The sequence below is a fragment of the Tyto alba genome, unplaced genomic scaffold, assembly GCF_018691265.1.
Source record: "Tyto alba isolate M040663 unplaced genomic scaffold, T.alba_DEE_v4.0 Super-Scaffold_14, whole genome shotgun sequence".
NCBI lineage: Eukaryota > Metazoa > Chordata > Aves > Strigiformes > Tytonidae > Tyto > Tyto alba.
Window position 1 is genome coordinate 10555075 of NW_024881276.1, and position 68447 is coordinate 10623521.

A 68447-nucleotide genomic window follows, 5' to 3' on the forward strand; every position below is an offset into this window, starting at 1 on the left:
GCACAGAAAAATCTGAAGTCAATAACCATTTCCAGTTCTCAGTTTCATCTTGAAAGCTTCTGAAATCTGTGCACTTCATCTGATTAGAAACTTTGCATTATTGGCATGCAGGAGGTGGCATTAGAAAACACTTGTTACAAGACTGATCCTACACCAGTATTTTACCCATGTGGATCTAAGATGTTTGTATGCATCTGTTCGCTGAGGAACATTCCAGTGTCCAATCCCACATGGTGGCCACTTCCAGGAGAACTGTGATTACATGCTACAGGGCAGTATGACAGCCAAACGCAATTACAGAGCAGTGACAAAGAGTCTGTAAAGTCTACCCAACCTAAATTGGATTGTGTTTTAGCAGGGCAGGATTAGCCATTGCTCATTCTTATAAACCATCTGAAGTTACTACGCATGGTCAAGAATGATGATACACAAACCACATGGTGCCCAGTAATATCACACTGAGGCAAATATAACTGCTGATATAAGGGCTATGAGTCTGTTTTTGTTACTAGCACTGTTGTGCTCTGCAGATTACATCATACAGACTGTTTCTGTGTCTGGCATCCATTCAGCCTGCATGTATATTTATCCACCTCCACCTGTCTGCTTAGACAAATCAGCAATGGAAACAAAAAAAAAATCCAGACAACATATAAATCCATCTGCACTGAATTACAAGAGTTAATATTAAATGCTGTGCAATGGGGAAGTACTTTAGATTTCAAAAAGGAACAACTCCCATCTAAAGGAGCAGGGAATACAGCCCACAGCAGGAACAGAAAAACTGAATATTCTTACATGTTTAAGCACAGAAGATACCAGTGGGATACAACATGACAAGGCAAAACCACCAAGTATACAGCTGTCTACTCAGTCAGTGTTGCTTCCCACTGCTAGTATACAGTGTCTATTTTTTTCAAGTCTTTGTTATGAGATCCCTGTTTCCTCAAACACAATGGCATCAGAATCTCACAGTTTATTGAAAGGGGATATAAATGAGGCCACAAAGGAAGCATATCAATTTTTTTTTTTTATAGAATTCTGAAACAGGCCAGTGCTGAAAATGTTAAAAAAAAAAAAAAAAAAAAAAAAAAAAAGAATCATTATACTCAAGGAATAATGATACTATTTTTCTCCTGGAAAGAAAGATAATTCTCAAGCTTGAGGTTAAAAGCTTTCTCAGTTTTAGCATTATCACACATGACCTGGTAGTGCTGGAATGGGACAGAGAGATGGGCTTTCCTTGTCAGATATTGCATTCACACTGTTAATTTTTTTTATTCATATGTGTCTATAAGTAGGAGCAGGTGTAGGTTTTGGTTATATTCTGCTTTCCTATAAGATTTAGAGTTAGGTAGCTTTCTGAGTTGTGCTGTTTGCCATAACATGTTCTCATAATGAACAACTCTTGTCTTTTTTGTGGTATGGGGAGAGCACCAGTTATTCCCAATGCCTAAGTCCTGGACAGCTGTAATTCCAAGTTTTTCCTAGAAATGTAACCAGGACATAGAGACTTGTAACAGATGTATTGAGGTTGGTAAGAATTAAATATGAATGGAAATGTGTGTCCAAGAGAGGAAGCACCAGAAGAAACAGCAGAACAAGGGTTAAAAGAATAACCTAATGAATTGGCAGTTCCCCAGTCAATCATACTGAGGAATGTGTCAAACCCAGACAACGTGCAGTGTGATAAGACCATGGCAGAAATTACTCATTAATGGAAGGCGCTCTGAGAACAGGAAAATGGATAGCAACAAGGCTGCAGAACATCACATATGTTATCACAACAGGTGGATGACAGCAAAATCCTATTCCAATGGACATGAAAGATTTGCTCAAAAACTAGTTCATCCCTGCCAATCATGATGAACCCCAGAGTTATGACAAGGACTCGGCAGCCAGTGTCCCTGGTCCTTTGTGTCACACACAGTGTCAGACCACTCAGACACACCCAGCGCTTGTAAGCGGAAGTAAGAGTGTAAATGAAGACAATCAGTGAGAGAATCAGCATGAGTAAAATCAACTTACTCAGAGATTTCGCAAATAACTTTCTCCTTCCCCTTTCTTTTAGATCTGATCTGTTTTGCTACATCACTTACCAACAGGTTTCTCTGTATAAGCATCTATAAGCACTGTACAGCCAGGTACACAGGGGTGACCTGTCCTGTAAGGATTTAAAAGAGTTCAAAAGCCTTTATACCAGATAATAAACCCATCTAGAAATTAATATTAATCAATAAAATGTTATTAGCTTCTTTTTCCATTAAGGATGTTTTCCTATAACACACATTCCTCAATGTTTTATGGACAATAGGAAAGAACAGAGCTTTTCCATCTTCCTGAAGCCAGACCACAAGTAACTGTAGATGAAATGAAAGAACACCTACCAAGCAGGCTGAACCACTGATTGATTTCAGGCTTTCAACAGCTGGGTGGGTTTATTTAGAACCATGCTATGGATTCACGGGAACAAACTGCTTGTTAGTAGTGTGAACAAGGAGGTTCTGAAATATTGTATAAGTTTTAAAACAGCAGCTATTATTTTAACAACAGTCATTTTCCAGTTACTGTGGTAAGCACACCACCCAGTGTGACTTGAAGATTGAAGAGTATAAGAATGGAATATTTCAGGAGGTTGAGCTTCTAGGCAAGCAACCAAGCATCATGGAAGACCTGCCGAAAGCCTTCTCCAGAGTTTATGGGGAGAAAATAACAAAGATGTTCAAGAAAAAAGCTGGGAGGTCCTCTTTCTCTGAAAGTTGCCATGCAAAGGTTAAACACGGAAACTTCTTAATGAAGACTGTGGTTGTTTTCTGTTTGACACAGAGAGTAATAGAAAGCAGATGTTTCTGCATAGCCACCTTTAAGGAGAGGAGAGCAGGGATGGATGAGGAAGAAAGGTAGTTTGACATAAACACTGAGGCTTCAGTGTACAAATTTATTTACAATACATACATATCTGAGAAGTGAAAAAAAAAAATGCAGCAAAAATATTTTCCAGGAGGGAGCTAAGGCATACACTTAGCTTTACATTGTGCATATTAGCAACAGATAGACGTTAAACAGATGTTTGTTGTAAAAATACCCATAAAAGTACATCATTCATATAGGCTTAAGAAATAACTGGCTCACATGCAAAATTTAAAGGAGAGGAATACATGTCAGAGGAAAAAATTCCAAAACAGAGTGGTTAAAACCAAAGAGATAGATGTCTACTCAGCAATGCAAATGCACCAATAAGATTAAGTGCCATCCTGGAAGACAGAGTGACATGGTACAGAAGTTCTGAGTGGTGAAAGATGTCTGTATTACCTAAGGAAATTAATAGTTTTGAACTCCAAAAGCCTGCAAAGATTTCTAGCCCTGGGAGAAAGACAGCAGTTCAACTTCAACGGGACAGTCCTGATTCTATACGAAACACAACTCAGAGATCTTATACGTAGAGCTCAGACTGGGACCAAAGCCAGTGACAACAGTTTCAAAAGTACTAACACAACAAAGAATGAAATGTGTGCACTTGCAAATGTGAAACTGTATCAACTGAATGTTTGTGTGAACAGTCATTACCGAAAACCAAACAAAGTTTTATAAAATATTACATATTTAGACATTTTTTTCATTTGATTAATTCTGCATTGCTTCTATTTTTGTTGGATCTTCTCTGGATTCCATTAAGATTTTTATGAGGACAGGTGCATTCATAACATCTATGATAAAAGGAGGTACAGGACACTGATCAAATGTTGGAAGGAATTCAGAAAGTTCAGCTGAAGATTAAGAACATCTCCAAAACTCTCATTTGACATTTCAGTATCTTACTCACCAAGACTCCAGACTCCTGAATGATTCCTGCATGGCTGCTAGGCAGTGGCTAGAGCATTAAAAAAGTCTCTGTGAGGCTCTTCCTCTTCAAGTATGATTTTAATCAGTAAGTGCATGCTTTTTTTCTTTTTCTATCATATTATTTATAGATGGTGCAGAAATTTTTGGGTAGTTTATAGCCAGTTTTATAAGCATCAGAAGATGCCACAAAAAGGATTACAAAGTATTGTACTAGAAAGCCATTGCATACTCAGGGGCTGAGAGATATTTTTGCAGGAGTTCCTAGGAACCCAGAAACTTAGGAGATATCATTTATTTTGCCTCAATTTCCCTCCCCCACACCATTTTTTTTTTAAATACTTCTGAGCCAAATCAGAAGGAGAAAACATGCAAAATATTAATCAATGGTTTCTATCCTGCCCGTAATAAATATGAATAAAGAATTGAGCACCCATCAAAGCAATGCACAAAAATTTTCCCACAAACAGACACTTCATGATCTGGCCTGATGTTTGGGATGACCCCAGTAGTATCAGCAAAGAAGCAGGAACAAATTACAAGAATCTTACTGCAGTAGTGAAAGATTAATATCACAAGTGTAGTTCCTAGAGGTGCATCAGTGGCTTTGAAGAACAGAGAGTCAGTGGGTGAAACAGTGGTGTCAGTAGGTGACTTCAAAGAAGAGGGCTAGAAACTAGGTATCCCAGAAGAAAACAAAACAGAGAGAATTAAACATCACTTTCTAGAGGACTTTATAGACATATAAAATGATCAGAAACATAAAGGATACACAATCGCATTCTAAGTAGGATAAACTAGTGGAATTGCCAGTTTCTGCTTAAGAGCAGATTGATCACTAACAATAAGAGTCATATTGAGATTATGTCAGCCAACAAGAAAAGCAACCAAAGCAAAGTCATTTGTTATTCAGAGGAAGACACTGTGCTCTCTCTGTTTTGTGACAAAGAGTGAAAACAGACCACAATATTTACCTAGAGAATACGTAGAAGTGAAAAGCACTTTCTACACATGTATGTGACAAGACAGTTCAGTTAGGAGCAGAGAACAGGAAGGGGACTATCTTCAGAAAAATAATATACCCCCATTTTTAAGCATTGAAAATTAAGGTCTAGGGAAGAGGAAAGAGCTCATGGAAGGAGTCACATAAAGACAAAGTTAAACAGGCAGGTAAAAACCTGAGAGGTTGAAGCAGTCCCTTTGGAAAGATTTTTTCCAAAAAGCAAGTATTTATTTATTATAATAATAGTACTGTCCATAAGGCAGAAACAGATGGTGTGCCTACATCTGCATTTTAGATCAAACTAGAATTGTGCTTTTTAAGTAAAACTCATGATTAACTCTGTTTAGCATGCTTAGATTCAAACAGACCTCATGAAATGGACTTCATGGATTTTACCTGAAACCTTAAGATGCACTCCAACAGCATACCTCATGCAACTGAGCCAGTAATGAACATCCATGCCAGAGAACCAGACTACAGCAAATAAAACCTTGACTAGACATTTCCATGTATATTTTTATCCATGATACCCTCAGATTCATTATTAGTTCCATATAGTCTTCCTTTCATTTAACCACCATTGTTGTACCTGACAAAATAAATTGTGTCAGCTTTCACTGAGTTTTTCTTCATATTCTCCTGAACAAGTCATCAAATATGCATATATATCCTGCAGTTCAGTCACTACTGCCAAATAACTTTATAACCACACTTGGAAATCCAGACTGTGCAATATAAACCTAACATGTGAAAACTCTTACTTATGTGTTTAGAAAAGTGCACTATTGCCTGATGGTATAATTTTAACAGGCTCTTGTTAATGTTGTGTTAGACCACCCACCATAATGAACGTGTGATTTTTAATTACTTAAATATAATAAAATACAAAGCATTTGCTAAACACTAAGCTTTTACGCTTGACATCACTTTGGCCAGAAATAAGGTTTCCCTTATAGAAACCAGAATCTGGTTAGATGTATTCTCCCTTCTTAGGGGTATCTGGGATCCATGGTGATCATGTCAACGGATTCATACCCTCTGCTGCACAGAAGACAGCAAGCATTGCCCCATGGACTACGGGGTTGAGTTTAACCATGGTATCAATCTGAAAATGTTATCAAAGGATTGCAAACAGCCCACTTTGGGGGGTATTTTATAATTTCAGCTAGAAAATAAGGTTGGCATTCCAACTAAATTTTCCTGGTGGCAAAGATTTGTTAATACTGGTGTTCTACCTTTAACAATCTAGTCTGCCAACCTTTACTCATGCACATAGTCTCAGTGAAGCAATATTACCAGGTCTCATAAATCTCTGGATATTTGATAGTTTTCGTCAAACCTCAGATCATAGTTAAATAACTTCATGAATTTCAACTTTCAACTTAATTTTGTTTCTCAAGATAGTCCGAAGCAATACTAAATGAATGATTTCCGAGAGTCAACCAGCCAAAACAAAAAATAAGCAAAATTCAGTTTATAATCACGATTCTAACCCAGTTCATGAGTTTCATTCATGACTTTTTAGTGCTTTGAAATGGTCTATTAAAGCTGATAGCATGATTCACTGGAAAAAATAAATGAATGGTTTGCTTTTTTTCCTCTGTTTACTCTACTGCACAAAAACTCTATAAAATTACTTGATCTGAAACTACCTGGTAATATAAATGGAAACTTCAGCTACCTAAAAAAAGGGACATAGTCAGGATTGCTGTTATAGCCATATTTCAGTCCTTAATGCTCTAACTGAGCCATTGTTCACTCTATCCAAAGCTTAGCGTAAATATCTTTAGCTAAAGTATTTCTATTTCAACTTCATCAGTCCTTCATGACTCCTAATTAAAGATTAGATAATTGATATTTCCAGCATAAGAAATATTAGAATTTTAAACCAACACCCACCCCCAAATAATAAGACACAGAGTGAACCTCCAACTCGCATGATAACAGAAGTGTAGCCTTGGCAGACATCATTGTAACCACAACAGTCTGTCAGCTGAGAATACAGGACCAAATGCCTTTGTGATGTGAAACCATGAAGGTCCTTAAAAATAACAATACACCTTTGCATGGGGAAATTAGTCTCGGGCCACTGTCAAATGGGACTTACCCTGCTATATATAGAGAGAGCTTTCTGTCCAAAGCTATTTAGATGGCCATACACATAGCAGATGATCTTTATACATAACTTATTTATCTCAATGGACTAAAGGGATTTCACTTTTTTGACAGATATAAACCTTCATTCAGTCCACAAGTAACTTCAGCTGCAACATGAGAAAATATCTGCTCTAGGAACTGAGTACTTTAACATGCAGAGAGGGCTTGATGAATTCTGTAAAGCAGCTCTGCATCCTGGCTCACAGAAATATAACTTCTCTCAAACTAGGTATGATCATTTAGAAAAATACAGGCAGAGAAGAGTCTTTAGACCCTTGGCTTCCTCTTGTAAATACAGAGCACAGCTGCATCGTTATTTTCACTCCTGTCATCCTGGTTGCCTCATGACCACTGACAGTTTCCCTAAAATGTCAGGTGATTATGAAAAGATGTAGCTGTAATTTTAAAAAGGATTTTCGGTACCTCTTATCTGAAGAGAAAGTTTCATTCTAAAATCCCTAAAAGAAAAAAAAAATCATTATTGATTTTAAGTTTGTCTTGTAATTTGAAGTTTTAAATTGGTATGGTTAGGGCAAAGAGTACTTCTTATGATAGAGTTTGTAAAACACCTTACAGTTGGCTATGATTTTTAAGCAGTACTGCAACTGAAATGTTAAATGGTAACAACCATTATAGTAAAAATAATAACAATCCTAACAGGGTTGTATCACTATAGATTTTCAAGAAAATCCTTAAAATTGTTAAATATAATTAAAGGTGTTTGGAGTTTCTAAAAATTAGATAAAATGTCAGGCCTATGAGTTTCAGATTGCTACAGTCTCCTTCCTCTATCAGTTCTATGAAGTCACAACTACTATATGGGGGATGGTCAGTGCTTCCCCACTAAGCTACAATTTTTTCATTGCTCCTGAGCATGCCAGTACTGATATGCTCAAGGGCAACAAATGAGGATGCATCTTGAGAATCCAAGTTAACAGAAATATACTGCCATTCTCCATATAGTAAACTCAAAGGGCATCAGCAAAGTAGCAAAAGCTGAAAAGCATCTGTGGACCCATGATAAGTTCAGTCTAGCCCTACCTGGTTTAATCCTAAATTTTTTTCATTCTTTTGCCACATGCTGAACTGTTACATTTTGGTGATTCAAATAAGAAGGACAAATTTTAAAAGATTAAATCTCCAAAGCACTGAATTACAGGTCAGTCAATTAACATTTAACACTTATTAACATTACAAATTAAAAGTATACATTACATGAGCTTTGCATTTTTAAAAATATAGTATTACTGAACAAATGTTAAAATCACTGTTCTTTCCTGTCAGAAAAAAAAAAAAATACTAAAACAGAGGTACCATGTTATTGGGCTACCATACGGAAAGTGTTATATATAAGAGGATCAATGGTGACTGAATTATTTTTGTTACAGGCTAATGTAGTCAAGCAGCAAAAGATTTGTGCTTTGGTATGTAGAGAAATAATATGAGAAAAAAATGTCTAAATCTTTTGGGAAGGAGACATGAAACTAAAGAAAATCACGTCAAAATCCAGGAAGTTATAAAATTCCTTGGTAAAAACCACACAGTGATCTCTTATTACATTCATTCATAAAGCTGTTGGAAATGGCAATCCCTGATACATGCATGGATTGTGTAGGAATGAATTAAAATCGTCCAGGTGGGAAACAAGGGCTCACATGGAGGCCATTATGTATTAGATACTTGGTGTTGGCTTCTTCACACGGGACTTACAGCACTTTTCAGAGTTCGGGGTTTGATTTGAAAATATAACTCCTTCCCTTCTATCAGAAGGGCCACTTGAAGGGTGGGAAAGAAAGGGGCAAATCTAGCTCAACTCTTCCATAGCCTTAGTAAGCCACCTTCTATCCCACCCTTCCATCCCTTTGAGTATGAGAGCTACTGCCTCAGAGGAAAAATCATAGTAAAGCATGGCTCAGCCAGAGCCACGTCAGTGCCTGTACTTCATGTACCTTCAGCATGCTGTGGAGACTTAATCTCCTCCCCTGCACGGGAGCTCCAGGATCCATAGGTCTACAGGGCAGTTCCACAGTAACTTCCAGAGGGGAAATAGCAAGTATGAAAAGTAGTTAAAATCTAAGCAAATAGAAATTTAGTAGATTTGCCAGAACTTTGCAAAATATATCATGAGGAGACTGAAGTGCATGAGGAGAGTCAAGGTCTTAATTGCCTGAGTGTATCAAGCTGAAGAAAAAACTTTTCCACCTAGAATCTGGATTCAGATATTATAAAAAAGGAAGAAGTCACATGAGAGACACAAGCCTTCCAATAATTACCATAACTACCATACAGCATAACTAACTTTTAAATCCTGGTTAAAAAACAGCAGGAATACTGACAGTCATAAAAGGCACCCAAAAATAATTTCACTTGTTAAAAATGATCAGCTTCGGTTTTAATTGTTTTTTCCTTCTTTTGTTTTCTTTCTGTTTCCTGTCACTGCCATTGGCCTGGAGCCATGAAACACAATTAGCATGAAACCCAAGATGGCAACATCTACAAAAAATGTGGTTCTTTGTCCACCAGGAACCTGACCAGTTTCTGGCAAGAGCAATATGTAAGGGCCTTTGCAAACTTTCCACTACATTTTTTTGTGTTGCCACACCCTGGAAACAATGTGTTGTGATATCAGGGCTCTGCAGCTCTGCTAGTGATTATGTGCTGCCTTTTATACATCTATTTCAAAAGAACATGTCTTCTTCATAACTGCCTTTTGGGGAAAAATATATATTTATTTAAAAATGCATTTAAAAAGATACATGCTTAAATCACACACTGTCCAAACAAATGTCAAAGTAACTTAGTTTTTGAAATAAAACTGTTAAGATTTTGCATAGTCTTACAGATGTATGTTGAAATAACAGACTACCTATACCTCATTCTTCAGCTAGTATTCCTCTTTAACATATTAACCCATCAAATGCTTCCTGGCCATGAGCCAGGTAAAAACTGGTATGTGTGAAGCATAAGTTTGGCATTTTGTATGTCATTTACTCAGTGCAGCCTGCTTCTGTTTGCTGCTTCTTCTTCTTTACCTTCTGACAAAGCAGTACTTTTCTTTTTCTTCTTCAACTTCTACCAGAGCATTACTTTTCATAGTTGGAGGAATATAGATTTTATATATATTCTATATATAAAACTGTCACGTTAGAAAATTACATCGAGCCGGTGTGTTTTGTTTGTAACTGAAAAAAACCCTGAAAGTCTAGGTGGAACCTTCCTATCACCCCACAACTTCTTTTCTCCATTTCCACACACCAGATCTTAAAAGCATGTGGAGATTAGCAGTGTAGAAGGACAACACTGGCAATAGTATCTGGGGATAAAGTGGAGTGAGAAATTATAAATGCATTAAAATATGCTCCAACTTGTGTTTGAGTTTAACAAGTGCTCTGCTCCAGTGGGTTAATATTGCACCCCAGAGGAGCGTAAAATGTCTTGACATCCACAAGCACTTCCAAAAATGGTCTGCAACACACACACTGTTCTCTCACCTGTTTTTTTTCACTAAAAAAAATGACTTTTCTACATAAAATTATGCCAAATAAGGGATAAGGGAAGACTCTTCTCAACTCTTCTGTCTTGTACTGCCATGACCATTTCCACTGGTACTGAGAAGCTTTGTAGAAGGCATTCCCAAATGCAGAATCCTCTGACTACCCAAATAAAAACAAACAAACAAAAAACCTAAAAACCCAAAAGCCCAACTATGCACTTCAGCCTGAACTTTAATGTTAATGTGTTAGAACGGGAGAAAGAACAAAGAGAAGGCAGAAGTCATACTGAAAGAAACTCTTGGATTTTTTTCCATTGACCTCTGAATAAACTGTCCACACTACGGACAAGCACAAGTGACTCTTTGGCAGTTGAGCAAACATTTACAGTGGGCAAACGTGAGTTTGCCTTCCACTGCAAGGCAACAGCGAGGTGGCTTCTACAGCCAGGAGGCAGCCGGGCTCCAGCCCGTGAGCTGCGCAGAAGCTGGACCGCTCTCCAGCCAGCTGCAGGTGCGTCCCTTGGGTCATGGGCAGCACGCCGGGACACAGGAGCATGTGCCATGCTGGCCACTGTGACTGAAGAGGAGAGGATGTCAGGGGCCAAACTAAAATTTCTCCAATGCCCCAATAAATCTGCATTTCCTACTGGCAAATCAGCAGGCTTAAACTGATGAAAATCATGGTTTACACACTGTGGCTCAGGCTGATTATAACAGCTGACCAAAACATTTGCATTCCTGTTACAACAACATCAGGCAAGTGTAATTTCAGAATTTTCCCAAGATCATGTTTAATAAAAGTATAGTTGGAACCTTGACCTCTTCTGTGGCAAAGTTATATGCATAACTTTTTGGATGGTTAAAGCAAAACCAAATTAAAATGGTAAGTGTGAATAATATCTGTGTCCTGTTTCACTCTGTCCCATCTTTTCAAGGATGGATCATGACCCAAGACTTGAGAATTTCTCCCCTTGGGAATCATATAGCAAAACCCTGTGTGGCAGGGCATCTCGGGAAAGCCTGGTCTCTTGTGGCCTAGAAAGGCTAAACAATGGAAATATGAATACCCTGGCAAAGATAATCATGCTCTACGAAATCCACTGCTCTTGTTTCTCTAATTATTGCTCTAAATGAAGGACAGAGTTTCAGGTAATCATTTTATTATCTATCCACAAATCACTCTTCATAAATAATAAATATTTTTGAGGAAATAATTATAGCTCGTAACAGACTACATGGGCTACGATTCAGAACTTAATTCTCTTCTGACTGATAAAACTTGTCTTGAATACCAATCAATATTTTAATGGCAAGCCCAGCATCAAATGATACATTCATATCTATTTGTTGGAATAAATGTGCATAATGAAAACTGTGCATCTGAATACAGACTTAAGTAACTGTAATGCTTTCTACACAGTGCTGGTTTAACTAAAATTGGAAGAGTATTCCTCCCATACAGGAAGACAAGTCTAGTGAAGAGAGTTAGAGAGTCTCAAGGTACTACTGCATTTCAGAAAGACAGCAGAACAGCTGCAAACCAGCAACGGCTTTTGTGTCCAGCAGCTAGAGGAAAACAAAAAAAAAAAAAAAAAAGAAAAGAAAAGAAAAGTGTCTTCACTATCCTGTACAGCACATAAGCAGCATTACACATGGTTTTTTTTACATTAGACGTCATTCGAAATCTGGGACTAAATTTGCCATCTTCTGTTAGCTCTAACTTTGTGCTGCTCTACTCTCCAAAGTGACATAAACCTATTTTGGAGGGTTATCTGTAGTTTCAGGAGTCTGAAGAAATCAGTAGCGGATGGCAGTCTGGCACAGGCTCAAAACTAAGAGTAGATGGGCAACACAGGAAAATATCTGATTGTTTTGAGGACCACTGGAAAAGACATCTTACTCAAAATGTTTTGATACAAGCATTGTGGAAACTCCTAGAAAACCTTTTTGTACAGAGTTGAGACTGATCCAAATAGGCACCACTGCTTCAAATACCGCTCTTGAGTGCAGGTGTTTATACTGTTCAGCAGAGGATTAAACCGGAGTGACTCAAACAGTTGCCCTCCTAGGTTTCAGGGACATTTCCAGGTCATTCCCATTCCCATGGCAAAGGTGGCAGAAGAAAAAGCTGGCTAAAGGCTTAAAATGCTGAATTCAATATGCCAGCTGGCAAACATTCCCCTGCAGCATTCCTGGCAATCCCTGGGGACCGCAGACAGCTAGCACCGCTGGATGTGTCAACCATCCCGGCCTAACCTGCTGAGTCACGCTTGTTGACACCCGCTGAACTGAGTGGGGTGACCCACGGCAAGTGACCTTGCAAGAAAATCTGTCTTCTTCTCCTGCCTTTACCGTAGACTCCCTGGGTGACCCCAGATAAGTCAGTTATTCCTCAGCTTTCCCTTCTGTCAAAAAAAGAAAACTAGTCTCTTCAAACTCCTAGCGATGTTCCAGAACTGACGTCACGCTCACAAGCATCTGTGAGATGACCGAGTGGGTGGTGTGATTCAAATGCAGTCACGAGTGATAAAAGCTTTCCCTATTTTATTTTGTGTTAGATACCTTATAACTGCAGTTGGAGCTACTGTAGGTATTTCATAAGAAATTTACCCAGCAAACAACTTTGGTGGGTACTTTTACTCCAGAATTATCATTGCCGGTGAGAATTCTCTCAACTCAAACATTCAAATTTGTTTCAACACTACTTTTATGAATATTTCTGCTTTCTGAATCAGCTCATCAATTGTATTACATTGCATATGTATTGTCAGCACCTGGTATTGTAAAGTATGAATTACTACCTGCTTGCGATTACTGAGGTTGTAACCTTCCATCAAGCCGGCCTTTGTAACAGCTGCTCTTTACACTCCCTGGTCTAATTCTGGATGTGTCCAACTACAAACGGGCTCAGAATCCAGTATGCAGATACTTTTGGTAAGAACACTAAATCTGACTAAATAGCCCCTGCTTCGTACAGGTGCCATGCTATCTCTGCTGATTCTGGCTGCCCTCTCCATATGCTCAATACAGCAGAGTTGCTTTCAAGGGGAGCAACCCTCCAGAGTTTGGGATTGGGAAAATTGTTCATAGTGGTATCTGGAAATTTGAAACAGAGTCGATGCTTTTTGACACAATATTCTTTATTGCCCAAAAAGTGTTTAGAAAGTAGGCTAGTGTGAGCATCGGCATAAAAAAACCCAAACAAACAAACAAACAAAAGTCATAGCCTTCTCCAGTTCGGTGCTTTTATAGTAAGAGGAAGGCATCAAGGGATACAACAGAGGCGTAACATCGTTTACCAGTATTGCACTGAAATTTTTTTTATTTGCTGACAAGTTTCAGTCACATCTTAACCAAGTTTCTCCATCACCGCAAAAATATCGATAGAGTTCTTAATTACTCTTGGGAAAAAAAAAAACAAAACAAAACAAACAACAACAACAAAAAACCTCAACAAAATAAAAAACAAACACAAAAACAAACAAAAACCCAAACAAACAAAAACCCCAAAAACAAAACAAACAAAAAAACAAAAACAAACAAAAAACAAAACAAAAAACAAAACAAAAAAAAAAAAAAAAACAACAAAAAAAAAAGCAAAACAAAAAAAAACAACAAAAAAAAAAGAAAAAAAAAAAAAAAAACAACAAACGAATAGGAAACCCAGCAGCCCCGAAGCGCAAGGTCATCCTAGGAGGATACAGGCGCAGGTGAGGCAGTTCGCACACCGTGGCAGCAACGCCAAGGCCGAAGGGCTAGCCAGCAAGCAATAACGTCACCAATCAGCATTAGCAGGTTAAATAAAGCCCGAGCGCAGGGGCAGGCAGCTGCCGTAGCAGCCTGAACGACGCCCGGCCACGAAGAACGTCCTGCGCAGCCGGCAGACCGCTCGGTGCCAATGTTACTTCCCTGCGACGGAAACCCACCGTACCCGCGGGGCAGCGCCCCCCGGGCTCCAGCCTGCCGCCCTCCTCCTCCTCCTCCTCCTCCCGGCTGCGGCGGCCCGGGGCCCGCCGGGGCCCGCCGCCCCGGCCCCGCTCCCGCTCCCGCTCCCGCCCCGCCGGGGGTCGCGGCCCGCCCGGGGCGTGTGGGACGCGTGAGGCGAGCGCGGCCGGAGGCGGGCCCGCCCCGCCCCGCCCCGCCAGGTTATACAGCCCCGGCCCGCCGCCCGCCCGCCCCGCCGCTGAGGGCCAGCCAGCCGCCGCCTCACCGCCGCGGGGCCGGGGCCGGGGCCGGGGCCGCCTCCCCCGCGGCCGGGCGATGGTGCCGGCGCCCGGGCGAGCCCTGCTCGCCGCCCTCCTCGCCGCCGGGCTGGCCGCCGCGGGCAGGTGAGCGGGGCAGGGGGGGGGGGAGGTGTGTGTGACCGGGAGGGGGGGCGGCCCGGGGCCCGCTGCCCCGGTTCCCGTGTTGGGGTCCGGGCGGGCCGAGGCTTTGTCCGGGTGCTCGGCCGCGCCCGCTGTACGGGCGTCCCGCCTCCACGCGTGTCCGCGGGGCTCGCCCGGGCGGGGTCGCGCGGCGCCCGTGTTCCGTGGTGCTGAACGCCGTTGGCGAAGGGGTTCGGGCTTCGCAGCGGCGTGAGCGGCGCGTCCCCTGGAGCGGCCGCCGCGGGGCCCTCGCTGCGGGCGGCACGGCAGCTTGGGGGCACCGGGGCAGCGCCAGCCCCCGGGAACCGCCGCGCCGGCGATGGAAAGGTGTGAGCTGCTCTGGCCCTTGGTGCGCTTCTGCAAACAGACGCTTTAAAACCAAGCCTACCGTGACCGATCTTACGTTCTGCAGGGACAGGTACTCTCCACGAGGAGAATGAGATTCTGAGAGGGGCTAAATAAAGCCATCTACCCCAGATGAAGCCATTCCGGTGTTCCCCCCACCCCCCCACCCCCGCCCGGTTCTCCAGAAGCAAATAAAAGGCCGCACGCGCCTCAGTAAAAGGGTAATTCACAGCAACTGGAGTTGAAGTCTTCGAGGTGTTGTGTGGTTTATTTTAGTATCAGCTTTGCAAATGGGAATGTTAACAAGTGGTGGTGTGCGGCTCCAGCACGTGCAGGGCTGTCGAGTAGTCATCTCCTCAGGAACTGGAAGTTTAGGAACTCCAGACCTGCTCTTCCGGAAAACACTTTTGCTCTCAAAGCAGAGCTCTGTCTAAATACTCGAGTTAGTCATTTCCTGATGTGGTGTATGTGCATTTCAAACACTTCAAAATGTGTAGAACTGCAAAATAAGAGCATTATCTCTTTCCAGAAGAAAGTATGGACTGGAATTAGCTGAAGCCAAGAGTGATGTGTTTGGTAAAAGTGATGTCATTTCACAGTAAGTTGGGAAACCTATGGGAAACCTACTGCTTACCTAAGACTGCTCTACAGCCTGGCTTGTCCATGTTGATGTTGGGTGATGGTGGTGGCAAATCTTGTTTCTATTAAGGTTGTCACTCTGTCTCTTCCGTTGGGAGGAAGGGGAAAGAAGAGATTTTCAAACATCTTGATGGAAGCCTTAGGTGACAAGGGCCTCTAATTGAAAAGGACAAAGAAAACCTGTCTGCTCTGAATATCTAGGAAGAAGGAAGAGGATATAGTAAAAATTAGAATTGGTTTTGAAAGACTGAACTAATTATGATTATTTTTGTCTTTAGAAGTGCAGGTTTCATACCTGTACTTCTAACTTTTCTGCTCTGAGCACTTCTTTTAAGGAGTTTGGTGGGCTCGTGAAGCCTTAAAGAGGGAACTTCTGCAAGCCCAAGCTAACCTTCGCTTGGTGTTTTGGGAGGGACACACAGTGAAGCAGGACTGTTGTCGAGTGCCTGAAACTGGCTGAAGGGGTATCTAAGACACAGTTATTAAAAGATAACAGGTGACACTTTTTTGGTTTTATTCAGTATGACTATAGGTGAACATTTTTCTAGAAGGAAGTCACCCTTCAAATAAACTTGTGTAAAAACAAAGCCAGGCAAAAAAAAAAAAAAAAAAAAAAAAACAAAACCAACACAACAGAAAGCCCCTATGCCTTCATTTGGCAAAGCGTTCAAGTGTATCTCCGCATGTCATACACACATAATAGACTTTTTAGGAATTTCTTTCAAATTGGTAAGTTGTGAGATACCATCTTTTTGTCCTTCTGAATATGCCAGCTGATAACATTTTTAGGTTTGGTGCTAGTTGTTTTTTGCTAGCAACAATGTCCAGAAATTTTTTTAGAAGAAAATTAAAGAAAGGGATAGTATCCTGTCTTTGAAGTTAACTGGAATCTTTCAATATAGTTGAGACCTACCCCACTACCACACACACCCCCCCAGCAGCAGGCAGCTATTGTGTGCACAGGAGCTGACCAGAAATGTCCTGTAGAGATCTTACAGAAACAGCACACTAAATCTATTCAGCAGCTGTGTCTTGAAGGGAAGAAAAAAAAAAAATAAAAAGTAAAAGCTCATAAATGTTCATTCCAAGAGAAGACTTTAGTAAAAGACAGAATATTAATAGGACCTGAAAACAAACAACTGTATTAACTCAAACCATACCTGACTTTGTTTTCTACCTCCCTGGTTAACTCAGGCTTTTGAAGACTTCTTTGCTCATCCTATGCAGCTGCTGCTGTCACATAACTGTTCAGACAGGGATTACACTGCTCGTGATCATGGGTCAGGAGAACGTAATAAGTAACTTTTTTCACTGTTGGGATTTTTACTTCTTTTTATTTCAGCCGTTACTGGTAAAATGGCTGCTAATGAAGATTACAGTGCAGCACAACTATCAGCCCAGTTACTGTATTTGAAATTTTTGATGGCTCATTGGTACACAGACTTTTTTAGTAGCTTGGATTTGGCCTAGGTCATAAACTAATTTTGATAAAATGATGCAATGTAAACCAGTTTTCTTATTTTATAGAATGAGACAAAAAAAAAAAGAGGGGTTAAGGAGTGGCAGGGAGAGTCTCTTGGACAAGCAAGTCCCAACATCCAGGTGTGCTTTATTCCCCTTCTTTCACCCGTTACTGTACTTGTAATATTTTTCCTTTGCAGTAGTTTGTGTATTTAAGCTACTGATGATATCAGTCCTGCCATATCAATCAACCTTGCCCTGCTTTGCTCCTGGCTCCTACTGGCCAATTGATCAGTGGAGCAGGTAAAACTTTCTGAACATGTTTTATTGTAAATACATGTTTTCTTCTTTCAATGTGAAATTGAGTAAATCACTGCAAGAAATCAAAGGTACTGTGTAGTAGTTTAAGGTCTGTCCTCGCACCACACACCAGATTTATTCTATCTGCTGCTCATGCTGCTGTAGGTATAGAGTTACATACTTACCTGGTCCTGGCCAGTATCTGAATGCTTTGCTCCAACTGCTTTTTGGAATAGAATCCATAATCTTTATATTACTCTAGAGAGGAACAATTTTTTTCAGCAGCAGCTGAATAAATGGGACATAACTTCATTCATGCCTATATTTGTATCATTACAGGCAACATAAGATCTTTCTCAGCTTGTGAAAGAGACTGTGTATCTTAAAATTAGGTAGGAGTTGTTCTCACAGTTCTCCAGTGCTCTTCAAGACTATCACCCCTCTTGTGGCAGTGTTTGTACCCTTGTACCCCCCTCAGAGTATTAATGGAGAGTAGTACAAGAGCAAATGGATATAAGTTGGCCTTTCTCTTAACAAGCTCTTCTCTCTCTTTTGGAGCTGCCTAACAAGTAGTAGGAAGCAATCTCTCAGCTTTTGGTTTGTTCAACTGAAGCCAAGTTCTTCTCATCCTCTGTAAAGTAGATCATTCTTCATAGCTTTTATCATCATATATGCCATATATAATTCATATTTCTTCACCATGGGTGTTAAGAACTGTATACAATACAACGCGATACAGCAGCCATAAAAATTCCCTGGATTTTTAACTGAAACACTTGAGGGTCCCACTTACTTTATAATGGTTCTGGTGGCTCACAGTGGTCTTGTGACAGCGGATACAGCCAGCTCTTTCCTTCTGTCACCTTGACTAAGAAGGCCTTGACTTACTGCAGAAGTTCTTACAATTCATCTTCTATATTGTTTGCTAAATGCTATCGTACTGGTGTCAGCAATGTCACAGCCACATAAAATTGGTTACTTCTCTCCTGTCTGAGCACCCTGGACTGCTCAGTCTGCCCCTTGTTACCTTTAGCACCAGTGCTGTAAGCCCCTGACTCTCGGAGGACAGAGTTCACCACTAGAAATGCGGAGACCGCTCCTGCCACTGACCCGCACAGCGATCTGGCCTGCACAGTCCACTTTCTCTTGCTTTGCTTCTTCAGTCAAGTATTTAGCCTGCAGGTTCTTCAAGGCCTGGCACTGTTTTGCACACTGAGCGGACAGTGATAAGCACAGATGTCTCACTCAGGCCTCTAGGTACTCCCTGTGAAATCCTACATGAATATCATGTAGGGAGGTATCAGAAGCGTCCCGTGCCTCCAGTTTGCATTACTTCTCCTCCCAACGTCTGGGAGGGTCCATGGGACATTCTCCTGGAAAGGATCTGCCTGCATGAAAGGATCTCCTCTTTTTAAATTTAATTCTTTTGCACAAAATGCTGAACTCCTGACAGATGACGGCTGGTGGTTCTTCGTGGGTTGGAGGGACTAACCTGGCAAAACTGGTTTTCCTCCCAAATTTTGGGATCCGTGTGGGCTTTCAGTGATCTAGCTGACCTTTCCCCCTGCCACAGGTATGCTTTAACTTTGTGCTTGTTGTGGAAGTCAGAACAAGTGACAGACCTTGTCCAGGCCAGTAGCTATAAAGTTCAGCTATGTTAATTTTATTTGCAGTTTTATGGAACATTTCCCAGTTTTAAGACAAGTTTGTATTGAAATCTTGTGAGATATAGTATACTTTGTAAAGACACTTTCATTTGATTTTTTTGAAGTGAATTATTAAATAAAATGTTACTTGTGAGTTTGTCCTCCTGTGAAAATGAGCACCTTTTGGAAAGTAGTGAGATCCTGCTTCCTCCAAGCTTTAGGCATTTTAACCTTCCAAGGGAGTCATAGCACTATCCAGCTGCATTCAAGGGGATTTTCTGGGATGTAAGGAGAATATACATTTACTATCTAGGTGAATTCAAGGGCACTTTCTAGCATGCAAGCAGAACATATGTTCTTTAACTTGTATACTTACAAGTGATGTAAGCCAGCAGCATTTGGATGAACAGAATGGAAAAAGGTTATTTTATTGTCTATAAATCCAGAGGCAGGGTGCTGATTTCTAATAGACACATATACAGGAGTCATAGCTGTTCAGTACACTTTTTCTCCTGTCTGAAGATGGGGTATATGTACTCCTGTAAACTGCATCACTGGGTTGGTGGCAAAGGCTGGGTGGCTTCAGAACAACTTCTTCCAACACTGAAGTCTTTTTATGTGCCAAGTGACATGAGAACCATCTCTTCATTCAGGGTATCTCAGATGCATAAGATTATGCATTTCATCTAAACTCCCCTCTCTTTCCGATGGTTCTGCTACTAAAGAAAACTCTGAAGGAACATCTTATATCTTCGAAGTGTATTTATTTTACTAGTTTGCCTTAGTGATGTTTGCAGTAACTGTTCCAGTACAGGTGTAACGCTTACAGATAAGCATAGGAGGATGTGTACAAAGCACTGCTGTAAGGTGATAAAGCAATGCCTTTATTGTGCATCAGACTAAAAAATGCAAAAGTTCCTGGCCTGTTGACTTTTTCCCCACTTTTTTTCCTCACCATGGGGATGTTTGTTGCTGTGTATTGCCCCCCTCGATACTCCAAATCACTTACTACAAAAGCATCACAGATGAGGTATTTTCTGTGTCAGAAACAACGCTTTGGACTCTTTGAAGAAAGTGCATTTTAAATTATGGCCTGGAAAAAAGCATTGGGGCAGAGGATTTTGGATAAAGAGCAGAATTTCATAAAGGAGACAGGCATGTGATAATGGAGAATTTAAGTAACAGCAAGCATAGGGAGAGGAGAACTGAAGTCACAGCAACCATTGCAGCATAGAGTAGGTTGAGAAGATTTATACAATTGTGTATTTCCAACAGATTTATAATTTTGGCAACTAACATTGCAGGTTTTCCAGCTCTTGCAGCTGTTGATCTGCACAGTGACTTTGAACCCCCTGAGATTATTGTCAGATTAAATTGATGTTACTTTGTATGGTCAGGCAGTCCCATGCAACCGGAATACCAGGGACTGTCTGCATTTACTCAATCAATTTTCATGAATGCAGTGGCTATGAGCCTGCAAGTCACTAGCTTTTAGGGGTCTGACTGATGTTCAGAAAGATGCTTTTCTGTAGAAACAGTATTTCATCATCCAAAGCAATAGTGGTCAGGTATGGCATCATATATTCCATCCAGATTCTTCACATGACGCAAGCTGGAGCAGATTCTTTGGCTTCACTGATATTAAAAATGACTCATTCTAGCAGGGGACCTGGCTGTATTTTTTGCCTTTGCCATGTTTCTCATTGGACAGGATTTATGTTGCACAGTTAATTTATGGCAGGTGAAACGTTTCCATCTCCCCTGTTTCTCCAACCAAATGCAACTTTGCATTCTTGTCTAGGAACACTGCCCTAGGTTCGGTGAAATGAAAATGCCTGAGGGTGGATAAAACGTAAGGGAAATGTACAAAGGAGTGTACGGAGCAATGGATTAAAGTGGGTTTCCCTGCTGGAGCTAGTGTTTATCCTTCCTTATGCAGCTCGAGAGCTCGTGGGCAGCTGGTGGCTGTGAGTCGGCCTGGGGTATGTCGCTATGGTTCTAGGTTGGATTGCTGCTATGGCTGGAAAAAGAACAACAAGGGCCACTGTGAAGGTAACAATAACACTTCATGCTTGTTTCCTCTCCATGGATGTGTAGTCGGTACTAATAAAGGGATTTCATATATGTCTGCCAGAAGTTACAGAAAGAAACCTCCTGAGGGGTGGAATCTCTTAACTCTGTGAGAGAGTGAATAAAACATGTTTGAGAGACTGTCTCCTCAAAAAAGAAGAGCTTTGGGTAAACAACACCAAACTATAAAATACGTATTAAAATATTCTTAGGTCCAGAAAGGACCATCTGTTCTAACCTCCTGTACAGCCCTGGTCAGTGCGTATACTGTTACAGCTGTTGAGTAAGTGCCAAAAATTCAGTGTTTGGTAATGCTACATATGGACCCCTAAAATGGTTTTCTATTAATTAATATCCTTTGTCTTCAGAGTACACAGTCTCTGAGATCCAGGAGGTTTTAATTTTCAAAAATATAAATAAAGCCCAAGCAATAAGTGCACCTGACTTGATCTTGGGTAGCCGGCCAGCGTTCTGGTCTGTGGATCATTGCCTTAATGAAGAGTCAATGACTCTTAAGAGATTTGTAATTTGTAAAAGGTCTGTAGATCCCAAGGAGAAGGTGATATGGAATCTCTCTCAAGCTGTACTTGGGCAAAACACAACAAAATCATAAAATACATGTTCTGGGAATCTTTGTCAGATGTTGTACCTGTTGCCCCAGATTGTTTGGCAGTGTTTATCTGGTGAATTTGAATAGAGGTTTAGGGTTATTCATTGCTGAAAATCAACATACTGGTATCTAAAAGGTAACGATGCCAAAAAGTCTACATTGCTTAACAGCACCTTAGTTTTGGTGCAAATGAATATCTGGAAGGACAACTGGCAAATGTAACTTTGATCAGCCAGTGAAACAAGTTGCTTTCATACTAAAATATAGTTTTCATAAACTTTTAAGATTATTCTTTGACATATTACTTTAAGCCAACTATAATGTAATTCTTCATTGTAAATCCAGATGCAGCAGTGTTCTCTGCTGTAGTGCTAATACTCAGCTGGTCTTGCAGTATGCCATGTTGCATTCAGGGACAGAGGTAGTGCTGAAAAATGTCTTAATCTGCAGAATTAGTGGATCAGTACACCTGAATGAATCTCTAAATATAGGGAAGATACTTGAATTCAGACGTATTAATTTTACTACGTAGTGACTAACACTGTAACTTCCCTATTTCCTACGGTTTGCTTAATTACACAAGGTAGCAAGATGTGCATCCTGGTGCACACTCTTTTGCTGTTTTTTCAGAGCTAGTCCTGATTTAAATGCATGTTTGGTTTGTTTTTCCTGAATAACCCTCATGTTACAGCTGTTGACTTTAGGAGCCTTAAGCCTTATAAGAGTCAGTATTTAATTTTTGACAAATGATCCAGAGGGTTGAGAGTTAGAAAATTTGTACTTTTTAATGCATGCAGGCTAAGCATAGCCCTCTCAAATCATTGTAAATATGATGCAATTATACTTATTGGAATGTGTGGTAAGGACAGTTGCCTGATTGTTTGACAGATGTGCTCTGGATGTTTCACCATGGGATGGACATGCTCCTCAGCTGTAACTGAGGACATCCAAGACTGGAAAACTGCTGTATCCCCTTTGGCTGCAGGAGAGCACTGTTGCCTCTTTCCTACTCCAGATGCCAAGCATAGCAAGTCAAGCAGCTGGTTAGATGCTTCTCACATAGTTCTTCTTAAAAACAGGAGAAAGGCAGGAGTACAAAACTAAATGTGAATAATAAGCATGGCAGAAAAAAAGCATGAGTGAGGTAGCTAAAAGGAGTCCCTTCTTTTCTAGGTCTTTACAAACCTGGAAAAGCACACACTTGTGTAATTCATGCTAGTGTCACTTTTCTCAAGCAGAAATAAAGTGATGATCAGTAGCTACCATGCCCAAACTAGAGGGAGAAGTAGGGAGGATGTTGAACGTGTGCAACCAGTTTTTAGGCAACTAAGCAGGGCAAAAGTTCTCAAATACAGTAGTTCTAATCTATTTTTTTTCTCTCTTCTTTCTCTGCCTGACTCTGCCAGCTATCTGTGGACATGGCTGCAAGTATGGCGAGTGCATAGGACCGAACAAATGCAAATGTTTCCCTGGATTTACAGGGAAAACCTGTAATCAAGGTTTGTGCACATGGGGATATTACTTCAGAAGGTAGACTGTTGCTGTTCTGTCTCCTTGTACTCTGGTTTATGTCATCTTCCAAAATAGTAAAGCAAGATATTTTCTTGCTTACATAGAAGAGCTTAGAGTTTAAGGCTCTTGCATCTCCAGCATCCCAGGCAAGCTCTAAGCCTCCTTCAGCACACAAAAGTTTGAAGCTATATCACATATCTCCTGTGGGATGGTGACAAGGGCAAACTGTCATATTTATAGTCAGAGGATTAAGGCATGGAGAGAATATGTAGGAAATTATTAGAAGAGATGGAAGTCAAATCCAGAACCCATGTTATTTTCTTAGCTAGCAGCCTGTGTTACTTTCTTAACTAACCTTCTCATCAGAAAGGTGTGCAATTATATTCTAGACCTGTAATTTCTCAAGCTGCCTGGGCCAATGCCATCTGTTTGCATATGCTGATTGGTATTTCTGAGAACCAGAATTGGGAGTCTTTAGAACTGCATATTCAGAAACTTTGAATGCACCACTTTCCCTCCATAAACTTGCAATTAGACATGGAAATATTTCAGCTAACATATTGGTGAGAACTCAGCTTTTTTTTTTTTCCTGTTCCAATATATTAGACCCCTGTGTTGGATCAGATGAAGGGAGCAGGTCACTGTGCATGGAGAGGGTCCAACCCACTGCAGTGCAGATGAGTGAACTCCAGGTGCTGTGAGGGAAGCATGACATAAAGGCCACAGGAAGGGATAAATCTATACTTGCTACCTTCCAAAACACTTGCAGCCTTTTTCTTCAAAATGTTGCACTGACATACTAAACACACATTTTTCTGAGTCAGAACAACCAGTTTATTACACAGTATCTTTCAAACAATAAAGCTATACTGTTAAGTATTTTGGAAAGCTCCATCTTTTGCACTTTTGAAGTTGCTCACAGGGAAAGAAGTCAATTCCTCAGTACCACTAGAGAGGAAAACGAAAGTGCAGCAGTGGTTGTGTGTAATAGATATGTAGGCATCACTTGCAATTTCAGCCTCTAAACCCAGAAATTTAACCTCAAAAATAATTTGGCAGCTTAAACGTTACCAAAAGGCAATAGAGAAGTCCCCAGCTTTTTGGTGATTTCTTTGCAGTAACTCTGGCTGCATTTGACTTGCCCTCCCTAGGCACGCAGGTCAGTTCTGCGCACTTGCGGTAGATTCATCAGAGCCTGAGGCTTGGTGGAAGCACCACAAGACCTACGTGTACAAATTGCCTGTTAGCTCCCTGGGCTGTTCTACCTTCTGAAGCACAGCCAGGAATTTTTTCAGTAAAGTGGTGGTTGGCACAGGCCAGGAATGTCCCAGAGCTATTGCAATAGTATAACCATATAGGTGGTCATGTTCCAGCAGCCAGGAATGTTCAGAGCCCCTTTTAATTTATTGGCAGATGTAGCCTTGGTCTGTCCTTACAGCAGAATGCTCTGCTGAGCAAGCTTAACATGAGCTAACTAAAATAACAGAGATAAGGGGACTATATTAGTCTGCCACCAAGTCTGAGCTAAATTAGCCTTATCTCCATAGGTTCTCTTTTAGAAGTGTGTATGCAATCTGTGCATTACTGTGCATTGTGCAAGGTAGGTGCAGCTAAGCACTGTTGAAATTGTATGATCTAAGTTGAATAACTTTTGTTCCCTAGTTTGCGCTCTAGTTTCTTTGTTAACAGAGTCTTGGTTATTTAGTGGAGCCACAGTAGCACAAAAATCCAATGTGATTTGCAAGCTGATAGGTTGTCCTTTTTCAAACAGACCCTATGTTTAAATAATAGAACGCGATCCTCTTTTTCTTCTCTGGACTGAGCTGTAACAAGCACTTCTGTACATGTATAGCCCCCACAAAGTTTACACTTTGAATCGTCTGGAGTTTTTTCTGTGGTCTGCAAGGCACATAGACATGAAAACAGATGCTTCTCCTGGTAGAATTGGGGCTGTACAAGCTCAGTGCTTGCTTGGAGAGTTGCATCTTTATTGAAATTCTATTATTATTATATGTACCATTAAAGACATGTTGAACTTGCTGCATATGCTGGTGCATTCTGTTAATGAGTTCTGTCTGTTTACTAATCACATTTCAAAATACAAGAGGTAGAGGTGTCAGTTCACAGAAGTCACAAGCACTGATGTCCTCTTGTCATAGCACCAATACCATTGTCAGCACTGCTCTGCCTTTAGCACACAAATTAAATTTTTTAGGATTCTAGTTTTCTCCCTGTGAAGGATAGCTATGGAGAAATTGAAATTAATTTAGTTTCTGCAAAGCCTTTTAAATCCTGGATTTTGAGAAGGATTTAGGATGCTTTTATTCTCAGGATTTTGCGATTTCTGAGATTTGTCCTTTTATTCTTAAAGTCACATAATTCTTATCATATATGGCATTTAATTTCTGCTACTGATAACCTTGGTGCCAATGTGTAGCTCAGAAAAAAAAAAAATCTTTGTTTCACTTTATCTCAAACTGATTTACTTAGTCTCTTAGTCTCATGGTTTTGCCTTTCTAGTACAGAGGTCAACTGGAGGGCTAAAATCTCCAGCTAGAATTAGAAAAATCCAGAAAAATAACTCTCAGAAAGGAGACTAACTGGAATTCTCTCCCCACCTCTCCACCTCTTCCTATCAATCTGCCAGATGTGGCCAGAGTTTTCATTAGTTTTTCAGGTGTAGAAGTCGGTGCCTGTTAGTTTTCTAGCAGTCTTTCAGCCAGATGGTCTGCTAAGCTCTCTTCTTGCAAGGGAACTGGCTCATTTTCAATTCAGGTGATTTTACTGTGGGGAATTCAAGGCATTAAGCAATATTATCCATCTATATGTATGAATATATGTATACAAACCCAGCACTCACTTAATTCCAATGACTTCTGCAGATTTGAACGAATGTGGACTGAAACCACGGCCCTGTGAACACAGATGTATGAATACACATGGCAGCTACAAGTGCTATTGTCTCAACGGGTACATGCTTATGCCAGATGGCACATGTGCAAGTAAGTAATAGAGCTGATAGGACAAGCACACCAAAATCATCTAATCGCATTTGATCCCAGCAGATTTTCTTCTTGTGATTGATGGATTTAGCTTATTCAGGACAGGGTCTTTGCCTCAGCTCTCTGGTACTGTCAGCAACTGAAAGAAGCTTTCAATTTGGAAGTACCTGGATAAAGAAGACTAGGCCATATTTGCATTTTGGGTTTCAGAGGAATTTTTGCCCTGCTAGAAGTAAAAATCTTTGATAATGTTACTTCAGAGGAAGGACAGCTCGTATAACCTTTGTGCATAGTCCTGCCAGTTCATCCGTTGAATAAGGATGAATTAATCTATCCAAGCAAAGCACCAATATAGACTACTTTTTACTGTGCTGAATTTCATGCCATTATTCCTTGTTTTACCCTTCTGTGCTCCCTGACTAATTTATTCTGTTATTTATTTTATTTTAGCTTCCCACAGTTGCCATCAGCTTCTTGCAAACATTTGTTCATGGTCTACCTATTTTCTTTGTCTTTAAGCCATCATGTAGTGGAAAGCATTCTACTTTCTTAGCCAACCTGATTTTGCAAGCCTGAGAAAGCTTCTTAATTTTCAATGACACTGTTTTGTTTATAGAAAATATATTTTTTTTCCTTCACCTGAGCTGTTCTATACAGGTATCTTGGCTTTGAATTTCACAAAACCCTAGGTAGCATGGTGACAGCCCTTTATGAAGACCATTAGACTGGAGCAGATGCATCAGTTGGACAAGGAAGCTAGTTTGTCTCAGCAGTGGAACAATCTGCTTGAAAGGTCTGTCCTAAACCAGTGGACCTAGCTGTATGGGATGCAGCACAGTCTTTCCCATGGAGATGACAGAAAACCTTAAACTCTGAGAGGCTTTGACCTCCAGACCTTGGAGACAACCATTCACCAGGCAGGGTGTCCATCTGGTGAGTTTGCTGTCAGTCTTGGGATAATTGGAAAAATATCCAGTCTTGACAAACACTCACAGGACTGCAGGGTCTGCAGCTCTGGGGCAGGTAGGAAAGCCAGAGCTCCTACTCTCTCTCTCTCTTATGGCAGGGGGACTGAAATTGCCGCAAAAGGGGCCTGGGGCCAGACCTTCTGGAGGGTTTGCCTTCCCTGCATCACAGCGCAGGGTTGTGCCTCTGCATTACTAAGCATGGTGTGTATTGCTGGCAAACAGCAGCTGCGGGGCCCTGAGTTCCCTGAGAAAGAGATATGTATTCCTTCCGTTTCATCCAAGATAATTTGTGTGTCTGCTGACATCATATGCTGAGCAGTTTTCAGTAAGACCACTGTCTTACGGACAGCTGAAGTTGGCAGAAGCCAGAACTACAGTCAAAAGAAACTATCGTTTGAACTCAGCAGCTTTGTCCCATCCATTCTTCACTCCTGCTCCTCTGAGCAGAAACACTTGCTGCAGCCTTGCTTCTGAACCAAGTCACAAAAGTAGATCCAGACTGTAACTTTGTATTTCTGCTGCATTAGTTTTAAGCCAGTCTTAGTTCAGGACTCATTTCCTGATTTAAGAAACTCACCATTTGTACCAAATTTGTACCAAATGTACAGTTGCACCATCCCTTGCTTAAGCCAGCACAAAAAGCTGAATTTTTCAGTGACAGTGGTGGCCACTGTCAAGCATATATGAAAAATTTGCCTGAGCAGCTGTGAGCCCTGAAGCTTGCGTTTCCCATTGGCATACGGAAACATTTTTTGTCAGTGGAACTCTGAAAAACACTGACACAGAATGGAAACCAAATTTCAGGGGGAAAATCAGGTTTCCCATAGAAAGCAAGTCTCCATTCTTCACCATTGTAGTTAATGTTCATCCAGTTTGAGCTTCGTTAACCCAGCCCATCTGCCACTTTCCAGTTCCGAAGAGCCTTTATTTTCTTAAGCAGAAACTGTGATTATGAAATTCAGTAGTAAATTATTTGTTCAAGTAAAAATTATTCTTGGTTAAGCTTAGTAGCCTCCCATTTCACTTGATGCTAACTTAAGCTTGTGCACAGATGAAATAGTATTTGGTTATTGAATTGGTTATTGAACCAACTGTGTGATTCTCATATTCAGGCAAATGTTTTGAGCATATCGTTGCTCCTTTTGAATCAAATTCACCATGATCTAAGTCTCCTTAGCAAGATGAAGTTCACCTAGACTGAACAGTCAGGCGTATCTGCAGCCACGTTAAGGGACCATGGAGCTGGAAGAAGGGTATCAGGAGAATGTGGCTTGGGGCCATAAAGAGCCATTGCTTAAAACGATACCTAACCAGCTACGGTACCTGGCACAAAATCACCCAAACCCTGCAGGGAGATACTAGATCTGATTAGCAGTTCATCTAAGACAGTATTATGTCTAACCAAAGCCAGGAATAGGAGCTTCAAACAAAAGAGAAAACAGACAATTAGCAATTAGAGAAGAATAATTTTTAATAAGTTTCTTTATTACCACTTAGGAAGTAGATAATGTGTCAAAGTGTCATGATTTACAGTCTGTCTTTTTTTAACTCTTACCTCCTGTATGTTCTCATTCATACAGAACTAAAATGCTTTTGCAAATACAGTATATTCTTGGTTTTGAATATTCATCACTTAGACACAGATTCCAAACAAACCAGCCTAAGAAAAATAATTTTATTGCAGATTAAACAGATTAATTTTAATAGCACACAAATTATATGCATTATATTTTATATTCAAATCACAAAAAATATGGCTGTAGCTATATATGCACCTGTACACATCATTGTCTTGTCTATACACTCCATTATTACTCACAGTTCTGAAAGTGCTCACAATAAACATGCTGCATTTCAAAATAAAATTTGTATCTTTTCCTCCCTAAGCGGTGAGCCAATTTCAAGTTCTTGCAGTTGGTTTCTGTCTATAATAAACTGACAACTGTTCCAGGCTTTCCACTTGTAAAGAACCTATATACAGTTCTCTTTCTCTGAACACAACTAGAGTGAAGTAGCTGGAAATACTTTCTTTGCACACACCTCCATCTATTCCAGTAAACACTTCAAAATAATACTTCTCTCCCTGGCATCATAACACTAATGCTTCCTGGATATCTTAAAGATTTTAGAAATATCTCCCTACCTACTTAATACATTTCTGCTACTTTTCTAGTCTTGCACAGGCCTCTCAGACAGGATCTAGACTCCTACATTTCTATTTAGAGGCTAATCAAAATAATTTCCAGTAATTCAGACTTCTAACTAACCTGTGGCGACCAAGACTTGTGTTCTGGCTAGTAACTTCTTACGTTCAGATATCTGTTCCATAAAGGGTCAAAATAAAAGACAGTTTCTAAGTCCATGAGGCTAAATAGTTTTTAAAATAAAATTCTGTAGTAGAAGCCTATTTAATGGTAAGCAATAAAAACATTTCACTACTGAATAGCAGTTTTCTGTAAGGTGAAACTGTTTCAGTGGAAAACATAAAAAACACCTTTTTTTCTACTTTTGGCAGTTCTGTCTCTGAATCTAAAAGGTAGTAGTAAGAAGGCACAGAACTGAGATCAGAGAAAAAAGGAGGAATAAGGACAGATAAGCAAAGAACAAAGTGAAGGGAAGTGTTAATGTATAAAGAATTTGACTTATGATAGATGGAATTTTGTTCTGATTAATTTTCTGCATTCATCCAGATCTAACTGAATTTTAAGTGTGTGGTCCCAGCCTTGAATTTCACTCTTTTTGTTATTTTAAATACTGTTTTCAGGTTCTAGGACATGTGCCATGGTAAATTGCCAGTACGGATGTGAAGAAGTCAAAGGGGAGGTGCAGTGTCTTTGTCCATCGGGTGGCCTTCAGCTGGGACCAAATGGAAGGACATGCATTGGTATGGTTAGAGATCTCACTCTCAGGTTCTTTTCTACAGGATCCCAAAAAACTTAAAATTCTGGCTAAAGGCTAAGAAGGAGTTAGCTCTCCTCGCTGCCTTGAATAATGCTTCTTTTAACTCACAGTGTGATGTGAAGCTTTCATGCTTTTTTTTTTTTTAATAACTTTTCTTGTAACATTGACCATGTAATTCTTTGGGCAAGTCCCATCCTCAATAAGTAATTGAATGGTTTGACATGATTTGGAGTTATTAACAGATTGAGTTTCTCCCTATTACTGTAAGGCCATTAAATACAATGCTTTGCCTGCAGGTAGCTGTCCTACTGACATCATGCACTATAGGATTTGGGCATTGTGTTTGGATGGGGTTTTCTTTTGACGTGATGACCCACAAAACAATACAAACTTCTGGATTTTAATCCAGAGACTTCAACATCACTTTATCTGGGAGTTTCCTGTAATGAAGAAAGCATTGCTTGTGACACTTGGTGCTGTTCTGTGATACCGTTTTACACTGTCATCTGAGGAAACAGTGCTACAGTGCTGTAATCCAGTGCTGAAAACATACCCATTTTAATACTGAAGCTGAATGTTCTCCTTTCAAAACCCAATAGATGTGAAACAAACCCTCCGAAGCAGGGACTACTCCGACAACTAAAGAAGGGGCAGTGAAGTGCACGTCAGGGCAAGTGCCTCTAGGAGATGCAAGTACATGAGCAGGGCAGCTATCTCTAGGTGTCCCTGCTCGGGCAGGGTGGTTGGACCACATGGCGTCCAGAGGCCCCTTCCAACCTCAAACATTCTGTGATTCTGTGAAAAAACTTTTTGCAACAAGTGCTATTTACTAAAATGACTTTAGCAACATACCAAATAATATTGATGATTTTATGTGTTTTACATTGTTTCTCTCACAATGGTACAGGTCCTTCAGATCATAAAGGACAGCTTGGACATGATACCTTACAGGCAAAGAAGAATAACTGTAGCTAGTCCATTTCAGATGCTGCTTACCAATACATACTGGTTGAAGGATCTCTACATCTTAAAGAATATTTTAGATGTGAAAGGTTTAACATTCAAACATAAAAAAAAAAAAAAAAAAAATTAGCTCCAATGGCCAGAACAATATTATACATAAGATTTCAAACAAAAGATTAAATAAATGCATTGACCAAGAGTCACTGCTGTGTAAAAGGACAGTTACTATATGAATTGTTCTCTTTAACACACAACTGCAATATCAAGTCACATATGAAGGTTGTATGGCATGGGACTACTTTATCACTTTTAGGAGCTATCAGATAAATCCATAGGCATACTTGGCTCAACTTCCAAACTATAAAGACTCCAACATGAGAATGGTATATCTTTGTTTCAAATTAAATGAGTTTGTAATTGAAACTGTCCTGCTTTGAGTAATCAGCAAGGCTCTCAGTCTACCAACAGACACTGTTAACATTTGTTTGAATTACTTAAGAGCTATGTGAAGGTGAACATTGTAGACATATGTATTTAAATACAATAGACAAGATGATTGGTTCTTTTAAATCTCTTACTGATTTTTTCAGGCAACTATTTTTATTCTCTTGTATTGAGTTTATTTTTATTTACCGTGCCTGCTCAAATGGATTTGGAAGAATGCTGGTAGATACAGTAGAAATTAAAATAGACAAAAAGGTATGTCCAGTGGTTGGAAATATCAGATCCCTTCCTTCTGCATTGGTTCTTCATCTCTAAAGTAAGATAGCATCTTCCTGCTGTATAGCTTAATAGATGCTTAATATATTATAAGATGCTCTAATGCTCTGGTATTAGCCACAGAAACACTATAAACAGATAAGCATTTGAATATCCCTGGCTATTAGTTTTAGCTTAATCCACCTAAGTAGCTGCATTATTCCTGGACCTGCAGAGCAGCACGTTGATGTGGTTTGCTTTTCCTCTTCTGCACGTGCATAGGTGAAGGAAAAAAAAGTAACATGTGTAGGTCAGCGTTTTTAATTAGACCTAAACGTGTTGTTTCTAAGAGTACAGTAAGTCTTCAGAGTTCACTGCAGACAAGCTTCACACTGGGACTGAGCAGAGCAGGCTTGTCCTTTAGCTTGTGGCAGACCCTGGTCCTGGAAGAAATGAGAACCTGGAGAGGTCTGGGAATGCCCTGGGCGCTGGGGAACAGAGGCCCTCATCAGAAATGTGTAAGACAGGCAGAAAGAGGAATTTTGACTACAGATTTGTTTAAATATTTTTCTGTTGTGGTCCACTTCCCTTTGATCACCTAAGCACTGCAACAGAACGGTAGAAACAATAAAAAGACTGACTGTGGTGTCCAGCAGCACCTCACAGCAGTTCTAAGCTGTAAAGGACAGTCGCGTGGCATGATGTCTTATGTACAAAGTCACTGCTGTGTGCTAAGATGTGATAGGGAAGGACAAATATCATAATTGGTACTATTTTAAATTTGACATTACAGCAAAACAAATCAAATTAGTAACATCTAACTACAGTGGTTGTTGAATAATGTTCTTAGGCTCCTCCTGTACCAAACTTCCTCCTTCTCTGTCCAAAATGTCTGTCCCTTCCATCTGCCTTGCTGGGCAGACCACTCGCAGTCTGGAAACGCTCTCCTCTCTATGTCTTGACTTAGCCCAGCAAGGGGACATGCAAAGATTCAGTAGAAATGCTGCTGCTGCTCTCTGTTTCCTGTTTCTGGGGTTCTCTCTTAAACTATTCTCTGACATTTTCTTTCTCAGGGAAATAATGGAATTTGTGGAGTTCCTCCTGACCCTGGTCCATGACCTTAGGGCAAATCTTTGTCCCCAGTGGGGAGAATCCCCACTGCCAGTTACCCTAGCTTTTACCATGCCAGGCCTCAAAATCTTCCATAAAATTAGTTCACATTTTGCTCCTTCATTGATATGAGCACATGCAAAAGCCATCCTGAAGTGTGAAATTACAGGATGTATTTATTAAACAACTTGTGAAAGCCAAGACCAAGGCATTCCTGCACAAATCCCAACTAGTTCTTGCTTTACCATTTTACCTTCTCATGGATCTGACCAGCATCCCTTCTCCTGCTCTAGACATTGATGAATGCTCCACTGGCAAAGCTGTCTGCTCTTACAACCGCAGATGCATCAACACATTTGGAAGCTACTACTGCAAGTGCCAGCTTGGTTATGAGCTGAAATACATCAGTGGCCGTTATGACTGCGTGGGTAAGGTCTAGCCCATGTATTTTCCTTATTCATTCTTTTTCATTCCCACACTGTGCATCTTTCCTGTCATTGCCTGAAGCATGTTGGCCTAGTCTGGGAATACTGCCTCAGAAATGGATAAAATATGTCACACTAAGAATATTCTTTATGGCACTTCAAAGTTTTTTCTCTGTGTTTTCTCTGTGGCCCTATGAAAAACTTAATCACTAGAACTTGCAAATTAAATTACCTCATTGTACCAAGTCAAGATGTGCAAGGGCTTACAGTAAGTTAGCAACAACTGACTACAAAGAAGTGCTATTTCTGGTACAGGTTTAGTTAAAGAGCCATTTTTTGACCTCTTGGCTTTCAACCTGTGATAAGCAAGTAGTCTCACAATCTTTTTTGGGTTTTTTTTTTGTTGAGGAATGTGAATCAAGTGCCTGCATGACTGTAAAAATAGTTGTTTGGATGGACAGTACAGAGCTTAAAAAAAAAAAAAAAAAGCATGACAATAAGTAAGTTTTAATTACTTTTCAGGTCTCTCTTGCATGCCTAAGTTTCTCCCAAGCAAAAATAAACAGAGACAAAAAGTTATCTTGATATGCCCGGCTGTTAAAACAAATGTCAAAACACCTCTACTCCTGTTTCAATCCATTAGCTGAATGGTGGAAGAAGAGCAAAGTGCAAGTTACTGCAACAGGCACTGCAGCAGTATTGTTCAAGCAGTTGACTACAGAAGTGCCTGGAAGGGTTGGGACTGCTATAGGAAGTGCATATGAAAGGGAATTCATGGCTTTTGTCTATATTTGCTTGGTATTGGGAGATAGGAGTGGGAGTGAGGTCATAAGGCAGGTTTTGGAGACTCAAGTTTACGTTTCCCATTGTATGCCAACCCTGAGAGTCTTAAAGTGGAGAAGATACTTCTTCATATGATATGTGTGCATGAGTGAAAAACTGGAGAGGTCTCAGCAGTCAGGATTTTATCTGCAAGCCTGAATCTCACTTTCAGAAATATCATATTTTTGAGTCAATCTTCCTGCTACTTGTCTCCTAGCTGACTTACATGATGAGAGGACCTGTCAGCTGCTGAAAATGAAGCAATCTTAATAAAATGCAAATGGTGCAAAAATTTGCGCACCAGCTTGTCTCCCTCATGTGGAAGAAATAAGAAACATCTTTGTGATGTGGCAAAATAAGCAAAAAGGAGAACAAAATGAGTTGCCCTTGATGCCTGTACGTTTTGCTGTCAGTTGAACATAGCATTTTCTACTGATTTTTCCCTGATTATACTTTTTCATACAGTGTCATGTGTATGCTGGAAGGTTAGAAGTAGATAAAAGATCTCAACGTCTTTGCATGCTCAGGGTTACTTTCCACTGCATTTTTTTCTAGAGTGAATGAAAGAATTAGAAAGATTTGGTGAATTGTTTTCTAACTGATGTCACACATTCTCTTGGTGCCTTTTGCGTTTTGTTAACAGAAGAGTGTGTGCAGCCTACAGTTTGAATCCTGTTGTCAGTCAGAAAATCATGACATTCACTTTGTCTTTACTGGGATGCTCTACATTTTCCAGGGATGCATATGCCAGTAGTTGTGCAGTTGGAGCTGATGCTAAACATTCTCTCCTAGTGTGAATTCTTCTGCCTCTGATGGTCTCTAGACTGTTTTGGTCTAACACTAGCGCTTACAATACCTGGAAACAGGTGGCTGGCACTAACAGGCTGTCATGAAGCTTGGGTTTCAACCCAGTTTTCACTGAAGCATTTATATCTTTCCCTAGATGTAAATGAATGTGTGACAAATACACACAGGTGTAACCTCCATGCAGAGTGCCTCAACACTGAAGGATCCTTCAAGTGCAAATGTAAGCAGGGCTACCGAGGAGGTGGATTTGATTGTGCTGGTGAGTACCATTGGATATCAGGAAGGGGACTATATTGGTTTTCTCAAATAACTGATGGTTATAAGGCGTTTTCTAGGCAATGTCATGCTGAAAAGTGCTACAATACTAACCAAGCAAGACCTCTCCACAAAATAATATATTGATTGTACAAGTCATTGCATAGTTAATAAAAGTATTATTTGTTCAAATTAGTTTTCCCTATGAGTCCCCCAGTCTCATAGAATCACTAGGAATCACAAGTAGAACAGAAAAGAGAATTTGTCCTGAAGAAACAAAGAAAATAGCTTTAAAATAGCTTTAAAATAGCTCTACAGTGTGTTTTTCTTGAACTCCCACGGCTAGTCCCTTGGAGGGCTGTGCAAGTCCTTTCCAGAACAACTTCAAGATAACTTACCAAAAAGTGAGAGAAGGGAAGAAGTCCAAGACTTCTGTGCTAAACTATTTTCACTTATAATTTTGCCTTTGTCTACTGAATATTGAAGACTTCCTACAAAGATACCGTTGCCTGGTTCTAAAGGAATATGACCCTCCAAGAAAAAAGAAAGGCTGTTCTTGTCTTTATATTTAGGATGAACCTTTCTATTTAACCTTTATTAAACCTGACAGAGGTTTCTCCTGTGACGTCATTACAGATATTTTCTTTAGGAGGACATCTGAGGCCTGCTCAATTTCTTTTAATAAAAGACATTGTGAAAACATTTTAAAAGTTCTCATCTATAGCAGATGAAGTCTACATAAACCTTTTTTTCCTGGATCTTTTTAAGTATTTCTTGATCAGATATGTATTGGGATTATACTTCATAGTCACAGATGTTCAATGAGTTTCTCTATTATTCATGTTCCTACTTCTGTTATAACAGTAATTGAAACCTCCAATACCTCATCGATAAGCTAAACTTCTGTTAAGTTTGTACTTCCAGTAAAAAATGTTGACTTGTGATGAGAAAAACTAAACACACAGAAACATGACTGGTACTGAAAGGTTTGATCTGGACACAGATTGCCACAGCAGAACTGTTTAGAAGGTTCTTCATGCTCAAATTCAATGTTATGACCATTTCCTTGCTAGACCACATCCTTTGTGATATGTCACTGCAGTTTACTGCAATGGAAAGATGCAATGGGGCTTAAGACCTGATTGAATATCAAAGCAAACTGACATGACACATCTTGTTATGGTTCTGTTAAAACAAAATTTGCCACAGATGAAATATTAAACAAATACATCTCTGAGCACAAAGGTCTGGGGGTTTTTTTCTTTGTTCTTTTTAATGAGAAGCTGAACATTTCAAAGTAAAATCTCCTTTTGACCAAGTCTATGTATAAAATATTCTTTCCTCAAGCAGAAACAGGATTCAACATGAATGCTTGCTTAAATATGAACAAAGGAAATATTTTAGCCTGTGGAGAGGCTATGACACATTTTTAAATGTCTAGCTCTGTAAAAATATCAGTGCTGAAGACAGATGATTTCTATTTTCTCACTGATCTTTCTATTAAATTGTTTGCTCGCTCTCTGCATACTTTCTCATGTCATATTTCCCATTACTGAAGTCCATTAGTTGTTTAGAAGAGGAAGGAGCCATGTATTCATAAACTTAGTAGAACACGCTAAATGGAAAAGAGATTTAATGCAAGAGAGGATAGAGAAATAACACACAGTAATGAGAGAAATCAGAGCCATCAGCAGAGGGTCAAAAGGCAAGGGTCTAGCTAGAAAGGTCTATACAACAACGGAAGGGGAAAATAAATACAGTGGTAGATAAAACCAGAAAAACAGTGGTGCTAAAAAGAGACTGGTTTATCTGGTGGTAATTCCCGCATATACACCTTTTTTATTTTTAAAGTGAGGAGGAGAAGGTTCTTTTAACCTTAATGTTTCAATAGTTGATTTTTAGTGCAATCCTCAAAAAAATCTGATCAATGTAACTGATGTGAGCAGGACATGCATTTTGCTATCAGGGAAAACATTTTTTCAGTGACACAAGCACCAATTAGATGTACCAGCCTACACTGAAATGCTAGGTGATCTCCGTGTCTTATAGCAATTGTGGAAAAGCTTCAGCTTTACTGAAGCCAAAGGAAGTTTTGCTATTAGTTTTAATAGGATGAGAACACTGCCCTGGGAATTTGGGGGCTGGAAGCTGTGGCTTCACATTTCTTTTGGTGGCAGCTCCCAACAGATGGGCCTGGGGTTGTGCTGCAGCTAAATGGAAGGCTTCTTAAATATGTCCTCAGTATTCCACATAATTATTCCCACAGGGTGAGAATCCAGTTTTCACAGGGAAGCGTTAATTCTTTATAGCAATTGTCTCTAGTATATAAAAAACTGGATACCATGGCAACACTATTAGCTTTTTATAACAAATGGAAAACATTTTCATATATAGCTTAATTTTCAGAGTATGAAATTAGAGTAAGTAAATACATTGTTTATAATGAAATTTCTGTGGCTACATCTCATGCTACCAAATAACCTAGTAAGTGAGGTAATGCAAAATTCACCTTTGCGCAGAAGGTGGGGAAAATTCTTTCATTTAATTTGTATGTCAATGTACTAACTTAGGAGAAAGCTGCTGAAACATCAGGCTGCAAACAGTGCTACTTGTATGGGTACAACCTGTACTTGTTCAGGCACCCTTTTGCCATTCAGCACTCCTGTATGCTAGAAACAGTTTCTGAACTGTCTGTAGCACACATTTCATTTGAGAATCCATAGAGATGTAACCTTTCAAATGCTCCCTAAAAGACTCCTAGTCATTTTCACATCTGGCCTCTATCTTGCTGCAATCTGTTGCTGTTCTCAGGTTCATGTGTTTCCTGATTTCCTATTGTGCATTGAAAAACCACATTTCCCTCACCACATGCGTGGCGTATTTCAGCTTTTATTTAAGAATAGAGTCTCACAAGGTTCCATAAGCAATTAAGATTCCTGGGAGGAAAATGAACCTATTTTTGATTCACTTTTTTAGTAGGAAACTGCAAAATAACAGGAAAAAGCAGTATGAACTTAAAGCCTACAGCCTTTAGGCATCACTCTAAAGAGCTCAACAATGACACTCTTGTTACTGCCCGGCTTGAGGCAAAGGTGACTATTCTTCCTTATGCTTTGCTGGATTTCTAAATGGCGTACAAAGTCATGCCAACTCTCTGTGCTTCTTGTATTACTCATGTTCCTTTTTTGCTCAAAGGGTAACCCCTAAACCCCATATATGATTTTGCTTTCTTACTAACTTGCCAGTCTTGAAAAAAGGTGGGTTTGACATAATGAAATTTCAAAGCTTAAAAAGCGATTCTGGTCATATCACTGGTGAGATTCTTACAATTCAGTTCAGCATGGAGCCAGATACTGCTGTCATCTTTCAATGAATAACACTTAGGCTTTTGCCATCCCACATTTCCTATAGGAAGTCATGTATTAAGCACAGTCCAGTGTGATGAACTTTCCCTGATTTCTCAGAGCATCCCTCACTAAATAAGATGGTAAGAATTTTAGAAATGAAACAAGATAGGAATATCTATTGGTGGATGACATTCCATGGTGCTTAAAAGAGAATAACAGTCTCGAATCTGTGTTTTAACCTATCTGTGAAAACTTTCAGACTCTCTTAAGACTACCTAAAAGAGGTTGAGAACTTTTAGAATGATTTCTGAAACTATGTCCTGCTGATTTAATCTTTACTCACATCTACAGACTCCCCCTAAATGTGGTAAATGGTTGTCTGTATCCCTCATCCCCTCTCTAACTTTTATATACAGAAGCTACAAAGGGAGCTACAAAAGGATTTGTAAGCCAATCTCCTAGGTTTGTCTCTCAGCAGGTTTTTAAATATATTGCTAGGTGTGAAGGTGGAAGCAGTGCAGTGCCTGTTGGCATGCAGAGCAAGGTGTCTCCTATCGCAGCCCCTTTACGTTCAGACCCCAGCCAGTGCCAGCTGCGGTCACAGGTGCATGGGATGAAAATGGATCACTGTGTGTCCCTCTTCTGTGTCACCCCCCTGAGTATTTCCCTTTACACAATGCAGCACAGAGACAAGAGGTTGGCATCTGTTCTCTCTATATCTTTTCCAACTCAACTTTCACAACTTGATCACTAGACATCCTACACCAAGCCATTTCTGTGGTCTTATAATCTTGTACAGCAACTGATGACAGAAAATATTTACTTTTAGTCCTCAGCCACCATTTGCCTTTGGTTTTCCAACTCTTGCTTTAATTCTCTCTAATTCAAAGAAATAAAATACCTTTGAAAGCTGAGAGATTTTCATACTAGGCCAATAAACACAAACTGTATAAGAGCAGGAGGCATTAATCTATATGCTTCTTGATGGCAGGTACATAAAGACGAGCTGAGATTAAATGTACTACATTTCTTTTCACTTTCCAAAATTCTCTATGCAGTCATGTGAATGGGTCAGTGCACAAATGTTTGTGAGCAACACCTGTGCATTTATATACATGTCTTGGGGCAGAGGGTCCTGAAAAATCACTGCCTCAGCTGCAGCACCCCAGATTGCCAGAGAAGGTGAGCTGTTCATTCAGGCAAGTCCAGAGGCAGTGGATTCAACAGAACAGTCTGAGTTTAAGATGGTCTGTTCTTACACTGGATTATACCTCCTGCAATTTATGGGTAGACATAAAAAGCCTTAAATCCACACCTCCAGCTACTGTAATGCTGAAAGCAGATTAGAAGGATACTTCTGATATGTCTTAAAATATGCTTGGTGTCTAATCTATGAAGATTTTCATATTTCAGCAGCAAACTGGAGTCTGCAAGTGCAGGGAGATTTATACACTTTCATCCCCCTATTTTCATCACTCCTGACAGTTATTTTCTGCACTGCTTAGTTTTGCACATACAAGGAGATTGGTTTTCTGACACTGCAGAGGTCACTATGTTGAGCTGTAAAATTTTTTCATTTCACTAGGAAGACTTCAAAGCAGAAACTAAAAGCAGATGTTCAGGTTTGCTGGGCAGTTAGTCCTGGCTTGAAAATCTCCATAGCCTCTTCATTAACAGCCTGAATTTTCTTGTTACTACTTATTGTCAAGAGGAAATTTGATTGGAATGAAGCTTTTCTGTTAATTTTTATTGCTGCATTTTGAGTTTAGACCCAGAGAACCTTACATCCTTCATGACATCATCCTCCAGAGGAAAGGTTCACTTAGTGGATTATTAGTAAAGACTTCACTTGAAAGTATCTGACAAGCAAGGCTACCAGTTTTATCCAAAGGAAAAGAAAACCAAAATCCTCAATTTTGATTTATTTTTTAATTGGTATCTTTTTACTTCATAGCTCCAACTGCAGCCTCAAAAAACCTGAATGCTCCAGTGAACACACCAAGAGAGTCTGATTCTGTTCTTGGGATACTAAATATCATATAGTTACATTTGTCATAAATAAAATATGACAGATTCACAGTGATAGGATTGTATTTTCCAGGAGCAAATATAAATTCAGGAAACTTTCCCCTTTTCCTACTAGACTACGGTTCTTCTGCTATGTCTCTATGAAAAGAAACGCACAGAAAAAAGTACTACCCAAGGTTCTAAGTCCAGTCCAAAATAATACTATAAAGATTTTATTATTACAAAGTGAGGAGCAAAATAGGAGCATATTCTTGTCCTGATAATGCAATCACTAGACAGCAAAAGCAAAGGGAAATAAAAATAGCTGACTTCCCCCACCATTTGCAATCTAGAAAGACGGTAGGTACTGCAGCATCAGTACTGATTGAGAATCAAAGACAGGAAGCAGTATATAAGGCTGTTCTGAACCATTGCTGGAAATAGTCTCCATCTATGGAAGAGCTTTCATACAGCACACTGGAACAGCTCAGCTCTCATTATTTCCTAGGTACTTCACACAAAAGACTTAAGTTGTAGGAGGCTGTTAGTAGCTTATGACATGGTTGTGTGTTGTGGTTTGAGCCTGGTCGGCAGCCAAACAACCTGCAGCTGCTCACCCACCCTCTACCCCAACCTGGGAATTGGGGAGGGAATTGGAGGGGTAAAGGGAGACTCGCAGGTTGAGATAGAAACAGTTTAATAATGGTAATAAAATAAAACAATGACAGTAATAGAAAGTATAAACAGGCAATGCACAATGCAATTGCTCACCACCTGCTGACCAATACCCAGCCCTTTCCCGGCTAATGATCCTGAAACACCAAGATCCCACAGTCACAATCCTGGAAGCCAGAGAGAGAGAGAGAGAGAGAGAGAGCCCCTTCCTGGCCTCCCCTCCTCTATATAGTGAGCATGACGTTCCATGATATGGAATATTTCATTGGCCAGTTTGGATCTGGTGCTCTGGACATGCTCCCTCCCTGCTTCTTGTGCACTTGTGCATGGGTAGGACGCGGGGAGTTGGAAAGTCCTTGAAATCTCAGCAGCAACCCAAAACATCAGTGTGCTATCAGCATTCTTGTCATACGAAACCCCATGCTGAATCCAAAACACAGCACTATTCTAGTTAACAAAAAGAAACATTAACTCTATTCCAGCCCAAACCAGGACATTGTGCTACCCTGCTTACCACCCCTTCTTCCTTATCCACGCAGATTCAGGCTGTGGCTAACACTAGAGGGTATATAATTGCATACTGACTGGTCATGTCATAGTCTTCATGAAATCCTGAATTGTTTTAAAAGTCTCATTGACTCAAGTCCATTGCCATGGACTTTAAACCTCAAGGACACTGTTCTTCAGTAGCTCTGGCACTATTACAGGTAGGGACTTGGTTAACTCTAGTGGAATCCTTATGGTGGGATGAGATCATCTCATAAACTAGAACTCCTCATATTTATGTCTTTAAAACTTGCATATTTGTCACACAGACCCTTCCACACCTAGTCTTGGCACAGTGGTGTTCCTTGACTGATGTTGAGCTGCAACTAATGTTGCTGATAAAAAACAACACCTGCAGCATTGCCATAATTTCTCCTTTGAATTTGCTTTGTACTGTACACATGCCTTGAACAAACTGATCTGAAGTCATCCTGGCTTTAACCCTCAGTTATGATTAGGCCATCAGCACAAAGAGCCATCAGTCTTTGTCAGATGACAGAAGACTACATCTGGAAGGGACTAAAAAAGATCACTTAGTCTGTTCTTTTGCTCTGAGGCAGATCGTATCTAACATATTAATGGCATATGATAGCCTAACAGTTTTTTTAAACTTCTAGTGATATAGTTCAAATAATCTAAGTGACTTGCTCCTATGTTTTACTATCCTATAACAAGGAGAGTAAGCAAGTTTTTTATAATATGTAACTAAAATATCTCCTCATTTCATGTGAACTGATAATTTTCCTATCTTAAGAGAACATGAAGAACAGCTGACCAACATACTGTTTCAAAGGAGCCCTTTGTGCTTCTGTTGGGTCCACCACTCATAGAAAATCAATCCTGCCTCCCCACATTTCTAGAAATGAATCTTCAAATGGGTTCCTGTGAAAAATGTCCTTCACTCTGGCATCCAAATGTAATTTGATGATTGTAGAGAGAGAAAAATTGAATTTTAAAAGAAATCAAAGGCTTGTGTCTTGAAACTCAAATACACTGACAAGGAAAGCATGATTTGAAAATCAGGGCTGCCATGTAAATGTAAAGATGTCCTCTTACCAATTAATGTTTTGAAGTTTTTGCCTGGATATAGAGGATTTTTGACCTCATTATACTTCACAATAGGGAAAACCCCAAATTCAGTTGTTTTTTCTTTACAGACTTGAACAATCTCTATTGACTTTTACCCCACTCTAAGTTTTTCAATTATGGCAGCCTTTGTGTTTCAGAGCAGAATCCGAAGTTGCAAGATACTACAAGGCTGGCTATCCTTTTGGTATTTTGTAGCCAAGAGGAATCATAAAATAGTAAAAATCTCAGGAAATTTTATATTTATCTTCCAGTCCACCTTGGAATTGCAAGAAGATGATCATTTGGCATTCTTGGATGCTTCTCTGAATTTTGGGGTTTTACCCCGTAGAACTAAATTTCCCTTAGAAGTCAGAGAAGTGTGATGGAGCAGCTCAATGTATCTCCTCTCAAAATACACTCCATTTAGTGCCTTTCAGGCTGTGATGCAGGGAAAGTTGGTCCAGCGAAGTTCACAAAAATAACTATGAAAAATTCTCATTGTTAGTGGGCTGGTATTTGTTATGCAAGGAATCACACCTCCATGGACAATTTTTAGTAGTTCACAAACTGAAGAAGGATAATTATTTTTTACCTAAGCTTCAGTGTAAAAATAGTTAATGTACGGTGCTTTATGGTCTGTGTTACATAGAGGTCCAACTCAAACTGAAGATTATCTATCCAACAGAGCTAAACACGTGCATGTGTATTCAGTTCTGTGCAGAGCTGAATGTATATCTCATAGTAGAGAATTTGGTTGTATGGGCCTCTGGACACTGTAAAGGACACGAGGCTGACATTTATAAATGTTGACATTGCTGAATTATTCCTTAGATGAATATTTCATATTTTCTTCTTGGTTCTAGTTATCCCTGAAAAGTCAGTTAAGGAAATTGCAAGAATCCCTGGAACAGCTAAGGACACAATTAAGAAACTTCTTGCACATAAAAAAAGTGTGAAAAAGCAGGAAACAATCAAGAATGTGATCCCAGAGGCATCTGTGACACCATCTTCTAAGACCCACTTGCAGTTACTGGACTATGATGGTGGTATTGATCTTGGTGGGAACTACAGTGAGGAAGACAAAGAAACTGAAGCTACTGCAGAAGAAGAGGCAGAAGAGTCAGACGAAGAGGAGAAGGAAGATTTTGAGAATCAAATTGACCATGAGCAAAGCCTTAGAGGAGATGTCTTTTGTAAGTTTCTTCATTTTCTTTAAATGCTGGTTTCAATGTAAAAATATATATAAACACTAACAAAATCATCATTAAACATTACAGCTATTTTATCATCATTTACTTATAGAAAATGAAAAGAAACCTAACATACCTGCTGGTGAGACTAAAGGTACGGAATCTCCCGATTAGGGGAACCTGTCTGCAGTGAATGTGAGCAGAGAGGGAGTGCACCACCCTGACGGGCACTCCGCAGGCTGTGCTTTCAGAGCAGCTGAGGCGTAGCACATAGCTTCTCCCCGCTTTCTTCACAGAAGTCCCAGCAAAACAAGATAGTGTGCTGCCTCATTACAAGTAAGACAATAGTTAGCTTTGATTCATGAGTACTGTGCATTGTTCAGAGCAAAACCATAGACTTTGGTGTCCTTGTGTTTCAAATAATATAGACCATATAATAGGCACCACTGTTGCTCATGTCATTCCCAACAGAAAAATAACTGTGTGAATCACAAAGGTTTGGGGTTTTTTTTCCCTTTTGTTTAAATATGAGAATTTATCTGAATGGACACTCTCAAATTTAAAGCATTTGATGGTATTTGAGCATGAGTCTTGCTTAATTTCTGACAGTCGTTTATCAGGTATATTGACAAAGGTTTCCTCAGTCTGCTTTCAGGTGTTTCCTTCCAATTATTATCTGGTATGCTATGCAATTTCTTGCTGTATTCTTTAACATTTTCGAAATGCATTTTAATTGTTTTTTAGTACATCTGGCTCAGTCAAACATTCTTCAAGGTAGTGGCAAAAACATGCAATATGAAAAATACACCCCGCTAGTAGTTTATTCATGATACTTTCTCTTTTCCAAAGTATAGACAATAATACAAACTATCCCACAGTAATTAAAATTATGCACCATATTTCATAATGATAAAAATGAACACAAATGAAGTTTAAGTTAGCAGTCAAATTGTTGCTATTTGATTTGAAAAGATACATAAATATATTTTTTTTAAAAGGAAAGATCATTTTAAAGTCCTCTGGAAAAAATGGTTGGTAATATTGCTACTACAAGAAAGCCAAGAAAAAATGTGATTATTCACCTAAATACATTTAAGAATACAGGCTTCTTTACCAAAGGCATACTTCTCCTAAAATTGCCTTTTTTTTGGTTTTCAGCGGTAATTGGTGTGTTTCAGTTCAGGCTAAGGATATAGACTCATTGCTTCACTAAGTTATAGTGAGCTGATAAACAGAGTGAAGTCAGGTCTTTGTTCACTAACCTCCTCCCTTCCTGCAAATATTAATAGTGAGTGCTTATGGCATATTTCAGGTTTGCTGACAATACCAAGCTGGGGAGAATGACCCATACACTAAAGGGCAGCGCTGCTATTAAGGGGGACCTGGCCAGGCCATGGAAGTGGGCTGACAAGAACATTATGAAGTTCAACAAAAGCAAATGCAAAGAGCAACAAAAGCCTCATGTAGCGTTACAGACATGGGATGACTGCTTTGGAAGAAGGTTTGCATAAAAAGGGAAGTGGTTCTTCCCTTATATTTGGCATTTGTGAGACCACATCTGGGGTGCAATGTCCAGTTTTGGGGTCTCCATTACAAGACAGATGAGGACATACTGGCATGAGTCTAGCAGTGCTCCACCAAGGTCAAGGGCCTGGAAAACATGATATGTGAGGAGAGGTTGAGAGTAACTCTTTCAGCCTTAAGAGGAGAAGGCTAAGGGGAGATCTCACAGCTGTCTTCAGCTATCTAATGGAAGGTTACAGGGAAGGCACATCCAGACTCTTCTTGAAAATGTACAGCAATGGGATGAGAAGTAATAAGTTGGAACAAAAAACCAAATCTGATTAGATGTAATGAAAATAAAATTTTACCATGAAGGTGGACAAAAATTGGTACAGGTATGCAGAGAGGTTGTAAAATATCCATCCTTGGAGATACTCATAATATGATTGAGCTGGGCCTTGAGCAACCTCCTGATCAGGAGGTCAGAGTAGGTGACCTACAAATGCCCCTTCCAACCTATAAGATTCTATGATTCATTACTTTAAACTGAGCATTTCAAAGCAGTTTAGAAAATAGTGGTATTCCATGTGTGTAGACCTGTATCCTGGAGGATGCTTAGATCCCTCTCTGGTACTATAAGCACATAAGCTCATAATTCAGCAATTGGTGATATTTCAAAATTATCAAAACAGCTGCCACCTAGCCACATGCAAAAATACATTGCTGCATGTCAGCTTTTAACCACATCAAGCAGTGAAAAGTTTCTGGCTAACGGTGCCATGCCTCCAAAGTTGAGGATCCTGTGCTCAGGATGCCACTCTCCCTGTGGCCAGCCACACAGATTCATTACCTAAGCCTCAGCCTATGTCTTCACTCAGCCTTTCACTTCTGACAAGCTTATGCCACTTCCTATCCATCTTCTAAGGCTCTCTTCAAAAATCACTTACCTAAAAGAGGTAGCAGGTGCAGGAGGTGAAGCCAAATTGGAGTTGAAGTTTTCACTGGATGAGGAGCTATCCTTGGGGTTTAGCCTTACCGTACTGGTACTACCAAATGCATTTGAGAGTCTCAGACCAGAGGATTAAGTGACTTGCCCTCTGTTCTCTCACAAGAAGCAATAAAACTCAGGTCTTCTGATGGCCAATCTCATACTTTTACAATTAGAGAATTCTGTTTCACACAAATTTCCACAAAAGTACTATCCTAAAGAAGGACATAACGCTTTCCAGTCATGCTAATTAATCCAAAACTGGCCAAAATTTTGCAGGAAGTATGGAGAAAGTGAGCAGAAGACAGTTGCAATGCATATGGCAACTTTTGTTAGGTATAGGTTCTCAGGTGCTCAAGCTTCTTCATGAAAGTGAGTTGATGGGGACCTTGCATGTGCCAAGAGAATGGTGTGAACTGACCAGCACTGGTGGTACCACATATGTTCAGCTAAATTTTATAAGACCAGGAAGGACTCAGAAAGGTTGAGTAATTAACTGCAAAATGCTAGTGGAACCTGAAGGGATATTTACCCTCAGCAAGAGTATGCTTCCCTGTAATTATGACTTTTGTAGGAGAAAAAGCTTTTCTTTGCAAACAGAATTGCAAGAATACTGATGGTATAGCCATTTTAGGGACATAGGACTAATAGGTTCTGTTAATAGTTATTGTAAACAATAAATTAAATATTTATAGTTAATACTGTTATTAGTTATAGATACATTTATTCAAAATTCTGTGCCGTAAAGGACCGTGGACTTTTCTGCTTCCTCAATTGTGAGGCAAGGCAGCCCATTAGAAAAAAAAAAAATATACCATCCAAGTCAGTCCTCCTATCCCTTTCTGCCTTTCTGGGATGGATGGATGGATGGGTGGGTGGGTGGATGGGTGGATGGATTGAGGGAAGTAGCTCAGACATCTCAATTGGTTTCTTCTGTAACCTGCTTGGACAGGTCAGGAAGGCTTGCCAGAAATAGTGCTCTTGGGGTAGGGTCACTGTCTTTTTTGGTTGAAAGGACATAGGGTTCTGGTCTCTATGCCTGATGACACAAAGGGGACGTTCTCTTCTGTACTGGGTTACATGACGTTTGAATGCCATATACCTGGGCTAGGTAGAAACTACTTGTCTCTACAAAATTGCCACTACAACTGGCAGCAGTGACAATGAATATTATTGCTTGAAAATATTAAAGTACTGTGTTTTATCTGTATTTTTGCCTAGACCGTCTTTGTTCCAGTCACAATTGGCTGGATTTTTCCATTATTAATATAAGGGATTTATATGCTGTACACGCTAGAGAGATTTTATTTTGACAGGGGATATGGGCAGAAGGTTAGTGTGCTTCTTGATACAGCGATATCAATATGTCCAAGATGTAGTTTCATTAAGTATGTGAATGCTGTATTATTTATGCTTTTTTTGTTTGATACCAACTATGTATAGGACTTAAGGCATTGTGCCATTTGCATTTTTCTTTCAGGATGGGTTGCATATGTTAACTGTGTTCCCTTTCCTTTTAAATTTGTATATGCTATACTTGATCCTTGTTATAAAAATTCAGTCATGATTTAGGCACTCAGTTGCTTGAACGTTTGGCTTTAAAAACACTTTAATTTTTAATGATATTGGATGATCCTTTGGAGTACATGATTATCTCAAATTTACAGCTCCTAAATTTACACATCGGGTTTTTCCTCCTCTGCTGATACCTATGCAGCAGTGATTCCTTTACTACCACATTAAGTTCCTCCATATAATCTCCTCAAGTATTCACATAGCATCTGCCCTTTGTATTATTAATGTTGGTACTGTTTGTCTTCCAGGAAGAGTAGTTAATTAGGAAAAATGGATAGGTCACACTTTTTGGAGATCCTAATTGTTATTTTTAAATGTATGTATTATTTTATCATAGTAGTTTTACTACATAATAGATACATGAGGAGCCACAGAAAAATACTGCAGGAAAAAAAAAGAATTATTAAATGGTGTTTTTCGTGTACCATTCGTAATCCGTAATGGTATTGCCAACTGCAACTATATTCCATATTCTGTTCTTTATCAGTTTATGAAACTCATATGGTGCTGAAAACACTCCTGTAGTATCATGTAGCCCGCTGTGTTCATTACAGAGCTCCTTCCTTTGATAGCACCAAGAATGATAAAGAGGTTTTCTGGTTTATTTCGGAATACTAAAAGTGGACTGCTTCCCTTAGGGGCTCTAGCCTCTTAATTCTGAACAAGAGCACTCTCTTAGTTAATCAGAATGTTTGCTCTTAATCTTACCTTTTTCTGCTAATTAGACCACTGTGTGAGCAAATAATGCTCAGTCCACAGCTATAGATAAAAGGCTCAAAAGATGTCAGACATCTGGGAACTGTAATTCTTTCAGAGGAAGATGTGGTAGCAGAGATGTGGCATATTCCTTTGAGTCCAACATAGTGATATACTGTGTATATAGGAAGCTAGGCTTCATTTTATGACCTCTTATATTCTGTTTGATTTTTTTATAGTGCCCACTCTGGTTTTCTGGGATTTTTTCATAGTCTTTGAACATCAGAGAATAGTGTTAGAAAGACGAGTACCATTATTGTGAGAGTTTCCACATGCTGCAGTTTCAGGCACTTTAGAATTTTATGTGTTAGAATTACCAACAGTGAGTTACTTTTCCCTGATTTTGTGTGTTATTTTTACATTTAGACTAACTAGACTAACTAGGAAAGACCAGGCATAGGCATTTTCCAGGGCAGAGAAAAATCAAACAGCCACAATGAGAAATAAAAATATACCACATTGCCCATAACTAGCACACTTAAATACATGGGTGCTTATATTCTGACGTGTAGCTGTTCTTCCAGTATAGCTGCCTCAGCAAGAGCTCAGTGTGATGCCACAGATGATATATAAGGAATACAGTCCCACTAACAGGGAAAAAAAAAAAAAAAGGAATTAAAGCTTTAAGGATAACACATGCATTACTGCAGACAAATAGAAAATTACCTCCAAGCTATAAAACAGGCCATATTTTTCAGAAAAAATGACATTTCCAAATGCACTATAAGTGATTTTATATACAGCAGTTGGCAAAGCAGAGAGGTGAAACCAAGTGCACATAAAGGAAAATTTATCAGTGTTTTCAGTAAGCTCCTTTAGCACCACAGAGTCACTTACCAGTTGCCTACCAGTGCTTTTGTACTGTTTCTGAAGGGTTCTGATAAAACAGTGCTCCACAGACCTATTCTACTGAGCTTCTGCTTGTTGGGTTTGGGGGGTTGGCTTCTTTTTTTTTTTTCTTCTTTTTATTTTTTTATACTTTGAACCTTTAATGTTGCAGCTTCGTCCAAGCCAGTGCTTTTCCAGATGTGCTCCTGAAGCTTCGTGTTGCTCTCGTGATCTCATTGGCCCTGATGTGATTTACAGATTACTTGAGGGTCTCTACGTGGTACTTTCCAGGTGGACCTGAGCTCGCTCCAGTTGTGCTCCAAACAAGCCAGGTGGAAAACAAGATCCAAACAAGAAGTCATGTAGCCAGAGTTGGCACAACTGGCAGACCAGTGCTAACAAACCTGTTTGACAGGCAGAGTGAACTGGTGCCTGTCTGCACTCCTAAGAGGACACTGCTGTGCGCTGTACGAAAGGATATGCTTGAATCTAACTAGCTCTTCTGCTTTACCTTTTAGTGCAGTTTGTTATCTTTCTTTACTTAGCTATCTAAAGGTCCCCGGACAGGGGAATGGCTAGGAGGTGGCTCTCGAACCTCATCTATTTCATTATGCGCAGCACTCCCTGTAAACCTGGTGTTTTTAAAGTGGAATTCTAGTTTCATGTGTAAATTAGTTTCTAAATCCCCTTCATGGCACTCTATTTAGGCACTTTTGTGCTAGACCAACGTCTCAATGCTTCTTTTCAGCACTATCTCATTTTCTGAGGTTATTGCAATGATTGCTGTTTCCATGATTGCAGGCATCCTCAGTAGTTTCAGAGTTGTTTTCTGTGAGTACTTTCAGCCAAATAGAGCTGGCTGAGGCTGTTCTATTTCGCAGAAAGTCTCTTTCCTTGCTGCAGTTCCTGATACATTATACAGTTGACAAACTGAACCTAACATGGCTCAAAGAGATTCCCCCTCCTCAAAAGAGAGGCAATACTCAGATATATGTCACAGATAGCAACACTGAATTTCTTGCCAATGCAAGAATCTGTGTCAGCAACAAGGTGGCTGTTCTCAGGACCAGAATGTCACCAATGACACTTACATATGCTCAGCTCATCACAGACATTCATAGACACAACTCCTATGGAAATGGGTGGTATCTGGTTACATAGGTACCTCTGAAGACCTGTGCATTAGTTCTCTCTGCCACTAATTCCTGCTCATAAGATCAACCCAATTTACCTCATAAGAGTATCATGATGACATCAATGGTTAAAAATGTGTGGCATCATGATATGAAGGGTTTTATATGTTGACATTATATAGTAGCTAGTGCTGCAGATAAGCAGGTGAGTGGGCACCAGCAGTACAGAAAGTAGAAGAGACTGCTGTGCCTGAAGTGGGACGTGTGTGAGCTTTTGTTGGTGAGAGTATGTTCTCAGGGAACAAGAGATGAGGCCTGCCTTTCTGCAAGCACCTCCTGACAGCAGAAGAGGTGCAAAGAGCAATCCTGACTCCTCCCTAGTACTTAGAATGGGGTAAACTTTGGATCCTGACTATGTCCAGTGATGATCTGATGTAAAATGTAGACAAGTTCCAAGAAGTAAGGTTTCTTGGAAAACTTTCTGTAAGCTGAAGCTTAGTTTCTCATAATATGCATGTAGTATCTTCCAGTAAGTGGAGAACCTGAGTGTAATGCCTGAGACTGAAAACAAAAATAGATTTGGATACAAAATTTGGCCATTTTTATGTGCATGACAGTTTTTCACTTGGAGCATCTGCGGTGCACAACTGCACCTGCAAGTACATCCCTCAAGTGAATTCAAGTGTAATTCAATAACTCAGTAAATAAATAATTCTGGCAGCTGTTGTCTTCAGTTAAATATGAGCACTCTTTCCAGAAGTGCTCATATTTTAATAGTTCTCTTCATTTTGGCAAGGGTTTTCACAGCCTGAGCCTCCTTCACTAAGCACAAGGCCAAGTTTATGGCATGGCAGTAAACTTAACACCTAATCTCTATGTGCCTATTCCTAAATGTGTATATGTAGACATATATTAATTTGGAGAAATATATATTAATCCTTGCCTTAAGTAAGAATTTTATCCAGGTGATTTAAGCAATGGTCTGGGTGAGGGGAAGCCTGCAAGGGCAACAAGAGAGGACACGCTGCTGGCAATTCATCAGAAATCTTGTAAGATTGAATGAGTCTCCTCTCTCAGCTCAATTCAGCACCTCTGGAAGTGCCTCCAGGGCCTCTTCATTAGCGTGTGTTTTCTCTGCTGTACACACAGAGCAATTTTTGACAGTTCTAAAGGGGAAGAAAGGTTAAGTAGAGTCTTTATGGTGCTAGGAGGCTCTGGATTGCAGTAGGTTGTAAGTATTTTCTTAAAACTGAGTAAGTGTTTATGACTGTATGTTGGAGTATTTTGATGGAAAGCCCTAGTTCAGTGGAACTCATGGGAACAAACTCCCCTCTGAACAAATATGCATGCATGTGAAAGTAGTGACTTTTTAAATACTTGGCATTTGCAACTTTTTAATAGCATATATGATACAATGCTGAGTAGGGAAAAGTAATTTCCATTTCCATAGCTCCTATCATCTGGCACTGTTGAGGAAGTCTGAGCTTTTCTTAGCACTGCTGCCCACATGGTGTGTCTGAAAAGTGAACTTGTCTGTCAGGATTTCCACTAACACCTTCTGTAAGCAGTAATCCAAAGGATTCTCCCTCACTCCTCCTCTAAAACACCACATTTAAGTGCCTCCTGTTTTCATAGAAGTCTATGTATATACCATAGGTATTGTCTGCATATGTGTTTTCAAAGGATAGAATCCTCTGCCTGTGAAAGCAGATCATCCCCTTATCTCATGTGTGATTAGTTACTTACACAGGCTCTGGACAAAGAAGTTGAGACTATCATTTTTTTTAGTGAGCGCACTTCTCTATTAATCACTTAAAATAGTACAAAAGAAGCTTAACCACCAAACTTTAAAAATACTTAGAGTGTTTTAGAGTATTACTTAGTGTAAATAAGAGTCTGCAAGCTTCTATATCTTTGTAGCTCATCAGACATGAGAGGTTTTGCCTTAGTCTCCAAGGCTGCTGCTGAAAAATAGTGCTTCTTGAGTAACAACTTCCTTTAGGCCAGTATCTTAGAGAATGCACTTAACATTCATTGCCTGTGCTGCTGTACCAACTCTTCCAGTTTGTCACAAGACATATCAACCAGTTTTTACAAAAGAACTTGTTCAGGGTTTTACACCAGGACTGGTTATCAAAACATCAGGCAGTGTTTGCCAGGTGTTGCAAGGAGGGTGAGGAAGAGGTAGGGCAGTCGCTGCATCCTTCCTTCCCAACAGACAGCAGAGCTGATCAGGATTGCAGGAGAACATGTACCCCAGCAGAGAGTACACCTTCAGAAAAATAATTTCCTGGGGCTTCAGTTACAGCAGCACCAGCTATTGCTTATATGAATATAGAATTGTGAGCCTTTGATCGCCCAACGTTAATGGCTTTTACAAAGCCTCTGACATTACCCATATTTGAGGCTGATGCTGGCAAAGTGCTGCCAAGCCGTGGAGTAATTATCTTTGCTGTCTGGAATACTTCAGGTACTTCAATCATTAGCTGAAGTTTTGTAGCAAGAAAGCAGATCAGCATGCCAAAGAAAGATCATGGTCAACATTTTATGACCTTGTGAAACTTGTGGCTCCATTGCCCACAGCTTAGAAGGCACGGTGCTGTGGAAAAGAGCAATTTAAACAAAGTTTTAAAATTCAGAGTTAGTATCTAACTGGGGTTAGGAATGTGAGTTTGGTGGTGGAGTGGAAAACACATACATTGAGTTATTTAAATAAATGATAGCAATTGGTATAAAGGAATAAAGTTCCATTTTCTGTTTCCATGATGACTCAGCATTTGACAAGTTGTTTTCCCTAGTTCCCAAGGGGAAAGAAGCAGCTGCCTTTGGCCCTCTCCTGGCACAAAAGAAAGTTTCGGTGTCAAGACCAGAACAAGAAGGTATATTATTTTTATTTTACAGTATTTCTTTTCCTGTGTATTATGCGTTTTCATGACAACCTATATTAGCCAAGACAGAACCAGTTTACAAGCCTTTAACATAATGGTTTGGTGAGCACATCAGAGACAGTATCTGGCCAAACCATTCTGCCAGTTCCAATGTGAGAAGCTGGTTTTGTGTCCTTTTCAAAACATACTTTTAACTATTTATAAGCCATGTTTAGAAAATTATGCTACATTGAAACGTGACTTGCAATTGAATTTCACTTGATTTATTCCATAGTCATGAAAAAAATAAATAATTTCTATCATCTATAAAATGAAAGCATTAGTAGAGTGTTGCATAGCACACAACAATATGCCCATGATGTCCTTCAGCCATATTCTCTTGTTTTTTCTCCTGGTCCTGTCAGAAGACAGTAGGAGTTTCCCCTGAAACAGGCTGAATAAATATTTACCCTGAATCTTAAATAGCCTGGCTATGAATTTATGATAGTTCCCAATTCATCGGTAAGTCTTGTGGATATGGGAGTAAAATAACCTGTTCTTTCCCACATTAAAACATTGTTGCAAAGTCAGGGGAGCATACAAAGTCCAAGACATGTCAATTTATGTACACAATTTAAGCTTCTGCCATGCCTCAGGCAACTGCTACACCCGCTTTCAAACAGAAAACTTTTCTACCTGTTGGGAACTACAGCAGTCTGCAGCATAGCCCTGGTCAAAGCATAGCATAAAGGCAGACCAAGGGGCACGCTCCCCCTCTCTCCTGGTGGTAAACAGATTCCCTGTGATGGACAGAATCATGAAGCTGACTGTAAGGACCTGCTTATGAGCCACGGAAAAAAGCAGAATCCAAAAGGGGGGCACTGAGGGATCATATTGAGCTGATGCATTTGCAGGGTAGCAGCATCCTCCTGGGGAGTCTCCAGCCAAGTGAGCAGTGTCTGAAATGCTGGGATTGTCTGTAGCTGAGCTTATTTTTAGGACAAAGTGGGTCTCACCCAAAACCAATCCACAAGTGCTTCCAAATCTTAAAGAAAATAAAAGAAAACAAAACATACAGATATGCTGGCTGACATTAAGGATAAGATACTAGATTTTTTCCAATTCACAAAACAGTTGTCTCAGAAAAAAAATAGATTTATACAGTAAAGCTCTCTAAATGCCATGTACTGCACTTCTTGGTCTCATGACAAAATACATGAAAAGAGCAAGAAGGATGCTTCTTTCTGAGGAAATTCAGATGACTGATGTATTTTTCTTAATCTGATCTGTCATGCTTGCATTGCACAGTGTGTCTTTCTTTGTTTATGTTAATGCTTTTCATCTGCACCATCATGAAGGCTGTGATGTGCTCTGGGTGATACCCTTTTGCAGTGTACTCTAAAGGTCAGCTGAGTTGGGCTATTCCCAGCTCCAGGCAGGATGAGTATCAAGTGCTGACGTAAAGGATTCCTCTCTTTAGGAGGAACATCTTCTCTCTTTCAATGGATAGAACTGGAGCTTGAGCATCTCAGCTGACTACAACTACACCAGTCTAACAAATGGAGAGAGGAAAGCTCTAAAGTCAGCAGATCCCAAACCATTTATGATGCTAGAGTTTAAAACTAACACCTCCAACTATATCTGGTGATCAGCGAGCACTCAGTATACAGAAGTCATATCATATAAACTCATGTGCAGGTTGGCAGTAAAAAGCCACAACAGATTTTCCTGTGCATTAAAGAAGGAATTACGACATAAATTCTGATGATTTGCTTTTTCACAATTTAATCTAGCTCAACGCTATCTGAACTGAGATTGTAGATAATTTTAGAATGACCTATACATTAATAACTGGGTGAATAAAGAGCAAATTCTTTTTATCAGTACTTATGATATAGTGTTCCTCTTATCTCTGAGTCGCCATTGCCTTTTTTTTTTTTTCAGTTGATTGCAGCTTCAGTCGAGGGGTCTGTGACTGGAAACAAGATGCTGATGATGACTTTGACTGGAATCCTGCTGATCGAGATAGAGGTATTTAAATATTTGTCCTCTAGCTATGCTTTGACTTGATGGCTCACCCCCTCCAAAAGCAGGGGGGATGGAGGGGAAGACAGAATCGAGAATTAGTTTTCCTATCAGTGATTTATTTATAAGAGAAAAAAGGAGGCAGAGAATGCTGGGAGTGGAAATTGTTTCTTTGAAATATCCAGTGGCAACTGGTAATCAGCAATATATTTCAACACAGATGAATCAAAAGCTGAGAAAAATTCTTAGAATATCACTGCTCAGAATTGCAAGGTACAAGGCAATGGAAACCTTATTAATTACACGTTGTGTCTCTCTCAGACTGGTAGGGCATTTAACCACACATCTGCCATTTAGGTGGATGTGGCAATGTAGTCACTCCACAAGTACCATGTGTGACTGTTGTGTGGATGTATATAAAAAGGTGTGGCTGAAGAAACTTGTTTGAAAGGATGTCTCCTCCCCTGTGACACAGGAAACATTGCAGAAGTTGCTGCAGTAGGGACCAGTGGATCCTTCAGATCCTGCAGGCCACTTGATCCAGTTTCTACACACACATTCTCTCCCTCTTCCCTCAAAGTCTTTCCATCCCAGTCTTTCTTCACTAATCCTTCCTCTCCTGCTCCATATATTTCCTTCTCCCCAAGTTCCTTCTCTGTGTTGTCACTTCCAGGAAGACCTTACCTTACCCTGACATTACCCCATCTCCCCAGACTTACATCTGCTGATTATGACTATATTTATGGGCCCAGATGATTTATCCCTTAATCACTTTGCATGTCTCTGTCATTTCATTGGTCCTCCGGGATGTGGGGAATAAGCTATCAGTTCCTTCATGAGTTTGTCATCACTGCAGAGGACAGTGGAGAGTATTGAGCTAGCTCAAGTATGGGAAATGGTCTGACCACAGAGGCACAGCAACGTGTTTCAGGCTGTTGCATTTGAAAAACTGAGATGGTTTTGTGTTTGAAAGATAGTGCAAGGAAGAATGACTGTAATTGCCAGTGATATATGAACTCACCTCCTCTATAAACTGATCTGACTTCCAACAGTGCAGTGGTATTCCTTGCAAAGTATACTCCCTGATGCTTTTCTCCAGTCTGATTTTAAATTATTCAAGTAACTCAGCATTCATGTATTTTCTCAGCAAATATGTATTCACTTTGCTGATAAATAACACAAGTCGATTAAAGATGCATTTTCCTTTTATTTTTTTTGTTATGAGGTGATGGATACTACATGGCAGTTCCAGCTTTTGTGGGGCACAAGAAGGATATGGGGCGTCTAAAACTTCTCCTCACTGACCTCAAACCAAAGAGCAGCTACTGCTTGATTTTCAGTTATCGACTTGCTGGCGAGAGAGTGGGGAAACTTCGAGTGTTCCTGGCAAACAAAAAAACTGCTCCTGTCTGGGAGCAGAACAAAGGAAAAGATGAAAGATGGAGAACTGGAAAAATAGAGATATTTCAGGGGGCTGAAACCACCAACAGTGTAAGTATAACACAGTTTATAAACTTACTACCATAACCAACACAACTGCTTAATTTCCTAATCCTCAAGTGTTCTACCAACTGTTTTATAGGCATTGCTTACTGGCAATTGAAAGTTTTATCTGAAATGGGAAATAGGAACACACATTTTAGGAGGCAGAAAAGTTGCTATTTCAGAGCTAGATTACCCCAATTGGTTAGGACACTGATGCCAATAATCCTGTCATTTTGTAAAAAAACTGCATCGGATCATAATTAACACCATCAAGCAAAATCTCTCCTTAGTACCTCATGCAACAGAAGCACACATACATGCCTGTAAAAATGAACATTTTCCATTTCATGGAAGAGGATGCTGTCAAACCACACTAAACCAGATCTTTAGAGTAGAAGGAGACATTGCGTATAACCAAGGGTGGACAATCACCTGAGGAGCAGGACACTCTAGCCAACAGGGAACACTGTGCACTGATTGATGCCTGAAAACTGCCTCAGCCAGGACTTCAGCAAGTTTGTCATTGAAATTCTAGAGCCTGGTTTTCATTTATGTGACTGAACATTTTCAGTGCTGTGTAAAAGCTTCTATTGCATAATCGAATACTGTGAGTAGAAATGAAATGCGAGCCCTTTTGAATGTTCTTTGCACTACAGGAATGATGTGATGTAGAAAAGCCTTTACATAAATGAGAATCAGACTATAAAATAAAACCCAGGCATCCTATTCATAAATGCAAACCTATTCTCTCAATATAGTATACCTACTATACTATATATACACTATATAGAGAGAGTAAATATATATATATATATATAGTATATACACCCAGAAACTCATGATCCAAATGGATGGAAAGTGATAAGTTGTAATGTCTTCAAGAAATGCGCTAACATCACATGCTGTGATAAAACTATATTATTGTAACAGGATTTTACTCAGTCTGCATTTTCTTTGTACAAGGAAAATAAGTTATCTTATTAAAAGAATCTATTTGGTATTGTAAACCTGTACAGAGGATTATATGCCTTGTTCAGATAATACATGGAAACTCTAAAAACTGCAAGGATTTAAGTCATTAAGTCCTGTATTGTGATAAAACATTCCTCAGATATAGCATTATAGCTAATTAGCATTAAGAGTTGCTAAATGATTGGATAAACTACATTTTCACTGTTAATACATCTCTTTTCTTGTACCAGGTCACTTTTGAATCAGAACGTGGGAAAGGCAAAACTGGAGAAATTGGAGTGGACAATGTAATACTAATTTCTGGTCTATGCCCAGAAGATGCCTGATAACGGATATTTGAGTATACTGGATTTAATCCTATTTTTAATATTTGCCTTACTACTAGTGTATTTTTGTATCTTATTCTTTATGAAAAAAAAAAAATAAAACCATAGAAACTCTGCCTTGAACTTAATGCAGCAATGCAAAGAGAAGAACTGACATGTGCAAGATGCAGAGTACACTATTTTATGAGTTAATCTAATTCTAATACATGCTTTGATTGTAGCACTACTGTATTTTATAATTCAAGGTCAGGGTTTCTAAACTATTATTTGTCTATCTTTTTCACAAAACTACATGCTTTTATTCCTAAAGTTCTTTTCAAGGCTATTCTTAAGTCTTCTATTTCATTTCTTCTACTCCACAAGAACATAAAGCAGTATTTAAGAGGATGTTACTACTTCTGGTGACATAATTTTAACTTCTTACTTAGTGTGTAGATATTCAATCTATTCAACAAGTAAGAAGAAAGAGAGGAGCTTTATTTCCTTCTTGATGGAGCTAAGCAAGTTGCAAGTAGAGTCATATCTTTGAGGAATATTTTCATCACTAATAAAGTACAAAAAATACCTCGTTTGTCATCAGTGTCTTTAAGTCATACAAATCACTGTTTAGAAATGATCCCTTTATAGTTTTATAAGCATTTCATATTCATCATTAACAGATTATGTTGCCAACTGGCACTGAAAAAATGAACAAAAAGAATGACCCATTAGTAGCATTAGCACTTAAGAAACTTCATATTATGTACTGACCTTCAGGAGCAAATTGGTTCCTACTGGATTGCAGGCTTACTTTACCCCACAGAGATAGGAAAGAATGGTTTTAATTTTCCAGTAGACAGTATAGTCTAGTGACCACACAGTAAGGCTCCTTCTTACACAATGAAAAAAAAATCTTTGCTGCGAGTTCTTTCATGTCCCTTCCAACTTCAGCAAAAAGGATGGGGACTATCCGCCATCCCCAGGAGCAGGAAGGTGAGCAGGACCTTCTCCCACAAACTAGGAGCTGCCACCCCCTGCCACGCTCGCCCGTGCACACACACATGTGCACGTACACATACACGTACCCGTTTGAGGAGAATCTAGAATCCAGGTTCCACCTTTTCTGAAAAGAAGTTGAGTGACAATGCTGTGGAGGACAAGACCATCTTCTTCCATTGTGTGATCTCTTCTGAAAGTACCTAACAGTCTGAATCCCAAGAGGACAGAGATGCCCATGGAGAAGCCGTGGTTCAGGTGATGCTCAGCTGAACATGTGAGCATACATTTTCCTACTAGTTAGCTCAGTGTATCCCCTTCTAGGTTGACTGCTCACTGGTTATTATTAGTGACGCTCTTTATTTTATTTCTTCTGTGAAGAAGGGGACATCCCAAACAATTTAATAGAATTTTATAGATCAACACTAAAAAAACTTGAAGAATTCAGCCTATAAGAACCTACGTTTTTTTAACAAAAAACAACTGCAGAAGTTCAAACACCTTGAACTGCATCTATGAAGCAAGTCAGGGGTGCTTGAGACATTTCCTGTTGAAACAATATTTTTGCACTTTGCACACAGCTAAGGAAAGAGTAAGAAAGACTGGAAATGTCTGGAAAATACAGTAGCAATGTAATCAGGAAATGCTTGTTGTTTTTTAAAACTGATTTGTGTTATGAAACAGGTGCTCTGAGAACTGTATGTGGACTTCAGCTTTGACATACGAATTTCTTTCCTGGTGTCTTTGGAGGTGCTGAGGAAATTACAGAATAAGGACTTGAGAAAACCAAATTCTCTTTAACCTCATGGAGTTTCAAAGCAAGGGGAAAGTTTCTTCAGTAGTGGATCGGATGCTGACCATGATCTCAGGATGCCTGAAAAACCTGGTCACAATGAGGCAGAACAGTGAAACAAGTATTTTCCTAGACCCAGTCCTCCTTGTCTGAATCTCTGAAGCTGAATTACCCTTACAGAAGACCAAGAAAAAGAAAGACCAATTTTACTGAAATTAAATTCTGTGTCTAGCCTCTAAAGCCTAAGAAGCCTAAGAATCGTTGCAGTCTTGAGCATTACAGTGCAAATGATATATTTGAAATATATGTGGAGCAAACCGAGACTACCTAAAAAAGTGCAACTAGACATTTCTTGCAGGTGCAATTATTTGGCATGGAAGGATAAATACTGTCTGTGGAAGGCATAATATCTGATTATTTGTTCAATATACAAACAATAGAGAGTAAATGCAATGAACATGGTCTGATATGGAGTCAGATATGCTGATATTTATTCACTTTTGGTTGAATCGTAGCCCACCATGAATCATGACTATGACAATTACTTTAGTGGTAGCATTCCATCCAAAAGCCAAGATAAAAAGGAAAAGATTTTGCATTTCATGGAACAAGTAAGAAAATTATTCTCACATATCAGTACAGACTGCAATAGGTGCCATAAGGCTTTCTGTAGTGAAAGCAGACGTTGTTTCTCATTTGTTTGCAATGGATTGCTAGATACAAGATAGCTTGCATCACAGCAGGTCATAAAAATAATTCTAGCATAATAAGATCTGAAGAGCAAAACTGAAACCTTTTTTGTTGTGAATAAATTCAACAGTAGGTTCTACAGAAGCAACAAAATAAATCTGTTACGTATAGATATTCACATAAACCATATCAGCACATCAGCAAATTAACTGGTATTGTTCGCAACATTCCTTCAAAAGATGCAACTGCTCAGCGCAAAATCTACATGTTTCTCCTTCAGATGAAAACAGTTAAAGGTCATATTATGCCCACAGTCATTAATGCCTGAAAATGTTCCTGACAGTTTTCCATTACTGTGAAATGTGAAATTCATTATCAGTTGATTATTTTAGACAGCAAGGAAACTGCACTGGGAGTATTTGAAAATGTTACAAGTATGCTATAATTAAGTGCCTTGAACTTTGATAACATCATTTGCAGCTCTTAAGTCTGATAATGAACTTTGAGACAGTACTCTGCCTCCAAGTTAATGGAAAAAAGAGCTTCTAGCTAATTACCCAAATCTCTACTCCATCCTTCAAAAACGACTCAACAGATGTGATCACTTGATTTGGAAGGTTGTGTAACAAAAGGTTTCAATAACTTTTCTTCAACTGCCAAAAGAATTAAAGGAGACGTTTCATTTTGTCAACTGTGAATACATGGAAATGCTGAGGCATGTTTCCACAAGATTATTATCTTGTAACCTGCAATTGAAAGGAACTTAAAACATTTTCCAGCTATTAGATGCTATTTTTATACATTAAATAAGGATTCTCCACTTCAGTTTTTAAGGATGATTAAGATAATGGAGAGATGCTTTCAATGACTGATTGCCACTCCTATTTACTTCATAATTGCTATATTTTTTAGGATAGTCATACACCTGCATGTACTGGATGTATTGAGATTTATGACAACATATTAGTGAAAAGGTAAATAACAAGAAAGTGTGGATAATAATTGATTTGGTCATTTGTGTACCATTACATAAAAGCTCATCAGAGCAAAATATTTTTGATGGAAAAGAATTTATAATTTTGATTGACTCTCCCCCTTCCAAACCCCAGCTCTTCAGGAAGTGCACATTATAGAACTGATGAGAGAACACTGATTGTTAATTTTTTATTTGGGGAATATTTAGTCTTCAGTGATTCAGTAAAGCATGAAAGAATGACTGAATATTTTAGAAGGTTCTTTCCTTTTTTTCTTTTTTTTCCAGCTAATAGCCTAATACTCTGTCTGAAAAATCTCTCAATTTCTTAATATTTCTGTAATGCATTATACCAATTTCTATTTCAAATACACCCCTGAGAATAATATTCTTCTTAGACAGACTTGAGAAATCATTTTAATAGTGATCCTCTTAGGTCCTCAGATTAGAGCTAACTTTAATCCCACATTTAAAGTGTTTTATTAATTCATTTTTAAATTAAAGAAAAATATTTCAAAGCTAAATATTATCTAGAATACAATTTATGACAAACAATTAGTGTATTTTATGCCAATAGAAATAAGGTCTGAGTTAAAGGAAATACCATTTCCCCAGACTTGCCTTAAAGTAGCATTTTATTCTTTTTTTTTCGTATACTTCTTTTTACTTCCATGCAAAGATGGTGCTTCTCCAACAAGTTGGATGGTGTGCAGGAGCACTGAATAGCTCCACAGACATGCTTTGTCAGAGCCCAACTCCAAACACTCCCTCTAAGTAACGTTCACAGCAGATTTTAAAAGTGTTAGAGCAGATCCTGTACTCCAGAAAGCCACACGTTCCCTTACAGTGAATTACTCATTAGCATTGCCTTCCTGCCTGGGATGTAAACATATGGCAGGCCTAATTTTCTTTGTCTCCTTTGAAACTGCCAGAATGTTAAAATAGTCACCTTTTCTAGAGGCAAGGGGGCACTTGTAGAATGGCCCAATTATGTGCACTATTGAAAATGTGAGTGAAAGTGCGAACAGCGAGGTGACAAAGTTTGCATTCAGGGTTCAAGACAGCCAGACCAAAAGTAGAGTGCAAAGAATCTTGCGATACTGAGTGAGTGTACAAGAAAATTGTATGGGAAAATTAATTGTGGATGACTGCAAAGTAATGAACCAGGAATAAATAATCTTCTTTATATAGTCCGTGCCTCCAAATTAGCTACTATCTCTAAGGAAAATAATCTGAAAATGACTGCATTTTCATTTGAAATGCTCACTTGCACTGAAAAAGATTAAAAAAGCACATCAGGAATGTAAATTCCCTGTGTCCAGACCCAGTTCTCACGTGTTTTTCCTACATTTCCTGTACTGGCATTGCTGTTGACCATGTCCTGCAATGGTGGAACACAGGACCACTTTGTAGTTGATTTACTCGCTGGTTCCGTCAGGAGGAGAGTCAATAGACTTAGTGGTGGTCATCACAGTTTGGGAGCTATCTTTAACATCTAGTTACTACTTCAAGAACACTGAGTGTATGTAAACAACCCCAGGGCTCACACAACAAATTCATATTTGATTAACCAACATCCGACTGGTTCACTGTGGTAGCAGAAAAGGAGAGAGAGAGAGTCTTGACTCTTTATCTCAATTTCTCTGTGCGGTAGTTAACTGGGTAAGTTACTTAGATGGCTTCACAACACTCCACTGACTCTGGCAGAATTTCTTCACAGATCCTCCTGGTAATTCAATTTTGAGTCCTCCTGGTGGTATGATACCCCCACCATGTATTGGTACTCCTGCCAGGAGGAAGAGCCAGATGACACATGGGAAACATGTGTCATTAACAGTACCCAGTTAACTTTATGTGCATCATCTCCATTCTCTAAGTTCAGTACCTTCCAGCATTACAGAAAATGCACAGCGATCTCAGGACTGGCTCCTACCGACTGGGCCTCAAACAGGAGGCAGGTCATCTAAGGTATCCTTGATTTTCACCTCTAGCAGAAATGCACAGAAGAGATGATTACTATGACTACAGCCATCTGCATCCAGTGTGCCATGACACGGGATAGGAGATAGGCTTTGGCTTTGCAGTGAACAAAGACGTGAAGGCATTACCCTCACTGTCACAGACTAGCTGGTGGATGGCAGTCATATGAGCATCCCACCCAGTGACCAAGAACAAGCTGGAGTGGGTTTAATTCACAGTTTCTGGAGCACATGGAAATAAACAGCATGAGCAGCCGTAACAGGAGAGGAGAGCAGTGTTCCTGCCAAGCTCATCCACCACTCGGTTCTGAAGGTTTTCTCTGATCACACATAAGCAGCAGCAGTTCAAAGCCAGCCTAAGGAAATCCAGGGCCTGATCCATCTCCCTCTCAAAACTAGATCAGAGCCTAAAAACATGGAAGTTGCCCTTGAAATGAACAGCCACCCAAGACATCTTTCTTTGCGTGAATGACTGTGCTTCAAATGCTGTGAGGGGAGGTACTCTCATAAAATTAAATCTGGCGGAGTCCCAAAGTATGGCCCAATTCTTGTTTTTTCACAGTCTGTGGATATGAGGTTTGTGTAGGATTCTCTTCCATATATCATTAAGGATGAAGGAATAGATGATTGTTTAAAACACTTTGGTCCCCATTTCATTTCATTATAATGATTCACTTAATGCACTTAATGGTGCTCGCATTATGTCATTGCTGTCTTTACTGGATAGCAAAATGGTAGGGAGCCTTCTCATGAATGGAATCATATGTCTAGATCATAGACAGATTTTTTTTTTCTGGGAACTCTGAAAACAATATAAATTCAAGACTTACTGACAATATAACTTTCAACTGAAGAAACCTTAAACTGAAGAAAGATCTCCAGAAAGAACTACAGCACTGGACCACAAAATGAATGCCATAGGAAGGGGCTCTCTTTCTGTGGGCCCTTTTTTATTTCTTTCAAAACTTGCTAGATCTGAGAACCTCTCTTAACAGAGCACAAATCCTCTTACAGTATCCTTCAACAGAAGCAAACTAGCCACCACGTAACTAAACACTAGAGGAACTTGACATCAGGCAGCCCAAGAACAAGAAAGGGAACTCAGGAGAAGGGTCACTAATTGGAGCATGGGAGAAATCTGAAAGTCAGCCTCGAATGCAGGTATACAATGATGAATATTTTCTTGTGTCTGGTTCTTACTGCTCCCTGACCATATTCATGTTTCCTCTTACTGCAAGTTTTTGTATCTCAATCAATTCCATTATTAAATAAGCAAACCACTTTGAAAGTCTTGTGCACTTCTGCTTTTCCTGCTATCCCAGCTGCCTTCCTACACAAGATGGAAGTGATTTTGAGGGCTTTATGCTAGAATAGATATAATTGTATACTTCCACTCAAATTGCATGCTAAGTTGAAAGTCTTCTTTTTGATGTACATTCCCCTGTCAGGAGACAGATGCCTCATCTGGCTAGTGCCTGTTGGATTTGGGAGACAGATACCATTGCAAAGACATGAAATATCCTGCCAGTGACAGATTGAGACATGAACATATTGGCCACTCAGAGCTCCCACTGGAATCCAAGCAGTTGAAAAGAAGTCTTCAATATCACTGCAAGATATTTTCCTAGTAGCCGCCCACACCTCCAACTTCACCAGTATGCTATTTGCACTACCTGTCTCTCTGATGTTGCTGCTGCTCTGCTACTCCAGGAACATCCTTTCATGAACACTAGGCCATCTCGGTGTCCTTCTCCTTAGTCAGTTAGTGCCATAATTAATCATTCCTGGCTTTCTAGATTTTCAAGGATAATGTGAATTAATTCTTCCTATGCAGGAAACACAATAATAAAAATCATAGAATCATAGAATGGTTTGGGTTGGAAGGGACCTTAAAGATCATCTAGTTCCAACCCCCCTGCCATGGGCAGGGACACCTTCCACTAGACCAGGTTGCTCAAAGCTCTGTCCAACCTGGCCTTGAACACTCCCAGGGAGGAGGCAGCCACAGCTGCTCTGGGAAACCCTCACAGTGATGAAGTTCTCTATATCTGACCTAAACCTACTCTCTTTCAGTTTAAAGCCATTACCCCTCTTCACTACACGCCTTTGTAAAAACTCCCTCTCCAGCTTTCCTGCAGGCCCCCTTCAAGACCTAGAAGGCTGCTGTAAGGTGTCCCAGGAGCCTTCTCTTCTCCAAGCTGAACAACCCCAACTCTCTCAGCCTGTCCTCACAAGGGAGGTGCTCCAGCCCCCTGATCATCTTTGCAGTTCTCCTCTGGACCTGCTTGAGCAGGTCTATGTATTTCTTACACTGGATACAGCACTGATGATGGGGTCTCATGAGAGCAGAATAGAAGGGCAGCATCACCTCCCTTGACCTACTGGTCACACTTCTCTTGATGCAGCCCAGGATATGGTTGACTTTTTGGGCTGTGAGTGCACACTGCCAGGTCATGTTGAGCTTCTTGTCCACCAACACCCCCAAGTCCTTCTCCGCAGGGCTGCTCTCAATTCACCCATCGCCCAGCCTGTACTTGTGCTTGAGATTGCCTCAACTCATGTGCAGGACCTTGCACTTGGCCTTGTTGAATTTCATGAGGTTTGCACAGGCTCACCTCTCCATCCTATCAAGGTGCCTCTGGATAGCATTCTTTCCCTCCAGCATAATGACCTCACCACACAGCTTGGTGTCATCGGCAAACTTGCCGAGGGTGCACTTGATCACACTGTCTGTGTTGCCAACAAAGACGTTAAATAATTCCAATACCAAACCTTGAGGAACGCTACTTGTCACTGGTCTCCACTTGCATATTGAGCTGTTGACCACAACCTTTTGAATGTGACCATCCAGCCAATTCCTTTTCCACCAAGTGGTCCACCTATCAAATCCACATCCCTCCAATTTAAAGACAAGGATGTCATGCAGGACAGTGTCAGATGTTTTGCACAAGTCCAGGTAGATGATATCAGTTGCTCTTCCCTTATTCACCATTGCTGTAACTCTGTCACAGGTCACCAGATCTGCCAGGCACAATTTGCCCTTAGTGAAGCCATGTTGGCTGTCACCAATCAGCTCTCTGTTTGCCATGTGCCCTAATATAGTTTCAGGAGGATCTGCTCCATGATCTTGCCAGGCACAGTGGTGAGACTGACTGGCCTGTAGTTCCTGGGTCATCCTTTATTCCGCTTTTCCAGTCAGCCAGAACTTCACCAGACTGCCAAGGCTTCTTGAATATGATGGATAGTGGCTTAGCCACTTCAGCCACCAGTTCCCTTAGGACCTGCAGATGCATCTCATCAGGTCCCATGGACTGTTTCACCTTCAGGTTCCTTAGATGGTCTTAAACCTGATCTTCTCTTATGGTGGAGAGTTCTTCATTCTGCCAGTCCCTGCCTTTGCCTTCTGCAACTTGGGCAGTGTGGCCAGAACACTTGCCAGTGAAGACTGAGGCTAAAATGTTGTTGAGTACCTCAGCCTTCTCCATATCCTGGGTAACCAAGTCTCCCGTTTCCTTCCATAGAGGGCCCAAATTTTCCCTAGTCTTCCTTTTATCACCAATGTATCTATAGAAGCTTTTATTGTTGCCCTTGATATCCCTGGCCAGATTTAATTCTATCAGGGCTTTTGCTTTCCTAACCTGATCCCTGGCTGCTCAGACAATTTCTCTGTATTCCTCCCAGGCTACTTGTCCTTGCTCCCATCTTCTGTAGGCTTTTTTGTGTGTGTGTGTGAGTTTGTCCAGGAGCTCCTTGTTCATCCATGCAGGCCTCCTGCCGCTACTACCTGACTTCCTCTTTGTTGGGATGCGGCACTACTGAGTTTGGAGAAGGTGATCCTCGATTAACCAGCTTTCTTGGGCCCCTCTTTCTTCCAGGGCTCTATCCCATGGTACTCCACCAAGCAGATCCCTGAAGAGGCCTAAGTCTGCTCTCCTGAAGTCCAGGGTAGTGAGCTTGCTGTGTGCCCTCCTTGCTGCCCTAAGGATCTTGAATTCCACCATTGCATGGCCACTGCAACCAAGGCTGCCCTTGACCCTCACAGTCCCCACCAGCCCCTCCTTGTTGGTAAGGACAAGGTCCAGCATAGCACTTCTTCTTGTTGGTTCCTCTATCACTTGGAGAAGGAAGTTATCATCAATGCATTCCAGAACCTCACAGATTGCTCACGCCCTGCTGTGTTTCCCCTCCATCAGGGGAGGGATATCAGGGTGATTGAAGTCCCACATGAGGACCAGGGCTTGTGAACGTGAGGCTGCTCCTACCTGTCTGTAGAGGGCCTCAGCCTCTTGGTCTTCCTGGTTGGTTGCCCTGTAGCAGACTCCCACTATAATGTCACCTGTCCCTACCCTCCCTT

The 68447-nt window shown here is 40.0% G+C and overlaps 1 protein-coding gene across 1 annotated transcript; it reads left to right on the forward strand.

Annotated features, from left to right (window-relative positions):
- Positions 1-14692: 14692 nt before the first annotated feature.
- On the forward strand, positions 14693-59248 carry EGFL6 (EGF like domain multiple 6). The gene is made up of 12 exons (XM_042788664.1): positions 14693-14821; positions 21188-21300; positions 23335-23427; positions 26323-26442; positions 30175-30294; positions 33377-33511; positions 35274-35396; positions 43899-44228; positions 53807-53887; positions 55820-55906; positions 57126-57391; positions 58588-59248. The coding sequence occupies exons 1-12, from the start codon at positions 14754-14756 to the stop codon at positions 58681-58683; spliced, it is 1632 nt and encodes a 543-aa protein (XP_042644598.1). The 5' UTR covers positions 14693-14753; the 3' UTR covers positions 58684-59248.
- Positions 59249-68447: the final 9199 nt, after the last annotated feature.

Coding starts and splice junctions, on each gene's coding strand:
- EGFL6 (XM_042788664.1), top strand. CDS start 14,754: ATGGTGCCGGCGCCCGGGCGAGCCCTGCTCGCCGCCCTCCTCGCCGCC. Junction 33,512..35,273: donor TGGCCGTTATGACTGCGTGG/GTAAGGTCTAGC, acceptor ATCTTTCCCTAG/ATGTAAATGAATGTGTGACA. Junction 55,907..57,125: donor TCCTGCTGATCGAGATAGAG/GTATTTAAATAT, acceptor TTTTGTTATGAG/GTGATGGATACTACATGGCA.